We start from the raw sequence: 72,089 nt of genomic DNA, 5'->3' as shown, positions 1-72,089 counted from the left end.
ACAGTACCCCTGCGATCACGGGGTGTACGCACCGTACGGTGTGTATGTGATTGTGTGCTTTTCCGTACGAATCGCCCTTACCTGAAGTGGACCGTGCAAATTGCGTCCTCATACCCCGGTCCGGATCGTACTCGTCGGGTCGAACGGTATGTGAACGAGTCGTACGGTTCACGGTTTCAGCCTTGCAATACGTACAGATCGCAATGATTCGGACGGATTGACGAAATACCGATCGTACTACGTGACTGACGGGTACGATTCGTACGGAGAGAGCTCCGGATACAAATCGTACGGACGGTTTTATTCCAGGATCTGAATCGGCCCCAAAATCTAAAAAAGTTAAACACACATCCTTAAAAATTCATATCTATTTCCTTTTAAAAAAACTAATAATTTTATTTATTTTTTAATTTTAAAATTATATAAGGATGTACAAATATGTATGTATATAGATATATATATATATATATATATATATATGTATGAAACAGTCTATCCTAAATCAAAACATTAAACTATTTTAAAATCTTCAAACTTAAATTTCCCACTCCAGGAGTGCAACAGTGGGAAAGTGTTGGATAGCGGAGGGGTGAAAATTGCTATTCCCACTCCAGTGAGTGCAATAGGAGGTAAAGTGTTGAATAGCGGAGCGGTAGAAATTATTATTTCCACTCCAGTGAGTGTAACAGTAGGTAAAGTGTTGGATAGCGGAGGGGTACAAATTACTATTCCCACTCCAGTGAGTGTAACAGTCGAGAAAGGGGTCAATTCCGATCCGGAAAAAAACGCTCTGAATAGCCGTTCGGAGCGTTTTTCCCGTAAGATTCGTACCCTGCAACGTGCCCCGTACGTACGACGAAGTACGATTCGTACCAGCAGCTGGACTCTGCACGAATCGTACAGAAACCATACGACTCTAATCTCCGTACGATTCTCACTCGGAACCCGCTGTATGCGACATGATTCGCGGCTTGTTTATACGACCCAGCAAGTACGATACGTGTCGGGTATGCACCGTACAACCCTTTTTCTACTGGAGCTGAAAACAGCCGCAAAAGCAGAGTACGCACGGAAACAGGTACGAACGGCCCCCCCGGGTACGGCGCATAACCCCCATGTTCGCAAGGGTACGGCGCATACCCCTACGATCTTGGGGATACGCACCGTTCACCCAGCGTACATGGGGTATGCACGGTACCCCATGTACGCTGGGTGTACGGTGCGTACTCCATGTACGCTGGGTGTATGGTGCGTACTCCATGTACGCTGAGTGTGCGGCACGTACCTCCCATGATCGCAGGGGTACGGCGCATACCCCTGCGATCATGAGGGGGTCCACGCCGTATGGTGTGCATGTGATTATGCTCTTTTCCATATGAATTGCTCTTACCTGACATGGACCGTAGGAATCATGTCCTGATTTCCCGGTCCGGATCGTACTCGTCGGGTCATACGGAGATGGCTCCGGATGCGAATCGTACGGACAGTTATTTTACCGGATCGGAATCGGCCCCAAAGTATTAATTAGCGGAGGGGTAAAAATTACTATTCCCACTCCAGTGAGTGCAACGGTGGGGAAAGTGTTGGATAGCGGAGGGGTACAAATGACTATTCCCTCTCCAGTGAGTTCAACAGTAGGGGAAGTGTTAGATAGCGGAGGGGTGAAAATTACTATTCCCACTCCAGTGAGTGTAACAGTAGGAAAAATGTTGGATAACGGAGGGATAAAAATTACTATTCCCACACCAGTGAGTGCAACAGTAGGGAAGTGTTGGATAGCGGAGGAGTAAAAATAAATATCCCCACTTCAGTGAGCGCAACAGTAGGGAAAGTGTTGGATAGCGGAGGGGTAAAAAATACTATTCCCACTCCAGTGAGTGCAAGAGTACAGAAAGTGTTGGGTAGGGTAGGGGTAAAAATTACTATTCCCACTCCAGTGAGTGCAACAGTAGGGAAAGAGTTGGATAGCAGAGAGGTAAAAATTACTGCTCCCACTCCAGTGAGTGCAAACGTAGAGAAAGTGTTGGATTGCAGAGGAGTAACAATTAATATTCTCACTCCAGTAAGTTGAAAATGAAAAACATACAAAATGTTAACAATAAAAATATTTAACAAACAAATTGAATAAAAAATGTATTAATATCTTAAAAATGAAAATGCAAATATATTTAATATTATAAATGTTTTAAAAAATATGATAATGTTGAATACATATGACAAATACCTACACATATTACACTAAAAAAAGAAAAAATAATTTCCAGACAAATTGATTTTTTTAATTAGAAATTATTTAGGAACAAAAACATTAATTATTACATATTTTTTTTTATTTCCTACCCTATATCACCACACAATTCACATCTCAGATCTAAAATATAAAAAAAGGACTTCTATATTTAATAATTTAAATGACCAATTAAAGAAATAATAATAATTAAAAAACTAATTAAAACTCATAAAAATGATTTAACTTCCCACACTTTACTACTATAATTCCCACAATCCAGAGATAAAGGTAAACTGTAAAAACATTAATTACACTGTTAAAACTTGTTTTCAATTAAAAACAAATAGTATTTAACTAATTATAAAGTAAGTACATTTAACTTACTCCCCACACTGTACCACTATAACAATAAAACCAGCACACAAAAAATATCAACAAATACCCTCATTAAATATAAATTAATTAATATTAATGATCAACGAAATTTTATTTTCTTAAACATAAAGTATTTCCCACCCTTTAACACTATCAACCACACAAACTACTAAAAAAAAAAAAAAACTACTACTAAAATTAATTACACAAATGCATATTTAATTTTCAATTAAATAATGAATATTAAATAACAATGAATTATTCATTAATTAAACATAAATTATTTCCACCCCTTTACCCCATAAACCCCACAACACACACCTAAAATAATCATACAATTACCATAATTAATTATCAGATATAAATTGAGAACTAATTAATATATAATTAAACATAAATTACTTCCCATCTTTACCCTTATAAACCCCACAACCCGCTCCTAAAATTAATTACACAATTTCCATAATTAATTTTCGATTAATAAATTAATATTAATTAAGAACTAATTATTAAGTTATAAAAAATAAATTACTTCCCACCCTTTACCCCATTAACACCATAACCCACACTTGAAAGAAATCACACAATTACCAAAATTAATTATCAATTAATTATTTAATATAAATTAAGAACTAAATATTAATTATTGAAACATAAATTACTTTCCACCCGTTACCCATATAAACCCCACAACCCGCAGCTAAAATTAATTACACAATTTCTAATATTATTTTTAATCAATTAATTAATATAAATTAAGAACTAATTATTAATTATTTTGAAAAAAAATACTGCCCACCCTCTATCCCATAAATAACACAACCCACACCTAAAGGAAAGCTTACAATTCCCATAATTATTTATCAATTATTTAGGTAATATAATTTTAGAACTATTTATTAATAATCAAAAATAAATTACTTTCCACCCTTTACCCAGATAAATGTATTTACACAATTTACCATAATTAATTAATTAATATTAATTAACAACCAATTACAAATTAATTACAAATAAATTACTTCCCACAATTAACAATATAAAATCTAAATTAAATGAATTAAAAATAATCATAAATGCATTATAATTAAATGACTTCCCACCCTAATCCCCTATAAACCCACAACCCGCTACGGAACTAAATGTAATTAAAATAAAATTCATAACTACTTAAAATTTAACACATATATGAAAAAAACCTAATTAATAGCTATAGAAAAAAACATACATCGCAAACATTTAAAATATGAACTAAAATACATAACACAAATTAACAAATCAATATTTTAACCAACTATATTTTTGCAAACAATGTTAATTACTTCAATATTTTTTTAAACAATATTTCTTACTTTAAATTCGATATTCTTGACCACGATATTGTTGCTTTCGATATTTCTGAATCACGATAACTCCACCTCGATGTTTGTGTAAGTCGACATTTCCAACTCGATATTCTGTCTCCACACCTCTGAGTAGTATAGAGATTCTGGCAGACAGGCAGGGCTGATTTAATGGTAAGCAAAAGCAAGCCTTTTGATTGGGCTTAGATTATGTGCTGGTCAAACCGGCAAACTTGGATATTAAATTTTCATTTGGGGCACAAGTTAGGATGACCGCTACAAGATTAACTTGAGAAAATACTTCAGAGCGTATACCATCACACCTGTGACAGGTCGTCTATACACCTAACTATGCATATGTTTAGACACCCACTGAACTACATTATCCGGATGTGATCACAAAAAAGGGATTAAATATGCCCTTTACTGCTTGACTATTATTAAATGATTCACATAGACTATCAACCTATGAGACATAGATAGAACATGGGCAGCAGTTCCACAACCTGACGCAGTTATTCATGATCACCACTGTATTGGAGACCTGATCCCTCCCTTCCTCCACCACTGAGACAGAAATGGTACAACTTGATTGTTTGCAAAAAATGGAATGAGTGGATTGTTTCTTTAAACACTTCAGTGCAGTGGTCACCCTGACATGAGTTTTAAACCCCTTTAGCATGAGTGTGTGCACTGTGGAGTGAGGACATCTATTCAGAATCCAAGGGTAATTCATGCAAATTCACCATCTAATGGATGTCAGATTTTTGTTTTTCATACCCTGAACCTCTCAGGGCCAGATCCCACGTACATTGCCTTTGATGCAGGTTCTAAATGATGTATTCTCTATTCCTTTTGCATTTTATGTGGGCAGAGTGAGCACTCTTGTTCTGAAGAATATTACTTACACCTTGTTTGTGACTGCTGCAATGGTTGGACATGTTGACCTCTCCAAGTGGGTAAACGTAATCCCCCATTTAGTTGTAAACTGTCCTTGGGAACCTAATAAAATACATATCATACAACAATGAGATAGTTTTACATTGTCTATTGCCCTCTACATTCCATCCCCAAGCTAATTATTAACATTGGCTCCACCTCCACCTCTTCCAATTAAATAAAATAAGACACCTGGCACTCCCAATGATACTGTGGAATATGTGGCGTGGGCTTTGATATTGAAGATCGGTGACAGGAGGTGACCAAGGATGAAGCACCTATCATGTGGTTAAGGGAGTTTCATTATAAACTGGAGAGTACCCTAGACTGTCTTTGCTTACTTCTTCTTTTTCTCTACACTGATCTCGCTGAACTCCTGTCGTGCAAATATCCTCCTCCCACTTAATATGGCTAGAGAGTATTATTTTCGAATCATTATTGCCATCCCCAGATGTGAAACGTGGTACTAAGCACAAATTGACCACCTGCTAATTTGCAATCTTTGCACAATCGTAAATTAGCAGGTTTGCACAATTCGCCTCCAATGTATGTGGACCAATCATGATCTGCCGCTGGTGTTTTGGCCAAAGCACTAATTTAGATGCAGGTTCTTAGCAAGAACAAGACCCTTGGTGGGTGGTAAGGTAGCATGTTACCTTTAGACTTGGCGCGCCAGGGATAGTTCATAAACAGTGACCGTATGTTAGACCTGTCAGTATGTTAGACCTGACATCCTTAGGGTGGTCTACCCCCTTTGCCTACTCCCCTTCTATTTTTGCTGAATTCGTTTTTGTTGGTCTTAGGACTCTGCGGCTTTACTACTGCTAACCAGTGCAGTATTGCTTATGCTCCCCTAAAACATGTTAATATTGCCTTACACCTGATTGGCATATTTAATTTACTAATGACACTAGTACAGTGGGATACCATATACCTAGGGCTGTGAAATTAATTGCTACTAGTGGGCCTCCAGCACCTATTGTGCCACACACTTAAATAACCACTTAAATGTCTCAGGCCTTCCATTTCAGCCTGTAGGCAGTTTACACCTGCCATTTCAACTTGGTGAAATAAACCCTTTGCTAGACCTAGAACACAGTTTTTATTACATATGTGTAGCGGTCCCTCACACCAGGCATCCAAACATTCCACACGTGCCCATCACACCAACAATCCATACAGAACACTTAAAAAGCCTGAGCAGCTAGGAACCAGGTAAAAGGGGACATCATAATCATAACATGAAGATACTACAATTTGGCACCCCTAAGGTAGACCCTAGAATGCTCATAGGGCAGGGTTCATTTTATTTAAAAAAAATGGACATGTGGTTTCAAGTTTTTTATGTCCTGGCAGTGAAAAACTCCCAATTGTGTTTTTCACTACTGGGAGGCCTACCACATTCATAGGAACGCATTTGGTTAGATTATTACATTTAATAAGTAATAATGTTTGTTTGGGAGCATGTAGAAATGACATGTTTGGTGTCTAAGAAATGTAAAAATCCTCTTTAATTGCAAAATCGGATTTTAACTTAAAGTCACAATTCTGAAAATGCCAGTTGTAAAAGATTGCTATTACCTCTTCCTAACTTTTTGGTGCCTGCATCCTGCTTCTTGGGTTACATGACTAGGTGTAGTCAGCAGTTGCCCTTTGTGTGTTCCTTCCAGACAGCCACACAATATAAGGACCTGGTGTTGGCAGGATGGGACATCCAAGCAGGGTTGGATACGGAGGAGCTGTTCACAGCACCACATGCACTTCATAGACACGGCCTCAGGTCACAAGCAAACAACATCACACTAGCCCATTGTGACTGCAGGGAATCTGAGACCAGAGCAAGAAGGAAGGAAATTCTAGACACTTCTTGATGTCCACAGTTCTTCCACATAAAAGCTGGCACGAGGCAAAAAATGACCCTCAGGTCCACTCTTCAGTTCACATCTGAAGCTGTGCGAGGAGTGCTATGTACTTCAGAGGACCGCCCTGCATCACCAAGAGGACTGCTCTGCTGCCCAAAGCCTGCCCTGTGCCATCAGAGGAATGTCCTGTTGATGGAGACCTACTTTCCAGCTTAAACCCAAGACTTCCAGAGTGGCTTCAAGGGCTAGATAGCTGGCCTCCTGATCAATCAGAGCCTCAAGGACAGAAAAACATCTTGAGCTTGTACTAGGACCCCGCATGAGTCATGACCCTCCAAGGGGTGTTCCTTGAGAAAGGATGAATCTTGACCCTTTCGGTCAGAGGTCACTACCTCGAGGGTGGACACAAATCACCAACACAGCATTCCACTTGAGAGAGGAGGAATAAAGATGTAAGATACCAGAATTTCAAGTTGGAGTGGCACTTTATTTTTAGTTCACAAGCAGAAAAATAAATGCGTATCAGTTCAGGCTACAATGCAATTTCCTACAAGAGTTCCAGACTTTGCCCTGTCTGGAGTAAATGCTAGATGACAAATGCTCAAAATACCTCAAGGCAAAACTGGAATAAAATTGTATTAAAAAGAACACGATCACAGATGATAAAAGATCCTACGCTACTGAGTACATTGATATAGAACTCTAGTGCCTAAGGGCAAAATATCTAAGACAGATCTACTCTCACAGATTATACATTTCTATCAGGACCCTGAATTATGGGGTCAAGGCAAGGAAGGCACAAGTAGAATTAGCTCAAAATAGAACATTTTGCTCTTAAATTCAGTGTCTGGTGGTATCTAGGAATGAGACCAGTCACCTAATGTCTAAAAAGTCTACCATACAGGGAACTTGCTATAAAGAGAGATAGCTAAAGGGTCAGAGATCTAGAGAGAGAGAAGGGTTATCTGCCCTGGGAGATCCACAACCTGAGAGAGGCGTCGGTGTCCCAAGTCAGATATTCGGCTAGCCGGAGAACAGACCACGCTCAATGCCAGGCATCCGCAGGAAAGTTCTGACTTCAGATTTGATGGTTGGGTCTGATATACCTGAAATTGAGGAACCAAGGTTCTATGGTGACACTGGCCTACGCCCATTCAGTGCAGGCGGTCTAACCACATGTGTTCTAGGACACAGGAAGGACATCTTTAAAGAACATTTTGTTACGTACAATTTTAAAAGAGAACATTTTGTACATTTATAAAAAAAGAACATTTTGTTACGTACATTTCTAAATATCTGCAAGTGCGAAACTTATGATAGGTGCTGATTATTGCCAGAGGTTGCTGCTTTTACTTTGTGCAAGCTATGTTTCAAAATATTACTTTAGCAATATTTTCAGGAAGCTGTACCAACGTGCACCCGTCTGTGTGTGTGTGGGTGTTGGTCTTGAAGCTGGCTGTGAAACTAACTAATCTCTAAAGGCCTAATTTCACCTCGTTTATTTTAATGCACAGAAACTTATGTGTTTTCTTTTAAAATCCTTAGGCCTAGCAGAGTTTAATGTGAGAGGCTGTTATCATAAGATGGTAGCCCCTGGACATGTTTTAGGCCCAAGCATGATGGGCTCTTGGCCTTTATTTACTCATGGTGCATGATGAGAGTTAGTCATATTAGCATATTTTCAGATTTCTTTCACGGCAGGGCCTACATCAGACCTTTATCTTACAAAGGCCGATAGAAATATCCTTTCTGGTGATTTAGATAGTAGAACGGGACCCTCCATCATCCTCCAGTCCTGGACCCTTGTAAGTCGTGCTTAAGTGCCAAGATAGCCCAAATCCAAAACTTGGGAGTTGGAAAATTTCCATCCAAAATGTACTCTGAGAACTGTGAGGTATCCAGGATCCACCTTCTTGCTGATCTGCCCAAGGTGCATCGTTGGTCGCCCTGACTTCGCAGTAGCTCCAGCTAAGTTTTTCGCCACAGCAACCTTTTAAAAAATATATATCTTTATTGCATTTATAGCATTTTTAACATTCAGAGGAGGTCGTTCAAAACTGTGTTCATACAGATGCGTACATACATCGTGAAAGAGTATATGCAGTTGAGGTTCACAGTATAAATACATGAACAGGAAATGTATATATATGCTTCTGCATTCCTGGTATTAAAGTGAACAATTATACACCACGTCTTTCTTGTTCTGTGTCACTTCTTTCCTTTGTTTAGAGATAATAGCGCCTGTGTTCAATTGTCACATATAATGCACAGTGGTATATCTCATGGGGGATATACATATATGGTCACCTCTGTATACAACTAGGAAGCCTGTGAGATATGCTAATAAGATATGTATAATTTAATCCACTAAACTAATAACTTTCTGAAACTGCCATCAAGACGTGTCACAGCTGGGCCTGGGTATGTGCACCTTGTACATGCGTAGTTTAGTAGCTTGCCAGGGTGCCACGCTGGCTCGTGCACACACTTGAGAGCCGGGTTCGCTGGGTGAGCAGCTAATATCCTGGGTTCGGGCCATATGGCCGGGATACCCGTCACCCCCTCCCAACACAATCCCCAAGAATGGGAAGACGGAAACCACACCTATAGTGGCCAAAAACGATTTACAAAAGGGGGTGGTGATGAACAGAGTGTCTGAGTTAAACAGACCACTCTTACCCAGTCCAAAGATCAGGGCTTGATCCATCACCGTTATTTATCTCACTGCCCCATCCCAGCTCAGAACCTGGCTATATGCAAATCAGTCTGTCCCTGGCCCAGTGCATCATGGGAACAGGGCAGACTAAACTACCAAGCCAATTCTTCACCAGAAAGGAGACAAGCTACCGGGGACCGGTTTCTGGCATTTCAGCCTTCTTCGGCCCGGCTTGCTTGAATCCTGATGGAGCAGTGAGAAAGGGACTCATGTCTGAGTATACCCTGCCACACCTATAGTGGCCAAAAACGATTTACAAAAGGGGGTGGTGATGAACAGAGTGTCTGAGTTAAACAGACCACTCTTACCCAGTCCAAAGATCAGGGCTTGATCCATCACCGTTATTTATCTCACTGCCCCATCCCAGCTCAGAACCTGGCTATATGCAAATCAGTCTGTCCCTGGCCCAGTGCATCATGGGAACAGGGCAGACTAAACTACCAAGCCAATTCTTCACCAGAAAGGAGACAAGCTACCGGGGACCGGTTTCTGGCATTTCAGCCTTCTTCGGCCCGGCTTGCTTGAATCCTGATGGAGCAGTGAGAAAGGGAAAAAACGGTGTTGGATCTAGCCCTGATCTCTTGACTGGGTGAGAGCTTTCTGCTTAATTCAGAGACTCTGTCCCTCACCACCCCTTTTTGTAAATATTTTTGTCCACCCTAAGCGTGGAAGGGTATTCTCAGATGTGAGACCCTTGCTCATTGCACCATCAGGATTCAAGCAAACCGGGCCGAAGACGGCTGTAATGCCAGAAACCGGTCCCCGGGAGCTTGTTTCCTTCCCAGTGTAAGAATTGGCTTTTGTAGTTTGGTTTGCCCTGTTCCCATCATGCACTGGGACAGGAACAGACTAATTTGCATACAGCCAGGTTCTGAAACTGGGATGGTGCAGTGAGCTAAAAAACGGTGTTGGATCTAGCCCTGATCTCTTGACTGGGTGAGAGCTTTCTGCTTAATTCAGAGACTCTGTCCCTCACCACCCCTTTTTGTAAATATTTTTGTCCACCCTAAGCGTGGAAGGGTATTCTCAGATGTGAGACCCTTGCTCATTGCACCATCAGGATTCAAGCAAACCGGGCCGAAGACGGCTGTAATGCCAGAAACCGGTCCCCGGGAGCTTGTTTCCTTCCCAGTGTAAGAATTGGCTTTTGTAGTTTGGTTTGCCCTGTTCCCATCATGCACTGGGACAGGAACAGACTAATTTGCATACAGCCAGGTTCTGAAACTGGGATGGTGCAGTGAGCTAAAAAACGGTGTTGGATCTAGCCCTGATCTCTTGACTGGGTGAGAGCTTTCTGCTTAATTCAGAGACTCTGTCCCTCACCACCCCTTTTTGCAAAAAATAAATACGACATTTTTTAACCTAATGAGGACGGAATAAACAGTTATACTGGGCATTTCAAGTATAAACTTCTAATTATGCAATAACACTTCTTTCAACTCAGCTTCGATACTTCGCCTAAGTACATGTTAAAGGAGCAACCATTTATTGTCACATCAAACACTCTCAACTTTATTAGAAACAACCTGAAAAAGAGATAATATCCTCGTTAATCGACTTTATTGCAATACAAATCGCTGCCATCAGGGGTTGGTGGGTGGGTCAAAATTGGCTCCTTGTTCCGTCTCGGGCTCACGTGCAACGAGGAGGTGCAGCTTCCAAGCACAGGAACAAGAGGATGCTTCCTTGGATTGTTGCTCCTTTTATTCTTCCTCTGGAGGGCATGGACCTTCCTCCAACCGCCCGCGGGGCGTGTCCAACGGTGTAGGTGTCTAGGACAACCCCTCTTGGGCGGGAAAAAGGCGCGCCCCGGCTACGCCACTTCGGGCATACCAGCCGAGACACGCCTCCCACCCAAAATGGTTTCCCGGGGGGATCGGGGCACCCAACCATACGTTCGGGGGGACCGAGTGGTCTCCCCTTTCCATATGGCCGGGATACCCGTCACCCCCTCCCAACACAATCCCCAAGAATGGGAAGACGGAAACGGTTCTTGAACTTTTGGAAGGCGGGAGGGAGTTACCCTCCCGGCCCTATTTATTAAAATATGAAACAAAATTAAAACATTAAAATAACAGTTTCATATCATGTACAATTTCATTTACACATTACAATGTTTATTGGCTAACCTTAACATATCTCTAATACAAAGGTTCTCCTAGCCGATTCTAAAACATCCTGTAAATGCATTTCTCAAAATTCAAATTGTACATCCTAACGTTACGGGCCAACGGCAAGGTCGTAACCGGTGTCAGATCCCTAATACCAGAACTCCCCCCCTTACTTGTGAGGGGCGGGCGCACAGAGGACTGTACCTCTGTGCCAACTTCCAATTTCCCTTGTCTTAGCGGGGGCCCCATATTTACTCAACGCCATCTTGGTGGTCGTCCGAGGACTCGTGTGAGGTGTCTAGAAGGTAGCGTAGACCCCCCTCCCACCCCACACTGCTTACCACATCCGCCGTCGCGGATGTCCTGGCCCCGGGAAATTCCCAGGAGGGGCCCGTAGCCCCTCCTCCCCAGGGAGGGGCCTATGACCGCCTTCCCTTTCGGCGGCCCCATCCTTAGAGGGTACCGCCTCCCCGTGTGAGGGGCCAATGGCCGCCTCCCCCCCCGGGCGCTCCGATCCATAATGGGTGGCGCCCACCTCTAGGGATCTTCCAATTACTGCTCACCGATCATGACCTTACCGCCACAGGCCGGATAGTTGACCCGCTATCCGGACCCCCCACAAAACTCCTACTAAAGGTCATGGCTACACAAACTCTTCAACCAAGCTATGAAGTCTCCTATGAGTAAGACATTCCCCACCCGGGACAGATGGACCCCATCCTCCAGATACATATGGTCCCCCCGGATACATCCATGTGGAATACAATGCAATTTTTCTGTACGAAACAACCTACCCAGTTTGTTATTAACCTTCTTTACCGACTGATTCAAAGCTGTCACAGAGAGGGCCCCCCGCCACACCTTCCGAGGAATCATGTGTGACCATGCAATCGTGCACCCCAGAACTCTTCTCGCCAACCAACTTACTGTGAATAAAATTAACTCGAGAAGTATTCGTCGCCCAATGGTTACCAAATCATTGCCCTCAAGATGCACTATGATTACAGATGGCGGTGACCTCGTCCGCCCTAACAGTCCCTCCATAAAACTTTGAAACTAGTCAATACAGAGCCTGCCCCTTCCGTGGAAGGTCACCCTGTACCCGTATTCCCCAGCCACGTGAATCATATCACCTGCTTTGAATACGTCTGCGGCGCGCCTCACGTATGAGTGGCCAACGACCCACACCACTCTTCCCTCAGCCGGTGATCTTTGACCGCTGGTCCCCAGGTGTCGGGTCAACTGCACAGTCCGCCCCGCAAAGCCTGCTCGCGAAACTGTAAACCAAACAGAAGACAAGAAGCGTGAGTGCATGAGATTAGCTTCACAACATGTGCAACCGCACATACCTTTTATAACAATTCGAGGACCAACGCCCCAACTGTTTCACCTTTTCAACACTCAGACCCCTGGCTGTAGCCTCTGTAGCAGCCCCTATCCGGAAGGAATGGGTCCCAAAATTGCTCGGGTTCAAGCCCGCTGCCGCGATTGCCATTGTTAACACCCGCTGAAACTGAAACCTAGTCAGTGGGGTGGCGTCGGTGTGCCTCAGCAAGCTTCCCCCCCATGATGCCGCCCTCTGCGCTAAATACTCCTCCACGCATTTTACCGGGCACATGGGAGACCCTGGAACCCGCTGGACTACCACACTGTCCCCGATCGCTCCCTGATCAGTCTTGGACCTGGCTATTGAGACTACCATCGTCTCCCCCTTAATCTGAATGTGTTCTCGACACAGACCTCCCCTTGTATCCTGCTTATTCCTCGCTACCAGTTCGCTTACGCGCATAGCCCCATGGAATGCTAATGCAAAAGCGGCCCGGAACAGCACCGTCTCTGATTGAGATGAACATGTCGCAGGGAGTACGGACATTAACAGGGACAACCTTGCTAGGCCTATCGGGTGCCTCTCATCTACTCTACGACCCTCAAGGCGTTGCCACCCACGCAGTGCCTTCTTTACGAGGAAGGACGATGTGGGGCCCTGGATGCCATGAGCCCGCGCCATGAAGGAAATGGCGGCCCGGTGCCTATTGGCTGTAGCCACTGATCTGCCTGTCTGATGTAATGATACCAGAAATTTCAGGACATACTCCTCCTGCCCCCAATGCTCCCCACTAGCTGAACCCAAAAATGACAAATAGGAACGGAACGCTCCTTCATATGCCTTCCTTGTCCTGGGTGCTAGACTCTCTCCCACGAGGTTTTGTAATCCGGGGCACCGAGAGACCAGAGAGCTTCGGGAAATGGTGCCGCCACCAAGTCCGCTGAGGGCAGAAAACCCCGGAAGGCCTGCATATGGGAACGAGAGAGTGCATCAGCTTCCTGGTTCAGTACCCCCGGCACGTGTCTCGCCCTAAAGTGGACGTTTAGTCTCATACATAGCAGGACAATTTCTTTCAGCAATCTCAAAATCCATTTGCAGCGTGCTGCCTGATTATTGATACATTCAACAACGGTCATATTATCAGACCAGAACACCACAGAGCGATCACGAAACCCCTCTGGCCATGTTTTCAAGGCCACCAGAATGGGGAACAGCTCAAGAAACCCAATGTTACCTGTGAGCCCACCATCGTACCACCACGCCGGCCATGTTCGTGCCGACAATTGATTACCAAATATGGCGCCAAAACCCACACTCCCCGCCGAGTCGGTCCACAACCCCAGCTCCTCGGCGGAAGCTGGCGGTTTGTTCCACACGACGCGACCGTTGAAATCCGCCAGAAATGCCAGCCCTATGCGCATATCCTGGCGAACTTCTGCTGACAGTCTTGTGCGGTGGTGCCCCTCCTTGAGGCCAACAATGGCTTGTGCGATAGAGCGGGAAAAGGGGCGAGCCATCGGTATCACTCTAAGGGCAAAGTTAAGCTGACCCACAGCTTGTTGCAACTGATGGAGAGTTACTTTTCTCTCGCCGAGGCACATCTCAAGCGAGGCCTTAAATTTCATTACCTTCTCCTTGGGCAAACGGAAGCACCCCTCTACGGAATCGAGCTCAATTCCCAGAAACTCGAGTGAAGTAGATGGTCCCACTGTTTTGCCTGGTGCCAGAGGCACACCAAATCGTTTCATGAGATTACAGAATTCCCTCAAAGCCTGTGCACATTCCGTGTCACCGGCTGCCCCAGAAACAGAAAATCATCAAGGTAATGCATAACCTGCGTAAAGCCCGTGGCCCTGGTGAACGCCCATTGCAAAAAAGTACTGAACTTCTCAAAATACGCACAAGAGATGGAGCAACCCATTGGCATACATTTATCCATGTAGTAGCGTCCTTGAAACACAAAACCTAAGAGACGCCGATCCTGTGGGTGTTCCGGGAGCAACCGGAACGCTGACTCGATATCTGATTTAGCCATCAGCGCTCCGGGCCCCAGGCGATTCAACATGGCGACGGCCTCATCAAAGGATGCATATCACACCGAACAAACTCCCGGGTCAATCGCATCGTTCACCGAAAGACCCCTAGGAGTGGACAAATTATGGATTAACCTAAACTCACCTGGGTCCTTCTTGGGGACAACTCCCAACGGTGAACAAACAAAGTTAACAACAGGCGGGTTTACATATGGTGCCGCCACCCGACCTCGGGCCACCTCCTTTGCAATCTTTGCCTGTACCACCGCCGTATTTTGTTGAACCGATAGTTGGTTTTTACACTGTGCTTCCCCCCGAAAGTTCCCCGCCGGGATGTGGAAACCATATGAAAAACCGTTTCTCAACACCCCGGCGGAGACATGATCAGGGTATTCGTTCAGCCAAGGGATCATTGCCATGATGTCAACGGGAGTAGGTAACGGTGCCCCTCGGTCAGTATTAGACCTGTTTGGCTCCTCCTCTACCTCCTGTATCACCATTCTTGGTTCTGCATGAACTCTCGGGGTGTGAGGACTGTCCGCACCCTGCACACTCATGCCTGAACTTGCATGCCCCTTGTGGCCTAGTGCACTTGCCTCTGTTAAAGCTCCAACAGACCCCTTTTCTCCCCGAGTTCCCATTACTCTTTGTGTGTTGATCATTGCTGGTGCCCGCCCGAAAGGGCGCCGCAGAATAATGGCAGGAAGGCTCAGCCCCATTCCCGCCAAAAGATGACGACTTTGTCGTGTTCGGCATAACCTGTTTCTGCCAGGAAATGGAGTCGAAACAATCCCACATCAGGGATGAGTCGTGCTCCTTGGCCTTACGAAATTTGTTATCATAACCCATCCATTGATTGCCTTCATACGATTCATAAAATTCCATAATACGTGTCTGGTAACAAGCTAATTCGGCCAATACTTCAGGCCTACGTTCCCCCATGATTGCAGTGAACATTCCAAACGCCCTGGCCCAATTAGCGATCGTTTCATCCACTCTGAAACCCGCCATTTTTGCACGCCATACGCTCGGATGCAACAACTCCTTCTGCTGTTTAACGTGCTCTATCTCATAGTGATCGGTCAACAGAGAAAACATGTTCACATATTTATCAGACCAAATCCTTTCTTTCACATCCATCGGAATATGTTGGACCACCTTTTCCCTCCTTGAGGGTAACGATCCCTCCCCCGCCATTGGCAACGGCTGCTTACCCGAACTAGTAGATGGGTCCGTTGTCGATGCTGTTCCAACGCTCGACGCCGGTTGTTCCGAGGGAACCTGCGCGGAAACAAGAGGACAAGGTGCCTTCGCAGCATCTCTCGATTGCCGCAACTGCTTCATTATTAACCTGGCCTCCTCGGCCGCGTCTCCCGGTGCCTCCGCACCCTCGTTGTTCCTGCCTCACCATGCCGCCAACTGGGCGGCCAGCTCGGGAGGCATATCCCCCTCGTTAACAGGTGTAACCACGACAGGGATCGGCTGTCCCGCGTTCGGGATCGGAACTGGGGCTTCTACCGGACTGACCGGGCTCGCCGGAGGTGACTCGGGGACCGGGGCCTCCCCTCCTGCCGCCCTATTCCTGGCCCTTTTACCTCTCCCGGCAGGGACTACTCCCGGCAATGCTGGTCCGATGACTTTCTTCGGTCTACCCGTACCATTCATTGCCGCCATCTGCTTCTTCATGTTCGCCATGTCCTTAACCAGCATGCGAAGCATTTGTTCGGTCCCAACCTTCTTTCCGACTTTCTTGCCAGGCATCGTCACGGATATTCGACTCGAGGTCCTGGATCCAAAGCTTCGGAATCACTGAAAGGAGAAACACAAAAATTACAAGTTCTCAAAATTGGCTCCTTGTTCGGTCTCGGGCTCACGTGCAACGAGGAGGTGCAGCTTCCAAGCACAGGAACAAGAGGATGCTTCCTTGGATTGTTGCTCCTTTTATTCTTCCTCGGGAGGGCGTGGACCTTCCTCCAACCGCCCGCGGGGCGTGTCCAACGGTGTAGGTGTCTAGGACAACCCCTCTTGGGCGGGAAAAAGGCGCGCCCCAGCTACGCCACTTCGGGCATACCAGCCGAGACACGCCTCCCGCCCAAAATGGTTTCCCGGGGGGATCGGGGCACCCAACCATACGTTCGGGGGGACCGAGTGGTCGCCCCTTTCCATAAATGTGTTTCGGGTCACAGCTGAGGTTTTAGGTGACGTGTGTCTGCTTGTTTGGGGCTTTGTTGTTTGTGTTGCTTCCTGCGGGAATTTTAGAAGAAGTGAGCAACCCGAAATACCCTTGAGGGCTTGGGTAATAAAGTTGAAAAGGTAAATTTGCCTTCAAGGGACTTTATTCAATCTATATTTTGTTTAGTTGAAATTGTTCTAAAAAGGACCAGTCACTTGTCCTTAAAGTGAATAAATCAACAATTTGCTAGTTTGAAAAAGAGCATTGCATCAACATATAACATGTAAACATATAAACAAAGACACAAGGTGTATACGAAAAAATATATTTTTATCAAATAGTTCAGTAAAAGAAATCAGCTACGTATACAGATCAATAAACAAATAGAAATTAGGACTGTGGGTACACACATAAGTAAATTACTAGGTGACACAACAGAACCTAAAAAACACCTATCCCAAATCACATTGAGTAAAACAAAGAAAGGGATAAGGTGTATAGTCGACGTTTCGGTTTCTCAGGCGTTAATTTGCTGAAACCATCCTCAGGACTGTTATTAATTGTGGTCTGTATAGAGATATTGTTATCTGTTTATAAAGTATCGTGACTGCATCCCATGGATGACTGTGGATCGAAATGTCTTTAAAATCTATTAGTTGTGAGGCAATGGGCTTCACGTGATAATTCAAGCTGTAGGTGAGAACAGATATTCCTCATAGATATTCCTCATAGAGCTCAGATATTACGGAAGGACACGAAACATCCCGTGTGTGTAAAATTGGATCTTGTCAATCACCGGTATCAGAATAAAACAAATCAATACGAATTGAAGTCGGTAATACGTCGAGCAGTTATTAATCCTGCACCACCTAGTACTCGGACAGAGTAGAGTTGAAGAGCGTCTTGTCTGCCGTCGTTAAGGGGTATCTGGCCTCATGCAGTCCTCAACAGCTACAGCTTGAGGATTTGTGTTGCTGGAGAACTTCATCTTTGAAAGAGAGATTAAGCCTGATTGAAGAAATCTTCACCGCGACCTCATCCAGCAGCTCCCCAATGACAATGCCTCCTCTTCAGATACCGCCAGCTGCCTTGCTCCACTAAACTTGACCTTGTCAAACATTTTCTTTTAAAATTTCTTCTAAATCTGAAGGTAGGCGGAGACAGGGCTCAATCCACTTTCTTAATCTGATCCACGCACAATTCTGGTCAGCTGTAACTTTCAACTTTGCCCCGGTCAAGCTCGTCTAGATGTCCGCTGTTGGCTTTTAGATCTTTTAAGCACTATTTTTCACTTTAAACTTTAAAACTCGGTTCTACTGATTAGATTTTTTGTCACTTTTGTGTCACATAATTTATTACATTTTGCTCTATTTTTTTAATTAGTTTGGGAATTTTCTTGTGCTATGTTTTCGCGTTATTACTGTTTAAATGCTGCATAATTACTTCAAACATTTCCTCTAAGGTAATCCTGACTGCTTTTGTACCAAGCTGCCAGAAGGTTAACCACAGGCTGATTTACAGACATTTTGTGGTTCACCCTGACAAGGACTGTGGCTGTTGCTTAAGTAAGGTTTCATCTCCCTCAACCAAAAATCTAATTTCTCACACAGTACATTGCGGTTAAAGACTCCATGAATCCTCGTCTCTGTGATGTGTACGGTGCAAGAAATGAGAGGGATCTAAATTCTAAATATGGATCTAGATTCCACCCGACCCAGTAAAAATTCTGAAAGTGCCCTGTTTTTTTTTTCTGACACTGGGAAACCATTCAGCAGCGCCTGCACATTGCCTGATTTCTGTTCAGAACAGCAACAGCGAGGGGGAGAATGGGTATTTTCACTTGAAGCTGGGTCTAAAACAAAGGATTGATTTAAAGGGCCATGAGCCCTTCTTTTGTTCAAGTATCATCCTGGCTGAGAACCATCTGGAGCCTAACACCTAGACAGGCAGGAATACAGTTTACGCTTCACAAGTAATTTACAGAAACTATAATTCTGTACAGGTTTTTGACTTTGTTCATTTTCCCCACGTTAGAAATGTGCATGCCCTGTAAGAACACCAGTGATATTTGTATGTATGAGTAATTACACAAATAATGATTTAAGTGGCACATACAATTTTTTTAATTGTTTTATAGTGCTATTGGTTGTTTAGGGTGTCAGAGTACTTTACATTGCACATAAAGAGAGAATAAACCAGTCACATATGTTAATCAATGTACAGGGAACGTTACAAAATACAATGAGGGTTATAAGGTGCCGGAGACACATACATAATCTGCATTATGGTCCACATTTACTAAGGGTTTGCGTCGCCCTTGCATAGTGCAAGGCGATGCAGTGCAACGCCTAGGATTATTTAGGATTTACAAAGCCACGTGAGGGCTGATTCCCATGGCCTTGTGTGGCTTTGTAAAGAAATGTACTGCAATGCAGCAGCTTATGCTAGTTATGTTACATTTGTTAGTGTTTGGCATTCCATGGGTGGAGAATGGGCGTTTCCGTTCATCCACCCATGGATTTCTCACAATAATAATAGTAATAATAGTTGCATTTCTAAAGCGCCTGGTTACATTGAACCAGTGTCCCCCCGTGGTGAGATATCAGCTAACAGAGCGCCGCATACACAATAGCCTGATAGCAGAACAAAATTATACCACAGAAAACAAATAGGTCTTCAGACATTTCCGAAAGATGGGTTCCGAGCACTCCAGCCGGAGACTCTGGGGGAGAGTGTTCCACAGCTGGGCCGCCAAGTACCGAAAACAGCGACCGCCCATCCTGGATCTCATAATCTTGGGGATATGCACCTTTCCTTTCTCACTCGATCTAAGCAGCCTAGTTGATACATAAGGAGTGAGAAGGTCATGCAAATACAAGGGTCCTTTCTTCTGTAGGATCCGATGACTCACACACATGGCCTTAAACTTCACTCTCTCCCTGATGGAAGACCAGTGCAGGGAGGCCAGTTCTCTTTTGGCTGAAGTTCTCTTCGGCAACATAAGAACTAGTTTCGCAGCTGCATTCTGGATACACTGCAATCTCCGTATGCACTTGTTGATTGCACCCAAATACAGGAGCTTGCAGTAATACAGGTGAGAGGTCACCAAAGCATGCACCATGATCTTTCTAGATGCCATGGGAAGGGTGTCAAGGGTCTTCCATAGCCCCCGTAAGATACTGAAACAGGTGCCTGCCACGCGCCTAGTATGGTTCTGAAAAGACAGCTTATTACCCACCCACACCCCAAGATTCTTTGCTTGTTCGCACAGTGTAGGGGTTGGGCCAAGCGTCTGAGGCCACCAGGCCGATGACCAAACTGACAGAGCCTTCCTTATCACCAGCACTTCAGTCTTAGTACCGTTCAGCTTCAGACAATTGTTTGCCATCCACCCAGCCAGTTCTTGAAGGCAGGACATAAAGTTAGAGGCAGCGTCAGCCCGGGCTTGAGTCAAAGAGACCACCAGCGGGGTGTCATTGGCGTAGGACAGGGCATTAATCCCACATTTGTATGAGATTTGTGCCAGGGGGGGCGACATAAAGATTGAACAAGGTCGGGCTCAAAGTAGAGCCCTGAGGCACCCCCTGCGTCAGCTTGATGTTCCTAGAGTAGTGGGCCCCGTGCATAACTTGAAAGCTATGCTCGGATAGATACGATTCCATCCACTTCAAGGCCCCGCCGATGACACCGCCTCGCTGAAGATCCTGCAGCAGGGTATGGTGGGCAGCAGTGTCAAAAGCGGCACTAAGATCTAACAAAATCAAGGCAGCTGTTTGTCCGTTGTCCACATGCTTCCGAACGGTCTCAGTGGAGTACAACAATTCCAGATTTACTAAGGTTTGCTGTGCTGGAATTGCATGAAATTAGTATGCATGCCACAGAGAGGTGTAAAAAGGAAAAATATGTTTATTTCTCTTCATTCCTTCCTTTTTCTATGTGTGATGCATTTTGCATCACACGTAGATAGAGGAATATGCCACTTTGGATTGTTTTAGTGCAGCAAGATATCCCTTCCTGTACAAACACAATCCTGTCCGTAACTCAGGCACTCTTGCTTCATGGTTCAGGGTGCTTGTGGTGGCGCTAGACAGCCAAGTGTGTGCCAGCGCAAGGAGAGAGCGGAAGAGTGGCATATCATAGTAGATATGGTGCTTTTCAGCTCACTTCCATTCACTCAATGCTGCACAGCAACTTTAGTTTCTACCTTGCATTGAGTGAACGTTTGATAAACATGCATTAAGAGAGCATGTTCAGAAAAAAATGCAAAGTAAGGATTTAAAACGTAATGTAGTGATTGGGTTTGTTTTTTCTAACCAGAACTTTCTACTACCCAAAGGAACCATTCTTTGCAAACTTAGAGTAGCAATAGATTTAGAAAAAAGCCAAAATTGATCTTTTCTAGACTTATTACTTGCAGTTTGCATGTAGCTCCTTGATGTAGTTCATAGCTCAATCAATCAATCAATCAATCAGGATTTATAAAGCACAGCAAATAACCCATGAGGGGTCTCAAGGAGTTGCTAGCTGCTTTGTGGGGATCTGTTCATTCGAACGGTCCGGTCTTGAGCCGTTTCCTAAATTCCAGGAGCAATGAGGTGGTCAGGAGGTCAAGGGAAAGGTTGTTAACAACTTTGGTCTCCAGCTGTTAGAAGGAGAGTCTTCCTCTGTTGCCTTAGCAGATCCTGGGGTGTCTGTGAGGAAGAGGGAGCCAGATCAAGTGTCTGGTTGATTGGTGGAAGGGCATGCATATGCTAGTCCTTCATTGTGCAGGGCTTTGTATCCATGGGTCAACATCTTGGATTGGCATCCTTTCTGGGCCAGGAGACAGTGTAGCTTCCTGAGGTGTGGTGTGATTTGTGTTCATCTGGTGACTTTGAAGATGAGTCTTGCCGCTGAGTTTTTTTATAGTCTGTAATCTCTTCAGGAGGCATGCGGGGATTCCTACATAAAGTTTGTTTCCGTAGTCCAGCCTGTGTGACGGTCCTTCTGCTGTTTACTGGGAGCCACCTGAAGATCTTGGGGTGCATGCGTGAAGTGTCGAAGTAGGCAGATGGGACTGCTTTTACCTGTTTCTTCATAGATAGCTTGCTGTCCAAAATGATGACAAGGTAGTGGATGTGGTCTGTCGGGGCAGGGGATATGCTGAATTTGTAAATGTAAATGTAAATGTATTGGCATTTATATAGCGCACTACTTACCCGTAGGGTCCCAAGGCGCTTCGACCGCTGCGAAACCCTTCCTGGCTTCCCTGAGAGATGGTCCCTTAATGGGTATCTCCAGGGTGAGACCAGGCATCCCCGGCGGTCTGGTGGGGCCGTTAGTGAAGATGAGGCAAGCTAATGCCCAGAGTTGCCGAGTGTGATCGCTGATCAGAGTGGGCACCGAGGCGAGAGAATTATCGAGTCTGCTGACCCTGGTCCAGAAACCTGCCACGCCGGGAATCGAACCCTGGTCCCGGGCCGTCCTCTGCTCTCGGGTCTGCCGCCTCTAACCAGTGAGCCACACTACTTCACAATTTAGCAGGCCACCATGCTTCGTTCCATGGCGAGGCATTATTCCCAAAGATGAGGACTTCTGTCTTGTCCAAGATGAGCTTGAGATAGTTGTCCCTCATCCAGTTGGTGACATTCATAATACATCTGTGGAAAATGGCTTTGGTAGCGGAGCGGTCTTCTGAAAGTGAGAGGATGAGCTGGGTGTCGTCAGCATGGGAGATAATGTTGAGTCCGTGAGATCTGACAGTGTTGGTCAGGGGGGTCATGTACATGTTGAAGAGGGTGGGGCTGAGGAACAACCCTTGTTGTATGCCACAGATGACCTTCCTCGGTTCTGAGGTGAACAGTGGATTATGTATTTGCTGGGTTCTTCCGGTGAGGTAGGAGGTAATCCATTTGAGGGCATCTCTCTGGATTCTGATGTGGTGGAGACTGTTGAACAAGATGTGATGGGAGACAGTGTTGAAGGCCGCTGACAGTTCCAGGCCGCTGACAGTTCCAGGAGGATGATGCAGTTCATGAGGGCCCTGATGTCATAGGTGGCTGCACTCAGGGCTGTGTCAGTGCTGTGATTGGCTCTGAATTGAGATTGGGTCCAGGAGATTGTTGTGTTCCAGGTGTTTGGTGAGTTGTTGGTTGATTGCCTTCTCGATAAACTTAGCTGGAAATGGGCTTGTAGTTCTTTAGTTCTGTTAGGTCGGCTGATGATTTCTTAAGGAGGGGCCTTACTTCAACATGTTTCCAGTCCTCAGGTTAGGAGGCCAAGGTGATGGAGGTGTTCAGGACTTACTTGAGCTTGTCACCAATCGTCTTGCTTCAAGGTTAAAAATGTGGTGGGGAAAGGGGTCAGTGGGTGCTCCTAACTGCACAGAGTTCATAATGGAGATTGACACTTGAGTTGTGAGAGGATCCCAATGGGTGAGAGGTGTTCGGTGTTTGTATTCGTGAATGTGAGCAGGCTGATGCTGTCGGCAGCGGGGAGTTGAGGGTTGAAGTTTTTGTAGATGACTGAGATCTTGTCATAGAAGAAGTTTGCCAGGGTGTCACACAGTTCTTGGGAGGGGTGATGTCGTTATCGGTAGCTGCAGGGTTGGAGAAGTCATTCACGATGGCAAAGAGCTCCTTGCTATGGTTTAAGCTGGCTTTTATGTGATCTGCAATGGGGTTCTTCTTTGTTTAATTCAGGAGGCAGTGGCACTGTTTGAGGGCTGTCTTGAATTTGGTATGCTCTAGTGTCTCTTTGCTGGTGCGCCACTTCCTTCCTAGTTGCCGGCAGTTGCATTTGGTAGATTTCAGCACCACCGTGAACCAGCTGACTCCTCTGACAGGATTTGGCTGACTTGGCGGGTGAGATTGTATCGGCACATTCTGTGATCCACTGGGAGAATTTCTTCCCAGCCTGTTCTGGGTTGGATGTTGTGTCTGGGAGGTGGAAGTTAAGAGTGTTGTTCCACTGGTCTTCTGATATCTTTTTCCAGTTTCTACGTGTGGAGCTGGGGGGCATGGTGCATGTGTTGGTAGGTCCCGAGTTGGAGGAATGGGGGCTGTGGCGGTCAGTCAAGGTGACCTGTGAGACATGGTTGTACTTGACCCTGTCGCTGGACATAAAAATGGGGTATAGCTTATGTCCTGCAATGAGGGTAGGGTTGGTGACAAGTTTCTTGAGGCCGATGTTGCTCACGCTTTCCAGAAGGTCGGTTGTGTTAGTTTTGCTGGAATCATTGAGGTGGAAGTTCAGATCTCCTAGGAAGATGCAATGCTCAGCGTTGATGCTGATTGAGGGGGATGAGGTCAGGTAAGGTGTTGCAGATGTTGGGGCGTGGTCCTGGTGGTCTGTAGACGAGGGTGTCTCTGATGGTGTTTTTTCAGTCTATGTGAACCTGGAAGTTGAGATGCTCCATTATTGGCGTTGAGTCGTCTGAGGAGGTCGTGCAGCTGATGGTGTCCTTATAGATGATGGCAATTTCACCTCTGGTATTGTTGGTTTGGCCCTGTGTGTTACCTTGTAACCTTTGGAGTTGGAGATGGTGATGTCCAGCACATAGGTGGGGTTCAGCCAGATCTCTGTGATGAAGATGACATCCAGGGTGAGGGATGAGATCATGTATTTACTGAGCGATCGTGCTCTGGGTAGAATGCACTAGAGATGTGCAGGGGGGTTTCAGTTGGTGTGATGGATGCAGTTGTGTTTGCCGAATCTCCGACACTGTTGGCTGCTTCGGTGTTGCAGGTGAAGTGGCAGTGCTGGCAGGAGTAAATCGGTGGTGCATGGATATATGCGGCACCAGTTGCTGTTGTTGTGCCTGCGATCCAGGGCTCGGAGGTCTGCGGTGGTGTAGCTGCGTGCGGTGAACAAACCAGGGTTCCTGCCTCAGGGCGTGGTCCAAGCTCGGATGGGCGCAGATGGGCTTCTCTTGCTGGGACCTCCAATAAGAAGCTCCTGGTGCTGGGTGGCTGAAGCGGTGAGCAGGAAGGAAGGAGAGGACAGCACTACTCCACAAATGTCTCAGAAAGAAAAGTGTGGCAAAGCTGTACAATATGGCTAACAAAAAATACTTTTTATACAATGGCTAACTCACAGGAAAGGAAAAGGTTGAGCACAACAGGACAATACGGCTAAGATTTCACTAGCTAACTTATTGATGGGGAATAAGAGGTGCGATACAGGAAAGGAAAAAGGTTAAACAGAAGAAGAGTACAGTAAGGCTACGAATGAACTGGTTAACTCACTGAAGGGAATGAGCAGCGTGGTACAGGAAAGAAAAAGGTAAAACAACTGCACAGATATGGCTGGGAGTATATTGCTAACTCACTGATTTACAGGTAAGGCCAGCACGAGGCTGCACAAGCAAAGCGCTGGCAGTAGAGCGTGAGGCAGAGTCCCAGGAGACCCGCAGCGCAAGGGGAGGGATGGGAGATATATCACTATTGCAATTTATAAACTGGAAGTAACAAAATGATTTTGGTGTCAAAAGCAGTAGTCCACTTACCTATCTGCATAAATTACAAATCTGTGATCGGAGTGTTATGCAGTGTTCTGTGCAGCAGGCACATTGTCCCTCTGTATTACTTTATGAGTCAAAACTGTGAGTGGACACAAAACACTCCTGGAACTGCACTTACTACCAGTCATAATCCCCCAACCAATGCTGGCCACAGAAAGATCTCAGCAGCAGCAGTAGTGCTTTGAAGGGCAGGTACTGTCGAGTACTCAATGCCTGCACTTCTTTAATTTGGACCAGAGAGTACCGGCACTTCTTAGGCCTGCTCCAATGCTTTTAATGAGATAGTACCAGCACTTCTCAGCAGAAAACAGGTACTCTGGGACAAGGAGTGCCTGCACTTTTATATTTTCATTTCAAACACTGTGCAGCATGGGGAAACAACCTTTACAATGCAACTTTTACAACACAGTACCATTACAACGAAACTTTTACAACGCAACATCCATTACAACACATGCATTTACAACGCAACCATTAAAATGCATGACACTACAACAAACACCACTACAACGCATACCCTTACAACGCAGTCATTACAACGCATACCATTACAACGCATAGCATTAGAACACATAGTACCCTTACACTATCCAACACTTACCCTACTGTTGCACCCCCTGGAGTTAGAATAGTAATGTTTACCCCTACACTATCCAACACTTACCCTACTGCTGCACCCCTGGAGTTAGAATAGTAATGTTTACCCCTACACTATCCAATACTTACCTTACATGCAATGTAATGTTATGTGTTGTAATAGTATGCATTGTAAATGTAGTATGCGTTGTAGTGGAATGTGTTGTAAAGGTAGTTTCAAAGAATTCGTTGTAATGGCATGTGTTGTAATGGTATGCGTTGCAATGGATGTTGCGGTGTAAAAAATGCGTTGTAAAGGTAGGCGTTGTAAAAGTATGCGTTGTAACTTCATACATCCTGCAGCATGTGTCCTGAGCTGTAAGATATGTTAAATGCAGCTGCTTTGTGACCAATGAAGAGAGGTAGAACAGACATACTGTCACATGTATTCTTGTTAATTTCTTCGCAACCCATTTAGAGAAAATACATGTATAGGTTGACTTTCAGAAACCGCTTTTCATAACTCCCCCCTTTGAGATTTCACCCTCTCACCTTTGCCATTTCTTGGACCCCAGTTAATGGGTTCCTGGAGTAATTGTGTTCCCAATTCCAGCAGTTAAAGTGCACCATATTGATTATCGCCAGGGAGTGGCTGATTGTTGATTCATTTTGGCAGGCCGGGGACGCCTCCTGTTGGAGCCCAGATCTGTTTTACATCAGAAACACACACTTCCAAAAAGCCATCAGTGAACCATCAGAGAGAAAAAGATTTATTGCAAAATAATGCAGCTCAGAATAAAACATCTGTGCTAATCAGAGAAAAATGATTTATGGAAACAGCTTCTTAGCCGCGCCTCGGTTTGGCGTGGGCTTGCAGCGTCGGTTCAGCTCCCACAAAGGGTGCACTTTACCCTGTCAGGAGCGGCAGTGGTGGACAGGTGTGAGTGGATCAGACATGCGCACGTCCAGGCAGGATAAAGAGTGAAACCCCAAAGGCGGGCTTGAAAGAGATACCCTGTGCTGTCTGAGCACAGCCCTTCCAGCACACACACGAATGACATGCCAGCCATTCGCAAGAGCACAGCCCCCTGGGTAATCACTGAAGGGGAAACGGATTAACTTCCTGCGTACAAAAATGACTTAAAATACTGCAAGCGGTGCTGCAATAGGAGCAGCTTCACTCCGGGAACCTATACATTGGGGTCAAGGTGAGGCATAGGAAAGAGGGTGAAGTCACTTGGGAGGCATGAAAAGCATGACAGTCAATGTATACATTTATTTAAAAAAAAATCATCTGCAAATACATTGATAACAGGGACATATGTGACAGTAATCTGTTCTAGATTACTTAATTTGACAGAAAGGGGCATAATGATGGGCCCGTTGCACTTTTTGTGACGCTTCAGTGGTGGAAATCACAAAATCATATTTATGAGGCTGCAAAAAGCCCATTTGGAGTAAGGCAAGGCAGCGCAAATCGCTGGGTTGCCGTACTGTGCATTCGGAAGGCTTTCCATGGGCGTTGAGATTTTCTATATAAACCCACATGCACTAAAGCAACATGCATCATACTGCAAGATCTGCAGATGCTACAAATGAAATATCTTGTGATCGAAACCCTAACACAGTCTTCAGAACTGTTGCCTAAACTCTTTTTACCTTAAAGATGGATTAGTGCCGAGCTGTTTCAGAAATATGTTATGTTGGCTGGACTAGAAAAGTGTTGCTTATCACTTAAAAGTGTAGTGAGGCTCTGCAGAAGGTGTATAGGTGCATGAGTCATGTAGTTAGCAATGTTTTCAGCCTCCTGCAGACTTCAAGATGTTAAGAGTAGGCACTGAGCAGAGGGTAGTTGTTCCATGTGTTAAGCATGATGAGGGAGACAGCTAGCCGTCCTGCTCTGTTTTTGTGGATCTGGGAGTGTGTGTGCGAGAGACAGTGAGAATGAACGCAGGTGTCTGGTGGGTTGGTGGTAGTGAAGAGAGATGATGAGGTATACTGGCCCTATGTTGCGTAGTGTCCTGTTTGCAGGCACGAGGAGTTTGAATTGACAGCATTTTTGTATCTGAAGCCAGTGGAGTTCTCTGAGGTGTGGTGGGATGTCGGAGCGAAGTGGAAGGTCTACGATGACTCTTGTTGCGGTGTTCTGGATGGTTTGAAGCCGGTGGAGGAGGTGGTTAAAAGTTAAGCTATAGAGAGCATTACCTTTGAATAGGCTACTTGTTACAAGGGCTTGCGTGGCTGTGAGCCTGGTGTGCAGGCAATTGAAGATTGTTTTAGGATGTGTAGTAAATGAAAGCAGGAGCAGAGTGTACACTCAAACCATTTAAAAAACTCCATGTAGTCAAAATCCAAGTAGCCAGCCGGACTTCCAATCATGATCACCTTTGCCACATCTGACCTATCTTCAAAGACCTAAGCAAGCTCATTATAAAGCAGAGATTGCAAGTTAAAGCGCATACTTGTTTGAACCCATTTCAATTACAGGCTCCAAAGGAAAACAGGCTGATGTCTTGTCTTTTCACCCTAACAAGAGAATATCTATATATGCACTCTCAGTAGGGCGCTGTCCAACATCTGTTAAAATTTTAAAAACACGATGTTTTTTTTGTTCATGTAAATGAAGGAAATGTCTGAAAGACATTTTTTGTTATGTGCACTGATACACTATGACACAGTATTAGAAAGCAAACACAGAATGGTACTGTAGAGATGAGAGAATGCTAGCTATGTCACGGCGTGTAGAATGTTAAATGGGCGGTCAAATGTTATAGTAAGAAATTGGGTTACTGGGGTTGTTGAAACCCAACTCGCGCAAGAACCACCATCCTTGTCGGGGTGAAATCAAAAGCCAAACTAAATTAACCAGTGCTCGTTCCTCTGGTACTTTAGCACAGAGCAGTCAGGTTTAACTCAGAGGCAATGTGTAAAGTATTTGTGCAACACTTCAAGATGTAACAGAGTACACACATACCACAAAAGGATCCCAGACCAAATTAAGACAAATAGAGCAATTCCTTAATAAAACAAGACTAGAAGGACAAAAAGTTGATCAGGAGTACCGGAGACATGCAGTTTTTAACATTTCAGTGAAAATAGAGCCAAAGTTCAGGTTGACCATGATGGACAGCTACATAAACCCAGTTAGGCCTGCTGAACAAAACTACCTTAGCGGAGCACTGCGCAATACCGTGTTAAAGATGTCTTGCATATCAGAGGCTTTGTATTGGTTCAAAGGAGATCTGGAGCTGCGGTAAAAGGTTGTGCGTAATCATAGAGGATCCTGCTGATGAGGGTTTGGGATGCAAAGTCCAGCACTGAAGGTGCAATGCGCAGATGACGTATTGCGTCGGTTCTGAACGGCAGTGAGGTTGCGATGCGAGAACCGGTGTCATCATCTGGGCTGCTGTTGATGAAAGATTGTCAAAGCAAGGACCTGCGTCAGTTAAACTTCGCACAGTGGGAGTTCCAATGCGAGTGATTGGTTGGTAGAGCCCCTTCAGGACCACTTCCAAGGGTCCAGGACTAGGGTGGCACCACTTGACAGGGTAGGACACATAGTTGACAGAGTCCTGGTGCTGGGTTCAAGGTTGTTGGAGCCCTTTATCCCTGAGGCTCTGGTCAGGAGGCCAGCCAGCTAGCCATTGAGTCAATATTCTGGTCCTGGGTTCAACAGATGCAGGTCCAGTCCTTCTCACCTAAGCAAGAGAGCAGCAGGCATCAGGTCAGTAAAGCAGGGCAGCAGTCCTTCAGAGCAGCAGTCCAGCAGAATGGCAGTCCTTTTCAGAAGACTATCCACAGGTCCAGAAGTGTACTGAAGAGTTTTTTTTCTTTTGTTTTTTTTAAGAGTTGGTGTCTGAGGTCCAATATTTATGCCTTGTCCCTCCTTTGAAGTGGTAGACGTTTCTAGAGGATTTCCTATGAATTGCACAGGTGTCCTGCATTCCTTGCCCTGGCTTCAGACTAACTACAGGTGGCGTGCAGCCCTTTGTGTGGAGGCAGGACACAGTCTAGTATGGCTGCACCCAGATCCTCCCTCCTATCCTGCCAGTGATGGCCCTTCCAGGCACACCTAAGCTCTCTACTGTGTGTGACTGTTAAGGATGGATACACAATGCCCAACTTTCAACTGCAGCCAGTCATGTGACCCTGAGACAGGCTACAGGTACTAAATGACTAAGGAAGGAAATGTCACTGTTATAAAAGTATAATTTTCAAATTTCAAAATTAAAAATTCAACTTTACTATAAGATTACATTTACAAAGACACCATACATTATCTGGTCACCTGTTCTCATTTGGAGGTTACAGCTTATTCAATGTAAAAAGGTGAATTACATGTTATCCAAGGGGAGAACTAGGGCTTGCAGTAATGAAAAATAAATATAAAAGTCTTTCACTGCCAGGACATGTAAAACTTAAAAGCACATGTTCAGCTTTTTAAATACACTGCACCCTTCCTTCTGGGCTGTCCAGGGCCTACCCTAGTGGTGACATATATTTGATAAATGGAAGGTTTGAGCTTGGCAAAAGGTTTCTTTTGCCAGGTCATTGTGACAATTCAACACTGCTATACAGGCTGCAATGGCAGGCCTGAAACATGTTTAAAAGGCTAATTAAGTGGGTGGCACAATCAGTGCTGCATGTTCATTAGTGGCATTTAATTTACAAGCCCTCGGTACAGGTAATGCCATTGTATTAGGGTTTTACAAGTCAAATGAAATATATTAAATGGTCATAAACTAATTCTACAAAGTTTTAAAGGGGGACACAAGCACTTTAGCACTGGTTAGCAGAGCAAAAGTGCACAGAGTACTAAAAGCCAACAAAAACAGGTTCAGGAAATAGGAGGGTGAGGAAAAAGGTTGGTGATGATTTTGCAAAAAGGGCAAAATCCAAGAGTTATTTTGACAGTTTAGGCTGCAGCTTTAAACCACAGCATCCAGGCTACTCTGGTAGGCCCAAAACCATGTTTTTCTTATCACCCTAGTGAACAGCACAATGAATGCAGAATTCCACAGGTGATATTTACCCTTCCATACCATGGGTATAGTTTCTAGACCATGTGCTATGGTCCTACAAGATACTTTAACATACCAATCAGGGATAAGACAATGTGTACATATTTTAGGGGTCGGATCACATATATGGGCACTGGATGGCTGTGCCCCAGTGTGCAGGGTCTACAAACCAGAAAAAACAACATTCATCAAATGCTTTGCCCGGTGCATGCCCGCGCGCGTCCCGGTGGGCGGGGCCGGTAATATAGGCAGCTCTACACAAGGGGAGGAGCTGGCAGGTAGTTGGTGCTGGGACTCCTGGGGAATGGAGTCCCGCTGTCCCGCTGTCTCCCTCGCTCCCGGCTTGGTAGTTCGTATCGTCTTCAGTGGAAAGGATGTGAGAAAGCCCTCTACATTAGCGGAGCCAGTTCCAGCCTCAACTCTTTCTGTCAAGTTTACACCCTTTGGGACGTTGGACTTCCTCAAGAGTTATGGGCCTGACCTTAAGTTTTGCTTTTGACGGTACTGCCAGTCTGTCAAACCCACCGTCAAACACTAACCTGGGCCTTAGGAACCCTTCTCAGAGTATTGGCTCTGTTACCTACCTGGAACAGAGCAAATTCTAGCCTACCCACAGAGGTATCCTAGCAGGTGAACAATACCACAATAGCCATAAAGGTGAAGCAGCTGGTCCTGCCTCCTAGGCCACACTTCTATCAACAGAGGCCACTGACAGCTATCAGTGTCAAGAGCCAGGTCCTTATCCACACATTGACAGGTGGATGTCACAATCTGGCATTTTGTCTAGGCCTCACTTCCAGCTACTCTGCTGCTAAGGAGTCACCCACTTGTTGTTGGGGTCCTTTTGCCCTCTGAGTTTTCCCAGAAAGGGGGGCTACAGCTCAGGTTTTAGGCATCCTCCTTCCTCTCTCATTTCTGCCATCTCAGGGTCTGTACCCTGGGAATGAGCCTGGGCATGTGAACGTCTACGGTGGACACGCCATCTGCTGCCTTTTTATCTAGGTTTGTGTTATAGAAATACCTCATACATACAACAGCAAGTAATAAAATGTCTGAAGAGTACTTATGCTGGACAACGAACAAAAGCAGCTGCACAGCTCTGGAAACTGGGCTCAAGTTGAGGTGTGTTCGGCCAATTGGATTGTGTGATGGTCTCAGCTGCCCCCACCCTCTGCTTTTGGAACTTCACCGCTCCGCGTCAGGAAAGGAGCGCGCAAAAGGACTTTATGGAGGCAAAAACGTAGGCTGGTCGGCAACATGGCAGCAGCAGGAAATGAAAGGTCTATGGAGCAATGGTGCAGTAGGAGGTATAGAAAAAAATGGTCACAGTCAAAAAGCACTATAAAAAAATCTGTAAAACTATTGCAGCAATGTGTGGCTGAGTGCCAGTTGTCCCTTTGGTGGGGAGTTGCTATGTTTTCTCCAAAAAGGACTACAGGTGGAAATCAGAAGGGTCGAAGGTCATTGAACTGTGGTTTACCTGTTTCATATGCCTATTGGCTGTCTTCATTTCATTTACTCGTATTGCTGATAATTAGGCTGAAAGTGAGAAAAAGAATACAGGTCCGCTCAGGGCACGAATCCTAAAAAAAGAAGTGGGGGGATGCTGTCGCCGGAAGTGACGTCACAACAGGAAGTGATGTCACGAAATGTGGCTGGAACCATCATTCTCATTGCCTACCCCGCTCGCACCTTAGATGCGCTTGCATCTGAGAAGCCAGTGTGTGAGCAGGGTGCTGAGTGAGCTCTGATCTTGCCCCGGAGAGGCCAAAGAGTGAAATCCAGCTGTTTGGCAGGGGGGACGGCATCCACCCGGTAAAATAAGTGGGGGGACGCCATCCACCAGGGTGGTACCCCGACTTGAGCCCTGGTTCTGCTGAGTAATATTATTAGATACTAAGAGGGCTAAGAGACAGGTCAACTTTCTGTGAAAAGCTGAATAAACACAGATAGATCTCTTGGGGATTTTGTCTTCTGTCAATATCCACCAGTGGTTTCTTCATTAGGGTACCCCCACTCCCCCACCCCCTGTGCCACACTAAACATGAAAAATAAATCGGCAATGACATTATTTAATTGCTATTTTATTTTTCACTATGGAGTGCCGCAGCAGCAAGCCTGCCCAAGCTAGGAACAAAGGGGGCGTGTCCTCTGCCGCCGATTGGCAGCGGAGGACTGACTGGCTCTGGCTCCAAAGTGCGCATGTCAGTTTGGCTGGCTTTTTAGGCCAGCCAAAAAGACATGCACACTTTTAGACTTTTATTTCTTCAACCAGCTGTGTTGCATAGGGTTGTCGAAAAGCCACAGGCGCCCAATGTCTGAGCAAGCATCAGGCCTGCTGAGGCCAATGCAGGAGCTTCTCTCTTGCTAGCATGAGAACACCATCTGGGCTGGGTGGGGAGCCTGTGCTGGGGTCCTTGGACTGCCGGGAGGTCGGAGGAGAGCTGGAGAGGAGCAGGGAGGCAGCAATAGCGCAGGTACGTTTTTTTACATTTATTTACTTGTATTCCCCTTAGTGCCAATATCGGCACACTCCCCAGCCCTCCCACAGCAATGAATGTAATAAATAGACACAACACAATTTTGGTGGAGAAAATTGCTGCAGGTTTATTTGCATAACAATATGCCAACATGGTGGGCTAACTTACGGGCCATCCCAGGGCAGGCCGCCCCTCGCAGCCTGCCCACCTGATGAGCCATAAAACTTGGTGGCCCTAACCAACCGGTATTGTAATTTCTGGGGTAGGAGATAGCCCCTCCCTCCAGCAGGCCGCCAGTCCACCCTTTACGCCCCCTTAAGGGGGGCAGAGAGTTGCAGGCAACCCCCGGTTGCTCAGGTCCACAACCGCCCGTAGGACTAACAGGGCTCCTTCCCTCCTCCAGGAACCCACGCGAGGACCTCCATGGGGATAATTGGCTTTCGCACCCTTACTGTGCTCCTGTAGAGGGCACCCTTCTGTACCTTACAGCCTTTGGATCGCCCTGTAACTCCGCCACAGCACTGGGCGTGGCCACCGTCACCCTAGGGCCCCCCCTCCACAATAGACCTAGTTACCTACACCCTGCTGATTCCAAGCCCTCACCCAGATCATGATAGGAAAGGTCAATTCCCACTTTTAACAGGTGTATCCCATCTGGATCTAAACACCCTGTGGACTTGGCATGCAGTAACCCATACCGGCTGAAACCAAACCCCTACTATCTGTGACTATACGCATGACGCTGTTCACCCTCCTGCAGGAGTTCCCCAAGGCTGTGTCTAGCGCTCATTGCAAGGACCGTAGCACACTTGTTGGATGTCACATGGCTGTCCGCTAAGGCTATAGGGCGGGAGAATTCCCATATGTTTAGTGATACTCAACTCCATGGTACTTGATATATTGACCTCAGACAAATGAAATGTTTAGTGGACCTACCAGGATCTGAACCTGTGACCAGGAGGTCGAACACAAGTCCTAACAGTTTTGCAGCTCAACAGGCCTGTGAACTTGACACCCAGGGCCGCCTTCTGTCCTCTAACCCTTACTTGGACATGCCTGACATCGCTTTATTAATTTCCGTGGCCAACCTAGTCACAAATGGTAAAACGAGGGGCTGAAAATTAGAAGACAACTGAGATGATAGTTAGCTAGACCCAATAGGGAGTGATCCTATGAAATGAGGTCGGGACCACCACACCCAGCATGTGATACAGCCCAGGTTTACTTTGCCATGCCCCCTACCCAGACCTTGATATCACCATAAACCCCTGCAGTTACCAGGTGAAAGAGACCCAGCGGTACCTGTCAGTCCTAATTTACACATACTCCTTGCATCACTTCCTGCTGCAGGAGTCTAGTTGAGACCCCTACTCGCCCCGCCTGACCCGCAATGCTTGCACCGCTGAAGATGTCTGGTTACCCCTCATCGGGGTCGGTGGAACGTATAACATGTGCACTTGAATGTACAATATAAGCGGTGTTGTGCCAGAGTAGGGGAATCAGAACCTAATAGTAACTGTGCCTAGGGCATGTGTTAATATCCAAAACTGTAAATCTTGCTAAAGCACGACCTGTGCTAGAATTCACTATGACATCTGGCTCACGCATGGTGCAGCACCAATTGACCCATCACATCAACTTTACAAACCCAGGAGCAAGCCTGAGCTGGTTACCCCAGGTCCATGCTGCACACACCTTAACCTAAGAAGCTCTTCCCAATGGAGCATTCGTCCGACCAGAACTGAGCCATCTGTATCCAACTCTAAGTGTGTCAAATGAAGCGAACCAGGCCCCCTTAAGGCTAAAAGGATGGCTTGGGCCGAAGGCAATTGTCAACCAAGATCTTTACTTACTGAGTGAAACAACATTATTAAACCACCTAGTCAAATATAGCACAGGAGAACTCGCTGCTGAAAAATCTATGGAGGGCCCTAGCTGTGCTTACGGAAGTCCAGACTAGACTTTCTCACCTTGTATATTAAACAAGGTACACAATGGACAATAGCGTTGCCCATGACTACCTGGACAGGCCCTTTCCCCTGCTGTGTGGAAACCCCATAGTGTGTCCCCAGTACTGAACTTCAGATAACTTCTGGAAAAGTCCCCGATGCACCCCACAATGAGTACCATACAAGTTTTCTGCCCATCTACTCATGTGGTTACTCCTCCTGTCACCTATGAGCTGAGGCCAGTAGTTGCATAAGGTAATTAAGCAACAACTGGGGCAGACGTGTAAGAATGTCAAAAGCCGCCATACTGCTCTGATCTACTTAGCCACACAGCAGTACCTTTATGGTAATTGCAAAACCGCTACACTTAGCAATGCTTCTACTCTCCCCTACAAGAGGTCTAAACCGGGTTGTCTCCATGCCCCCCAATATACACTCTATGTGGCTCCCAATCCCCTATAACAGACAGTGCCCCTCCAAACTCAGCGGATATGTCCTCTCCCAACAATAGGAGGAAAATCCAATCCAACTAGCTCTGCTTGATTTGGCATTCTCAAACCTATTCACTTAAATCTGTCTGGGCCCACTTAAAACGCGTACTACCTGTAAAAAGGCAAACAAAAGCCCCTTGTTGTGCTTCTGCCAACTTTGTCCGCCTCTCCGTTCGACAAATTGGAAATCACAGAGTTTACTTTCATGAGAAAGTTATTTGCCATCTGGTTCCCAGCACACCCGAACGTCTATCCCTAATCCAGAGCAGGCAAGAGCATGGCACGCCCGGCTGTTCTGACCTTGCTCCTGCTGTGTTTGTACAGTTAATACACACAGAAGCACCACTGTGGGATGACCGGAACAGCTGACCCTCCATAGGCAACCGTTAACGTCAAAACAATGGAACAGCAGCTCCCTCGCACCTGGACTGCGCATACAGGCGTCCGCAACGCAAGCCAATGATTCGCATGACGTAACCAATCTAGAGCTGAAAATGCCTCCATGCGTCCTATCGTTGACTCATATCACCAGTCGATAATGACCTAGTGATGGAATTGCTGCTGACTCCAAGGACATGTCGAACAACTTTGATCTATCTACTGGAAACCATAGAGCCATACCCCTGATCGGTGTTAGCGAGGAAAGACAATATGCATTCATGTAAACAAGCATGTCTCACGTCACTGTTGGTTTAATGCAAGCTACTACAAGACCTAGCAGGAATAAATTCTAATTACCACCAAATGAATAATAAGCGTTCCATGGCACTGAAAAAGCCAGGCATAGACAACATTTCTAAGCATTTCCACAGGTGAATCGCCTATTGAGCTGAAGCCTGGCCCGCCCCCTTTCCTCCAAGGCCCGTGTCTCGAAAACCCTCAGATGTGGTGGAATCGCGACAGTGGAAATCTGGACACCTCTCCCATGCTCAGGGGGCCCAAACCTCCTAGCCGTTGGAGATTAGAATGGGCGCCCAGTGCGCCTGTATGATGTCTGACAACATTCGACGCCACCCCATGGCAGCCTCAAAAGCCAAAATTGATCAGCGGAACACATGGTAGTGGTATAAAAATAAGGACTGCATGTCACGTACAATTATTGACAAGAAAAGGGGGACCAACCCTGAGCCATTGCTCAAAACCATCACACAGCGGTGCACACGTTCTGGAAGGCAAGGGGCACTGTGTATATGAGGGACCCCGAAATACCGTCCTAACTTAAATACTAGTGTGCCACAGCATGTGCTGCACCACAAGAACATGCGCTATTAAACTGTAATCATAGCACCTACTGTCTGCGTGAAAAAAAGGGGGGAGAGAAGAGCCCTGGCAATCCATGCTGGACTGACAATCCCACTAATCCGTTAATCTCCGGAGAGAAATGACAAGTCAGAAAGCCCACTGTTTCCCGTGTGTCTGGGTTACCTCAATGACTCCAACATCTCGAGCTACTCTGCCACCACCCCGATCCCAGTACTTACTTACACAGGCATGGAGTCGGACTTTTGAGCTTTGGTGCGTTCGAGTGACAATACGTAATTCTGCGTGAGAGAAAAAGGAGAATATTAACAAAAGCCCCAGGCGCATCCTGCGACCCCCCGGGGTGTCTAGCACCCGGCACCCCCAGAGCACTTAACAAGGAACAGCCTTCAGGCTCCGAGACCGGAGCACGCCCTGGCCATTCCTGCTTCCGTTCCTGCCTGTCCTTCTCTGAGTGGTGCCTGCGTACTTGATCCGATTGTCCTGAAATTAGAAAAAAGGTTACACTCCATTCCTGGACGTGCTGACCCAGAACCCCACACACTGGCCCCAGTGTGCTCTTCCCCTGTACCTGCTCTGAGCCCTGGCAGGCCAGCCTGCTAAGCGTGGTTTGACCATCAGAGAACGAAACCCGTGCGTTTCTGTAAGAGAGAACAAATCCAAGAAAAACAGCCCATAACCAGCATTGACAGCTATGCTGTTAGACCTGGCATCTTTGGCGTGGTTTGCCCCTATCTTTTTGCCTCTACCTCCTGTATTTTTGATGCGCTGCTGGATTTCGTTTTTGCTGGTTTAGATGCTTTGGACACTCTGCCACTGCTGATCAGTGCCAGAGTGTAAGTGCTCCCTATGTAAACTGTTATCATGATTGGATATACATGATTGGCATATTTGTATCACCATGAAGTCCCTAGTAAAGTGCACTGGGTGTGCCAGGGCTGGTGATGACAAATGCTACTAGTGGGCCTGCAGCACTGATTGTGCCACCCACAGGAGTAGCTCTAAAATGGTGTCTCAGGCCTGCCACTGCAGTGCCTATGGGCAGTTTAGAAACTGCGATGTCCTCCTGGTCAGTGTCCCCACTGACCAGGCCTAACCCTTCCCTTTTTGTGCACCTCAGTCACCCCTATGGAAGGCCCAAGGTACCCCCCTGGGCAGGGTGCAGTGTATGTGAAAGGTAGAGCATGTACTGGTGCAGGTGACATGCTCTGGTGGTGAATTACAGCCATTTTCGTTTTTCACTATTGTAAGGCTATCTTGCTCCATAGATTAACATGGGGGATGCTGGCTAGTCAAGTCAAGTCAAGTCAAATAATTTATATAGCGCACTACATACCCAGAGGGTCTCAAGGCGCTTGAGGAGGGGTGGGGAATTACTTGTCGAATATCCAAGTTTTAAGTTGCTTTCTGAATGCTAGATGGTTCTGAGTGAGGCGAAGGTGAGTGGGAAGTGAGTTCCACGTTTTAGCTGCCAGGTAGGAGAAGGATCTTCCTCCCATATTAGTCTTGTTGATGCGAGGTACAGTGGCAAGGGCTAGGTTGGAAGAGCGTAGCTGGCGGGAGGGGGTGTAGAAGGAGAGTCGAGTGTTGAGGCATTCGGGTCCAAGTTCGTACAGTGCTTTGTGTGCGTGGGTTAGGAGGTGGAATGTTATCCTCTTATTGACGGGGAGCCAGTGGAGGTCTTTCAGGTGACCAGAGATGTGGTCGTTACGCGGGATGTCTAGTATGAGTCTGGCTGATGCGTTCTGGATGCGTTGGAGTTTTTTCTGAAGTTTTGCGGTGGTGCCGGCGTATAGGGTGTTCCCGTAGTCTAGGCGGCTCGTGACAAGTGCGTGGGTGACCGTTTTTCTGGTTACGGTGGGGATCCAGCGAAATGTTTTTTTGAGCATGCGAAGAATGTTGAAGCAAGATGATGAAACGGCGTTGACTTGTCTGTTCATCGAGAGAGAGGAGTCCAGGATGACGCCTAGGTTCCGTGCGTGGTCCGTCGGGATGGGTGCTTTTCCAAGGGCCTCTGGCCACCAAGAGTCGTCCCAGGCGGAGGGAGAGGTACCTAAGATAAGGACTTCTGTTTTGTCTGAGTTCAGTTTCAGAAGGCTGTGCTTCATCCACTCGGCAACTTCTTTCATTCCTTCATGTAGGTTGGTTTTGGCGGTGGTCGGGTCTTTGGTGAGTGAGAGGATCAGTTGAGTGTCATCAGCGTAGGATATGATGTTGAGGTTGTGTTGGCGTGCGATGGTCGCGAGGGGGCTCATGTATACGTTGAAGAGGGTGGGGCTGAGTGAGGATCCTTGTGGAATGCCGCAAGTGACTTCAGTGGCCTCTGACTTGAATGGTGGGAGGCGGACTCTTTGAGTTCTTCCGGCAAGGAACGAGGAGATCCATTCCAGTGCTTTTCCTTGGATTCCGATGTTTCTGAGGCGTTGTAGGAGGGTGCTATGACAGACTGTGTCGAAGGCTGCGGAGAGGTCAAGGAGGATGAGGGCGACTGTGTCTCCATTGTCCAGTAGAGTACGAATGTCGTCTGTTGCTGCGATGAGTGCGGTCTCAGTGCTGTGTTTGGCTCGGAAGCCGGACTGTGAGGAGTTGAGGGATTTGTTGGTTTCGAGGAAGGCGGCGAGCTGGTTGTTGACAGCTTTCTCGATGACTTTGGCCGAGAAAGGTAGGAGCGAGATGGGGCGGTAGTTTTTTAGTTCGGTGGGGTCGGCTGTGGGTTTTTTCAGAAGGGCGCTGAGTTCGGCGTGTTTCCAGCTTTCCGGGAAGGTGGCGGAGTTGAAGGAGCAGTTAATGACGTCCCGGAGGTGAGGTGCTATGATGGAGTCTGCTTTGTTGAAGATGTGGTGAGGGCATGGGTCTGTAGGGGAACCAGAGTGAATGGTGTTCATCAGGCGGATGGTGTCCTCGGTGGAGATAGGGTTCCAGCCGTTGAGGATGTTCGAGGGGGGTGAGGGTACGGCAGAAGGTTGTGAGGGTTGGTCTCTGGGTTGGTTGTCGAAGCTGTTGTGGATGTCTGCGATTTTGTCGTGGAAGAACGAGGCTAGGGAGTCGCAAAGGGTTTGAGAGGGAGTGATGTCGTTGGAGTTGGCAGAGGGGTTGGTAAATTCTTTGATGATGTTGAATAATTCCTTGCTGTTGTGGGCATTGTTGTCTAGTCGGTCTTTAAGTGCCGCTTTCTTGGGAGTCCGGATCAGTTGGTGGTGTGTGCGGGTGGCGTTTTTGAAGGCGTCCTTGGTGCTGGTGTTCGGGTATTTTTTCCAGGCCTTCTCGAGGGAGCGACAGAGTTTCTTGGATTTCTTAAGATCATTGTTGAACCAGGGAGCGTTTTTGCGGCCTAGTTTGTTTTGACGTTTTTTCAAAGGTGCTAGGTTGTCGGCGCTGTTGGTTAGCCATTGAGTGAAGTTAATGGCTGCTTGGTTGGGGTTCGAAGAGTGGGCAGGGGGGTTTTGAAGAAGCGATGATCTGGTCGATGGTGATTTTGTTCCAGTTTCTTCGTAGAGTGGGTTGAGGATGGTTGTGGGTTGTGGTCTTTTTGTAGACAAAGTGAACGCAGCTGTGGTCTGTCCAATGGAGAACTGTGGTGTGACTGAAGGAGATATGTTTGCTGGAGGTGAAGATGGGGTCGAGTGTGTGGCCTGCGTGATGAGTGGGAGTGTTAACAAGTTGTTTGAGTCCAAGGTTGGCGAGGTTGTCCAGTAAGGTGGTGGCGTTGCTGTCGTTGCTTTTTTCCAGATGAAAATTGAGGTCTCCCAGTAGAATGTAGTCCTCGGAGGTGAGGGCGTGTGGGGTGATAAAGTCAGTGATGTCTTCACTGAATTGTGCACGGAGTCCTGGGGGTCTGTAGAGGAGGGTGCCTCGGAGAGTGGTCTTGGGGTCGGTGTGGATCTGGAAGTGAAGATGTTCGGCGCTAGTGAGGTTGACGTCTGAGCTGGTTGAGATGCGGATGGAATTCTTATGGACGATGGCGATGCCTCCTCCTGTTTGCTTGGTGCGGTCCTTACGAATGATCTTGTATCCTTCCGGGATGGCAATGGTGATGTCTGGGGCTGAGGAGAAATGGTGTCTAGTAGATTCCAAAGGTCGATGGCGTGTCTGTGGACCGAGCGGGTGTTGAGCAGGATGCATTTTAGGTGGTTGGTGTCAGATCTCTGTTTGGTGTTCTTGAATGTGTTGTTGGTCTTGGTGCCGTTATATTTGCAGGAGTTGCATGAGAAGGGTCCATGGGTGTGTCCAGGAGCGGCTTGGGTGCAGGTGGGGAGACGGCCGGGATTAAGGGCTAAGAGGGTGGAGGCGCCGTATGTAATGCGGGTGGGGGGGTAGGACGGGGGCCAGGGGGTCTGGCGCTGGGCGCGGACGGGCATAGACGGGCTTACCTTTGGCGCACCTTCGGCGCGACTGGGGCGCGACCGCTGCGCGTGGACGCTGCGCGCAAAAGCATCTGTCATATACGGATAGTGGGGGGGGCAGGGGCGAGGGAGGAGCAGCCGGGAGGCGGGTGCGGGGCTGGTAGGCGAGGCTAAACAACAACAACAGCAATAAGCACAAAATGGCAGTGATACAAACAGCGCAGGACGAGATGGGGCACGGCGCTACAGTAAATAAATAAATAAACAGGGAAACCAAGTCTGCTAAGAGGCGCTGCAGATAGCGGAGCGTGCACAGTAAGGTGAAAACCATACCACCAGAAGCAGGCAGATGTGTAGGGAGTAGCGAGGGGAGCAACCTCTTCGCCGAGGCTCAGCATTTCTTCCCATAGGAACAAGATAGGACATAAGTATCTAGTATCCCTGAACTCAGAATTTAATAACACATCTTTTAGGAAAGGTTGTTTTTAAATCCTGTGTTTGAGAACAGCACTTTTAGAAAGTTGCTGTTCTCGTGTCTGACCCTTATGTGTGCCTTGGCCTGTTTGTGTATTGACTGTCTGGTTTGAGAGTGACAGGGGCTGGGGAATCCCCAGGAGGCTGGCTGAGTCAGCCCTAGGCTGAATGACTGCATTTGCAACTGGAGTGGTGGGAGGAGTTAGCACCTGGGCCTGAATAGGGCTGTGCCTGCCTTCCACAATGCTGGCTCCACCTCCTGCTGGGCGGCTGACGACCCTGCCCCTCACTCTGAAAGGAAAGGAGCAGCCAGGAAAACAAAGTACTCAGAAAACACCCAGAACTGGTTCAGACCGGGCTCAGGGCCCACTTGCACAAAGAGAACAAAGACTTTTAGGGGTATAAGAACAGGACCCATGACAACAGAACATTAGATCATCCTGGAATCAAGAAGGAACCTCTGCCAAGGAGAAAGCTGAAACTGAAGAAGGAAGACTGTCCTGCTGTTGCTCTGCTGGACTGACCTGCTGTTGCTTTGCTGCCAAGGAGAGGGGAAGGACTTTGAAGTGCTCCTACTCAGTTGGAGCCACCAGAGAGCGCCAAAGAGCCAGAGAGAAGCCAGGGAGCAGCAGCAGTAGTGTGCAGCAGGACGCCTGGATCACCGCCTGGATCACCGCCCAGATCTCCGAACTGCGAGCCAGAGCCGCCGCCGCCGCCACAGCCGCCACAGTCCATCACAGCCGGTGGGAAAGGGCAAGCGGTAAGCGGCAAGCAGTAGGCGTTAGGCGAGCTCCGGCCTCCAGGCATTCCCGCCGCCGCATTCCCGCCGCCGCCACCTCCGCCCTCTGCCATTTACAGCCGCGGCTTCACCCGCGGCTCCACCCGCCACAGTGGCGGCTGGCGTCAGTGGCGGCTGGCGTCACAGCACTACAGCATTGCAGCATTGCAGCGGGTGTTACAGCGGCGGAGATTGCGGAAATTGCGGTGAGCTCCATAAGGAACACAAGTGAAGCGGCAGACGGCACAAGACTGAGGCACGAGACACAGAAAAGTTGAACACAAACCGCTAAGCAAGCGGCTTCATCGCCCCTGGCCCACAGGCACTTATCATTTCCCTCCTCATTGCCTGATTTCCCCCCTCCCCCCCCCCAAAGGGTGCTGCCGGGCCAGCAGACTTAACCACAGGTCTGCGCATAGGAGAAGAGCACCTGGGGGGGGCAGGGTTGTCGTGCAGAACGGATTTTACCGGCGCCACCGTCAAAAATTCCCTACAACCCTCCACAGGGCCCGGAGGCCAGGGGGCCAGGAGGAGCCAGGCCAAGCCAGGCCAAGCCAAGCCAAGCCTAGCGCTGCCCGCATCAACGGGGGTCACGGGCGCGACGGGGGCACAGTACCCAGCAGCAGGACAGCGGCCATCGGCCAGTAGGTCAGGGCCAGAGCCTCCAACTTCAACTCCCTGCAAAAAGCACCAGCTGACCCACTGCAGAATTATAAACAGAGCACAGAGCCGCAGACCATCACCCAGCCGAAGTTGAACTACGCTCACCCCGTCGCTAGGGAGCCACCACAGCTTTGGCATACAGCTTGTTCCTCCTCCCGGGCAACAAGCACTGGATTTGCAGCAGTAGGAGAGGCTAGGGCGCCTTTCAACTCAGCAGGAGCCTTCAGGAGACCCCAGGAAGCCCCCACAGATCCCTTTTTACCACGTGGATTCCACCAACCAAGCAACCAAGCAGCAGCTGTTGGGTCCCGGCAGCTACCCAAAACCAACTGCAAAATGAGGACCAGAAACTCCACCCTAATCCAATCTCAGGAGAGGACCCGGCCACACAGCTTGGCCAAGAGACGGAAAGCGAAGCTATTTTATCCCCCAGTATTAGAACTAGGGGGGTCTTACGAAGGCCCAGGGCCCTGGGATGGGGAACACTCAGGATCAACGGGTGCAACTGGAGCAACTCCAACCTTCCCGGGACCCCACATCGACCTCATCGGGGAATCGCCGGCTCACTTCCCCATATCTCAACCCCCGACTGACTTCACGGGGAAGCCTTATAGCCCCCAGAAGTTAAATGCGCATAAGGCTAAGCTCAGCACTAAAGAACGCTCAAACTGCGCCGTGGGAAACAGAGATATAAGAAGCTTTTTGAGCCCCAAAGCAACCTCCCCGCCCATCAGCTCTAGGACCTTGAACAGATCACCTACCATGCATGCAAGGGAGGAAGGGCCGAGCCCAACACTCGCGAGCCCTCGGGCCGCCAGGATTCCCCTCTCACCAACAGTACTTACCCTCAAGAGCGGAATACCACCTAAAACTACGACACCAGATAGGGTGGTGCTCGGGCCCACCCGATCAAACACAACGGACATGATCCTTCCTACACCAGAGGATTGTCAGTGGAGCATCCCTCCCTTAATCAATGCTAATAAGTTTGACACCTCAGACAGCACCTATGATGACCAGAAAGGAACAATTCCCCCTATCATAGCGATGCACGCAGGACCGGCCCACGGAACATCCTCTACAAGGGGAGGAGCAACCAGACAACCCCTCGCCAGGACCCTAAATCAGTTACTGAAGTCGCCAGGACCGGGTTCCCCGGAACATGATAAAACGGTCCCGCCCCCGCTCCCTGACAGCGGCTCCGTAAACACAAATCATCTATCACTGATCAGCGAATCCCTCCTCTCAATGACAGGCGCAGCGATAATGCACGCGGACAAGCTTGATGTCCAGATCAATATCCTACAAATAGTGGCTAACCTGATCTCTGGGATAGACTCAAAACTGGACAACTTGAACGCTCTGATACGCAGAGCGCAGCACAGTGCGCAATACAAGCCAGAGTCATGTAGTTGCAGTCCGATCCTGCACAGCCTAGAAAAACTCCCAAACATCATGACCACATTAATAGAGGATCTTAAGGGCGAAGCAAACAAAAAAAACTGCCAGACGAGCTTGCCTTTAATTACAAAGGATTCTACACAGGCACACTCCATGGACAACGGCCCAGCAATCCTCTGCCCAAGCACTCCGCAAAAGACTGCTCCCATGGCCTCGATCACAACGTCCACCGCTCATGGAACAAGAATTCCCCCGAGCAAGGCTAAAAACCCAGTCCTTCAACAAACCCTTAAACCGATCAGCCCAGAGTCGCAAAACCTATCAAGGAAAAATAAGAAAAAACTAAGAAAACTCAACAAGGAGAAGAAAAATAACGCATATGCCACCAGCGTTATTCACAATTGGTTACGACCCAATAAACAGCCCCCCGGTAATACCACAACAGTTGAAACACCCAATCAGGGAGCCAGTACGCACATTGCAGAAGTAATCGAACCAACTACGGGAAACCCACACATAGTTACTTCAGCACCGGAACTAAGCTCGCCAGCCCTCCTTGTGGCTCCCCAACACGCTACAGTTCCGACAAGAGGAAAATATGCGCACGAATCACAGGCACACAACCTTGATGAAGCAAACAAACCCACGCCACATGAGCGGGAGTTCCACCATACAAGCTATGAGCACTCCGGGCAACATCAGTGCACACCGAATGGAGCACTAGAACTTGACAACACAAAAACCCCCAATGTCACCATTGGAGATCCTCAGAGGGCCCCCCCCCCGGGTCAACATGCCTTAAATTGGAGCACACAGTGAACAGGCTATGGAATAACAGCCCACCCTGCTCAATGCCCACTGAGGCGCCAAAACTTACAACCGGGTTAAAACATCAGATAAACTCTCACCAGCCCGGCCCGCCCCCGCTACTTCCAACTGGCACTCAGGGTAAAACTCGGCCCAACGAGGCTAGCGTAAGCTTTGCAAGCCAAGAAAGCGTGAATGATCGGAAAATACTGCTACACCCAGAATACACCTCGCAAGGAAAATGGGACATCCTCAACCGCAGCAACCTTTTAACACTCTGCGCAAACATCCCGGGACTCGAAGACATAAAAACCACAGATATCGAAACCATCTCTTTCCTGCCCCCGGATGCGGAGGAAAAAAACGAAACAACTGAACTAACTTTCATCAGCCCAGCCCTGGCGGAGGCACTGAGGAGCCAATATTCTCTACTGGAAAGCTGGGGCATAAAGATAAAGGCAAAACCGGCACAAAAATATCCCTCAATTTTAAAAACTTTGATGACTCACTCTAAGCTGGACAACCAGGAACAGGGAGTGGCAGGACTTACACGTGCAAATGCTTCCTCGAACTACAGGCCAAAAGTTGTGTCCGTCCTCCAGGGATGTAAAAGCAGCATAAATACTAGTGCAATTAATGGAACCCCAATCAAGATTACAACTAATCCCAGCCAAGGAAATCGACTGTGCATAACCAGGGGCCATGCAAACAATGATTGGTCCTGGCTGTCATCAGCACTAAATTCCAGCTCCTAACACACTTTGCACTGTAAATTTAGCCCGATCTTACCAACACACTCCCATTGAGCGAGTAAAAACTTTAGTCAAAAAGAGAATTATCGAGAGCTTAAAAATTCTAACGTGGAACGTATCAGGCCTCAAAAAACTGCTACTGAATCAAGCCGCGGTGAAATTCTTGGAGGAAGCAGACATCATATGCATACAGGAAACTTGGCTGACCCAACTGCTGTCGCTAAGAGGATATGCAGAATATGGCAAAGCGGCAAAAAAGAATAACATATTTGGAAGACCCTCGGGGGGGACCTGCGTCTATATTAAACACTCGTTGAACATAGAATTCATGGAACTTCATAACCAACCAGACACTCTTCAGGCGGGCATTTTGAAATTCCCCCACCCCAACAACGGCACTGCTCCAATATTATTAATCAACATCTATCATAACACGCAGGAGAACACAGCTAATTCGCTCACACTTGCAAAACAATTAGAATCCTTACTGCTACACCACTCATCATTAGACTGTATCATCCTCGGTGACTTTAATATCCATAACATTGGGGTCTCATCTGAGCATAAACAACAGCGCGGGGCCGCCAAAGCACTCAATGAACTTTTAAAATCCTACAATCTGGTGACGGCGCACACAGTGCTCTTAAAGAACACCCCGGGAGCTTTGGTCGGTCCTACGTACAACAAACAAACGACGATCGACTACATCATTCTAAGCGACAAACTGCAAACTCAAATGACAAACTTCATTGTACACCAACGCAACGACAGCGACCATGCAGCTCTAACAATCACCATGAATTTATCAGTGAATCCACGACATAGGCCCGTATGCATTGGAGAAACGGACGGCCAAGAATTAATAAAGCTGCCGAGAAGAATCAAATGGGGACAAGTAGCCACCGCATCTTTTAACAACTGGGCAAACTCATGGGCAGGTTGGCCACCGCGCAAACACAGCCATGATGCAATAGCAATATGGGATGGAATCACCGCCACCTTAGCGGCAATACTTCTGGGACGCGGGGACAAACAAACGACAATCTACTGGCATCCCCCGACGGCCTTTGGATTTAATGCAGAAATCAAAACAAGTGCAAAGGATTTAAATAAAAAAAGAAAAGCCCTCAGTAAAAACCGCTCAATCACAAACAAAATATAACTGCAGGAGGCGGCAAAGAGCCACTCCAAAAAAGTGTGGGCTGCAAAGCGTAACCATTGCGAGGCTCAGTGGCTGAAAATCTTCGATTTGTTGAGCCCCGGAAATCACAGGAGTTCTGGAGTTACATAAGCCATCTTGGTCGAGGCACAAATCACAAAGAAAACTCCCTTGAGGCAGCAGCCTGGGTCTCCCATGTAAAAGCGCTCTACAGCGAAGAACGATCAACCAATCAGCCACTCGTCATGCCCCCACTAAGAGTGAACCCGGCTCTGATCATCGAAACATCGCCCCCTCCCGGAAAATCTCTAGTGTCCAAAATACTAAAAAAAATCAGACCAAACGGCGCACCGGGCCCCAATGGCCTCCCAGGCCACTTGTTCAAATCAAACATTGAATTCTGGTCCGAAAATCTGACCCATCTATACACTGACTGCTGGCTAACGGGGGATGTGCCGGACTCATGGCGAGGCTCGCTCTTGCACCCAATCCATAAGAAAGGGACTAAATCGGATCCAACCAACTATCGTATGATTGCTCTCCTGGACATCGAGGGCAAAGCCTACGCCAGTGCCATCCTGAAGGACCTCACAGACTGGGCAAGCGAAGAAAATCTCCTGCCATTCTGTCAAACCGGCTTTAGACCAGGGTCCTCGACCGTAGATAATATCATTGCACTCTCCTACCTAGCCAATCAAGCGCGGGCACGTAAAAGCCTACCATTATTCGCCTGCTTCATCGATTACTCAGCTGCGTTTGATGGAGTAGATCGCATCATCCTATGGAGAAAGCTGGTCCACTGGAACATCGACCCTTCTCTGTTAAGAGCGATACAATCCTTATATCAAAACACCTGGGTAAGAATCAAACTTTCAAGTGACTCTGCAACAGACAAGATTGAAACAAACCGGGGCTTAAAACAAGGGTGCGTGTTGGCACCCCTGCTGTTTAATCTATATACAGCAGACATGGAGACAGCCCTGTCGGGGGCCGCCTTAGCAACACCAAAGATAGGTGCAACCAAAATTCACTTTATGCAATACGCGGATGACCTCGTAATCCTGGATCACACAAAAATAGGGCTTCAAAAGGCACTCACCGCCCTGGCAACATACAATAACAAAAACAGGTTGGTAGCAAACCCGACCAAGTCAAAAATAGTTATCTTCGGACACTACCCCAAAAAAACAAGAGCAAAATGGAGCCTTGGCCACCTGACCTTGGACAGCACTCAGAAGTATACATACCTGGGGGTCTCCTTTCACGAATCGGGGTTGTGTGGCACCCACCTAAAGCAAATTCAGGGCAAAGGGAAGACCATCACCTTCGCCCTATGCAAATTACAAGCCTCCTTACACAGCCCCTCATCAACTGCCATCCAAAGAGTCCTCAAGGCCAAGTTAATGCCGGCCCTCAATTACGCACAACAGGCATATCCAGGAAAACTGTACAAGGAGCTGGAAAAAATTCACTGCGGGGCATACAAGAGATTGTATCATTTACCAAAATGTACAAGAAACACTCTAATTCGCCTGGAATTTTCACTCAACCAACAAAAACTAGAAGAGATGGCAGCCTTAAGCAAATATTACTACTTAACAACAGCGGCACGTGACAACACACTGAAGGCCGTCTTGAAACATACCTTCATGGCACCCGGGAACCCCTGGTCAGCTACCATTGAAATGGCAAAAACCCAACTTAACCTGGCGATCGAGTCGTGGAATCCAGACCTTGTCAACTACACGACCATCAAACACGCGATAAAAAAGCAAGTGCGTGCCTGCTCCCGGGCCTTGGACCTTGAGTCTCTCGCAAAAAGAGCCTTCCATGAGTCTCTATGCTTGCCACACACTGCGCACAACCCCCGAAACCATCTCATGCAGGCCGTGGGTCTCCCAGCTCTCCAAAAGATCCTAGCCTACAGACTGCACCCCCTCCCGCTCAAAGAACTATACCATCCGGGAAATGCGGGCACGGGAGCTCAGGAATGCAGACTCTGTAACTACAAACGTGAGTCATTGGCCCACTTACTATTCTGCTGCCCTGCCTTACGTGCACCCCGCACCCTCTACCTCAGGCCGATCCTTAGGGACGCGGGGACACGCACAGCCAAGGAGGCAATCCAACATTTATACTCCTTGAGCATAGTAAAACAGATGGCCGCGTTCGGAAAGTTTATACAACAGACCCGGTCCGTGCTGATGGCAGCCAAGGGCGCACAGGAATAGAAACATTGTTGCGGGACACTGGGTGGCACTCACAGGTCCCTGACTGCGTGTGCCATTTTGAACTCTGAGAACTTTTTATAAATGCTTGCCCGCAGAAACATTTTTGGTTTTAACTTTTGTAATTTTATATTCTGGTCTTAATGTAATGGTTTTAAGTAACCACACAATAAAGTTATTCATTCATTCATTCATTCCACTTTGATAGTGTGCTGTGTCCCATGTCTTGAAGGAATCTCCAAGGGCCTGAGAAGAGCTGGCTCCATGTTCTGAAGTCCCAGGAACAAAAGGACTTCACCCCCAGCTTCCCTAAACTCTACTGAGAGAGTTCTGTCCTTCCTAGAGCGCTTGATCCAGTTGTGGGTCCTCTGGAAGTTGTACCTGTGCTGGGAAGCTTGAAATTAAGCTTGAGAGACTTTTGCAATTGAAAAGTCTTGCATCGCTCGCTTGCGGAGCGCATCCCTGTAGGAAGGTAGATCCTGACTATGGTTGCCCCCAACTTTTTGCCCTGTGTTTTAGCTGGTTTTTGACATAGTTGGCCTGGGACCCTGCCAATCAGGACCCCAGGCCTACTGCTCTCTCTGTAAAATGGATTCTATGTGCCTTAGGTACATTCACCAATTGGTACTGGGCCACCTTATCAGTCCCTGTACACAGGGCCTAGGTGTACCCAGGGCCTACCAGGGGCTGCAGCATGTATTATGCCACCCCTGGCTGGCCATCTAAATCTGACACAACTGGCTGCACGACAGCTGGGGCAAGGTGGTGTAATCACCCTTTGCTTTAGATATAGTATACCTATATCTAACCCTAAAATGGACACATAGATTCCTATCAGTCACTCCTATGGCAGGCCTTGACAATCCTGAAGGCAGAGTGCTTGGAATCATGTGAGATGGTGCTCTGGCATGAGCTGAGCCTGTCTGCAGCTTGCGGAACCAAGTCCCAATAGCTGTTCCATGATAACGCGTACCATATACTCTTAAGTGAATTATAATCCTCGCGGTTATATGCCAACTCTGGTATCGCTTTATCAAACCATGTCGAGTAAGGTGTCATACGAATTGGAATACTAACCCCTCGCCAATTCTGGCGACGGGGTTAGCATTCCACCCTTCTAGAGGGACACGACATGGATGTAACTGTGAACCCTGGTTAAAGTTAACTCGAGCCTCAGCTCCACAAAATGGATGCTGCCACCACAGACACGAGTCTGACCTCCTGCTGCTGGGAGTCCTTCCAGTGAGGAGAGCTTGGACAAAGGGTTTCCTGTCCGGGGCGGTGCTAGCACCATCCCAGACAGGGTTTTGTGTATCCTGGGTAGGCAGGGCTTTAGAGGAAGGTGACTGCAAGTGGCACCCCGGTGCTCACTATGCATAGGCCGGCTCAAACCAGTTCTAGGGGCACACCAGCCCCTGAGCTGGGGGAAGTCCGGCATGGGAGAGGGGTGTAACCACCCCCCTTCCTGGTCCCACCCATGGGCAGGACCTAGTCGCGTGCCTGCCCCTTTTGCAGGATAAAGGTAGGAGCAGGCCCCCTTCCAAACTAGATCATCTTTGAATCCTGAACCAACTTTCGACGAAAGGAACTCAAGACTCTTCTCAAGATTTCTCCCTTGTGGCTAAGGAGTAGTCACCCTGCATCCGCAGGCACCATCTAAGAAACACTGCGGTTTGCTGCACGTCCTTCCTCCGGAATCCGACCGACCAGCACGACGAGACCCGGCTTCCCTGGCACCTCTAACCTCTACCTACATCTACAGCTAAGCTGAGAACCGTAGGTGCGACGAGACCTCGAGGGACCGGCCATCATCATAACTGCACGACTTCTATCCAGCACGACCGCCGAGGGATCCTCTGGTGAGTGCTTTGGGGTCCGAGAAGCCCCGACCCTGAGCAGCTCCAGCACCGAAGTCCAGCCCCCCAGCATCCACGAGATCTGCGTGGGGCCCTTCTGCTCTTTGCTGCTCACCGCGTTGTCCAGGCCACTGGCCCGTTTGACGATGAACTTCGACTCTTCCGCCACTGGTCTGGTTGCTCCAGGCTGGCCCTTGCTCCCTTCCAAAAGAGGAGCACCCCGGACCCTCCTGGTCCACTCCAGACGCCATTTTAGGTCCACCGCGTGGGCTTGAATTTGCCAAGACTTGTTGCCCCAATCCTGGGTCCAGCGACGTCGATAGCATCAACCATTGTGGGACAGCTCGCACCTCCATCCTGGTCGCCGACAACGCCTCCTGGTCCGTGAGACTGCAGAGCCCAGCGTCGCCCACTCACCTGGTCGAGGTGACTTCGCCCGGTGCCATCCTGGTGCCCACACAATCACTGGCTAGTGATTAAGAACTTGGTCCCCTCTGCTTTCAGGTGTCATCCATCTTCGATCCAGGCTTGGATCCATCGAACAATCTTCACTGGTCGCCTGCCAGCAACTTCTTTCTTCAGGCTCCTGGTTCGTCAACGAGGATTCCCGACGTCTTTTCAGACCTATGCAGCCGCAGCCCCTGGGCTAGGTAACTTCGGCATTTCGGTGCCCCAGCATAGCCTCACTATCCAAGGGTCCAGATCCACTTTCGTTTTCAACCTACCTAGTCGGGTTCGCCCGAAAACACTAACTTTTGCTTTTACTAGCCTCCATAGACTTTGTCCCGCATCCCGCGTGAGAGTGCACACTCTGCACCCGAGTCCCCTAGGCCTCCCACTAGTAATCTGAAGGTTCAGTAACGTAGTCCTAGCGATTCCAAAGCCTATTAGTCAAGTACTTACCTGCTAGTAATTTTGCATTCCACTTTCATAGTATATGGTTTTTCGTGCCCCTCGGGCATTTGTGTAAATTGTGCGACTTAAAGTATTTTCGTAAGAGTTTTGTTGTGTGCTTAGTACCCTGTCCTCATAAAGAGTACAGGGCTGTTGTGATCTAAATAAATAACTGTTTATTTTCATAACACTTGTGTGGTGTCCTTTCACTTGGTGTTCAAGGGGTATATGTGATGGTATAACAGCTGGCTTAACACGCCCTCTAGAGTTTATCCCGAAGACTGCTCGTGTCCATGCTACTAGGATAGCTGGTCTATAAGGTTGACTTACAACCAATCATCAATAAGGGTTGTTTGGACTGATACAAAGTGCTCACTAGAATAGTGAACATTATATATCAGGCCAACTTCTCACATTGGTGTGCAGTGGTTGGGATTTGAGCTTGCTGCTGGTTTACCACACGTATCCTAAGAATATCTTGTGAAAGATCACATAAGTACCCAGGTACATATAACTTAGCTTAGAATACTCTGAGTTCTACTGAACCAGCTGTTGTAGTTCAACAGGGCCTAGCACACCCTGACTACAACTCTTAGCAAGGGATCAGTAGGCAAACAAATAGTGTAGGTAGGTGCATCACTTACACCACACTAGAAGCATGTCTATCCACAGAGAATCTTCCCAGACTCCTCTTGTGGTTGAGGACCCTCCACAGGTCCCTTCAAGATATGCAGCTCTTAGCTTCCAGGAGATGAGACTAGTGTGTACCTCCAGGAAGCTAAAGCAGGGGTCTAACCCCACCATTCCCTTTCTGATTGGTCTCTTAGAGACTTATGATGCCAGAAGAGCTGAAAATCTTGGCCCTTCTAATCCAGATGGGAACATGCCTCCCCTAGAGGGAACCACTGGTGACCTTGCCCTTGTCGCCTCCCTTAGCCATGGTCCTGGGCACAAGAAGAAGGAAAGAAGAATAGGTGTGAAAAAAAATAAGAGAGAGAGCAAAAGAAATAAAGTAGGTAATAAAGTAACAAAAAGTAAAAAAAACACAAAATATAGATGTAGGAAATTGAAGAGAGAGATAATAAGCAAAAAGAAAACCAAAAAAGTTCAGAAAAACATAGGATTGCAAAGATGTAAGGTGGATAGAAAGGTAGCATGCCCAAAACCATAGCAGTGAATGAAAAACAAGATGGCCACGCCCATAGAGGACCGCATGGGTAAGTTTGCGCGATATTTCCCCCGCGAGCACGCATAAACGCCCACGAATACGTAATCGCGCGCCGCATACGACGCAAACTTGCAACGAGCGCCCGGAAACGGAAACACGTCACGCAAACAAGATGGCCGCGCCCGTAAATGACCTCATGGGCAACCTCGGGGTCGGTGCGCTGCAAGCGGCCCGCGAATATGCAAAAAACCGCCCGACCACGCAAAAAAAAATAAAAACCGCCCGAACATGCAAAAAAAAAGAGAAATCAGCAAATTCGCACAAATTTGCAGATTGCAAGTTCGATTTCGCGGCCCGCAAATCTCGCGAAATGGAAGAAAAACAAATTTTAGGAAAACTGAAAGCACTTAGCAGGTGCAAAAGTTCAAACTAATTTGTAAACCATTCTCTGTAGTGCTTCCTGAGGGGCCCATCCAGAGTTCAGTTGCCTACTTTCAACTATTCTCTGACCCTGCTCTGACCCTCAAAGCAGGGTCAGAGAATAGTTACAAGTATGGCACAATGCTCCTGTAAAAAAAATAACTGCAACAGGAAGGTCTTACAGCTAAGGAAGCAGGTGCCAGACTTGAAGCACAAATTCAGTGACACATTAACCAGCCCCAAATTAGTTCATCTCAGTTGAGGCTGGGAAGGTGTGCTTTGCTTTCCCCCATAATCTACAGTGGTGAACAAGAGGGTGGTAGTGGTGAACCAGAGGGTGCTGTGATAAACCAGAGGGGGACAGTGAGGATCCAGAGGGTGGCAGTGATGAACCAGAGGGTGGCAGCCTTGAACCAGAGGGGGACAGTGATGATCCAGAGGGTGGCAGTGGCAAACCAGAGGGTGGCAGTGATGAACCAGAGGGTGGCAGCCTCGAACCAGAGGGTGGCAGGGATGAACCAGAGGATGGCAGTGGCAATCCAGAGGGTGGCAGTGATGAACCAGAGGGTGGCAGTGATGAACCAGAGGGTGGCAGCCTTGAACCAGAGGGGGACAGTGATGATCCAGAGGGTGGCAGTGGCAAACCAGAGGGTGGCAGTGATGAACCAAAGGGTTGCAGGGATGAACCAGAGGATGGCAGCGATCAACCAGAGGATGGCATTGATGAACCAGAGGGTGGCAGTGATCAACCAGAGGGTGGCAGTGATGAACCAGAGGGTGCTGTGATAAACCAGAGGGGGACAGTGATGATCCAGAGGGTGGCAGTGGCAAATGAGAGGGTGGCAGTGATGAACCAGAGGGTGGCAGGGATGAACCAGAGAATGGCAGTGATCAACCAGTGGGTGGCAGTGATGAACCAGAGGGTGCTGTGATAAACCAGAGCGGGGTAGTGATGATCCAGAGGGTGGCAGTGGCAAACCAGAGGGTGGCAGTGATGAACCAGAGGGTGGCAGGGATGAACCAGAGGATGGCAGCGATCAACCAGAGGGTGGCAGTGATGAACCAGAGGGTGCTGTGATAAACCAGAGGGGGACAGTGATGATCCAGAGGGTGGCAGTGGCAAACCAGAGGGTGGCAGTGATGAACCAGAGGGTAGCAGGGATGAACCAGAGGATGGCAGTGATCAACCAGAGGGTGGCAGTGATGAACCAGATGGTGCTGTGGTAAACCAGAGGGGGACAGTGATGATCCAGAGGGTGGCAGTGGCAAACCAGAGGGTGGCAGTGATGAACCAGAGGGTGGCAGGGATGAACCAGAGGATGGCAGTGATGAACCAGAGGGTGGCAGCCTTGAACCAGAGGGGGACAGTGATGATCCAGAGGGTGGCAGTGGCAAACCAGAGGGTGGCAGTGATGAACCAAAGGGTGGCAGGGATGAACCAGAGGGTGGCAGTGATCAACCAGAGGGTGGCAGTGATGAACCAGAGGGTGCTGTGATAAACCAGAGGGGGACAGTGATGATCCAGAGGGTGGCAGTGGCAAACAAGAGGGTGGCAGTGATGAACCAGAGGGTGGCAGTGATGAACCAGAGGGTGCTGTGATACACCAGAGGGGGACAGTGATGATCCAGAGGGTGGCATTGGAGAACCAGAGGGTGGCAGTGATGAACCGGAGGGTGGCCGCGATGAACCACAGGGTCGCTAACAGGCTGGACACGTAGAAACAACATGGACACGACCGTTGCGACCACACAAGTAAGTTCGCATTCCCGAACTTGTACAAAACCCTCGCAAACTGGCAAAAACAGCAAATTCGCAAATTCACACGAATTCGCGAATTTTGCGAATTGCAAGTTCGCAAATCTGCAAATTCGCGAACCGCAAATTTGCAAAATTCGCCCATGTTTACTAGTTACCTACACCCTGCTGATTCCAAGGCCTCCCCCAGATCATGCAAGAAAGGGTCAATTCCCCCTTTGGACAGGTGTATCCCATCTGGATCTAAACACCCTGTGGACTCGGCGTGCAGTAACCAATACCGGCTAAAATCAAACCCCTATTCTCTGTAACTATACGCATGGCGCTGTTCACCCTCCTGCGCAAGGTCCCCATGGCTGTGTCTAGTGCTCATTGGAGGACCGTAGCACACTTGTTGGATGACAACTTCCACCCTGCATGGCTGTCCGCTAAGGCTATAGGGCGGGAGAATTCCCATATGTTTAGTGATACTCAACTCCATGGTACTTGATATATTGACCTCAGACAAATGAAATGTTTAGTGGACCTACCAGGATCTGAACCTGTGACCAGGAGGTCAAACACAAGTCCTAACAGTTTTGCCGCTCAACAGGCCTGTGAACTTGAAACCCAGGGCCGCCTTCTGGCCTCTAACCCTTACTTGGACATGCCTGACATCGCTTTATTAATTTCCATGGCCAACCTAGTCACAGATGGTAAAACGAGGGGCTGAAAATTAAAAGACAACTGAGATGATCGTTAGCTAGACCCAATACGGAGTGATCATATGAAATGAGGTCGGGACCACTACACCCCGCATGTGATACAGCCCAGGTTTACTTTGCCATGCCCCCTACCCAGACCTTGATATCACCATAAACCCCTGCAGTGACCAGGCGGCAGGCACCCAGCGTTACCTGTCAGTCCTAATTTACACATACTCCTTGGCGCCTTGCGGCACTCCCTGCTGCAGGAGTCTAGTTGAGACCCCTACTCGCCTCACCTGACCTGCAATGCTTGCACCGCTGAAGATGTCTGGTTACCCCTTATCGGGGTCGGTGGAACGTATAACATGTGCACTTGAATGTACAATATATGTGGTGTTGTGCCTGAGTAGGGGAATCAGAACATAATAGTAACTGTGCCTAGGGCATGTGTTAATATCCAAAACTGTAAATCTTGCTAAAGCACGACCTGTGCTAGAATTCACTGTGACATCTGGCTTACGCATGGTGCAGCACCAATTGACCCATCACATCAACTTTACAAACCCAGGAGCAAGCCTGATCTGGTTACCCCAGGTCCATGCTGCACACGCCTTAACCTAAGGAGCTCTTCCCAACGGAGCATTCGTCCCAACAGAACTGAGCCATCTGTATCCAACTCTAAGTGTGTCAAATGAAGCGAACCAAGCCCCCTTAAGGCTAAAAGGATGGCCTGGGCCGAAGGCAATTGTCAACGATGATGTTGACTTACTGAGTGAAACAACATTATTAAACCACCTAGTCAAATATAGCACAGGAGAACTCGCTGCTGAAAAATCTGTGGAGGGCCCTAGCTGTGCTTACGGAAGTCCAGACTAGACTTTCTCACCTTTTATATTAAACAAGGTACACAATGGACAATAGCGTTGCCCATGACTACCTGGACAGGCCCTGTCCCCTGCTGTGTGGAAACCCCATAGTGTGTCCCCAGTACTGATCTTCAGATAACTTCTGGAAAAGTCCCCGATGCACCCCACAATGAGTACCATACAAGTTTTCTACCCATCTACTCATGTGGTTACTCCTCTAGTCACCTATGAGCTGAGGCCATTAGTTGCATAAGGTAACTAAGCAACAACTGGGGCTAACGTGTAAGAATGTCAAAAGCCGCCATACTGCTCTGATCCTGCTGAGCCACGGCAGCAGTACCTTCATGGTAATTGCAAAACCGCTACACTTAACAATGCTTCTACTCTCCCCTACAAGAGGTCTAAACCGGGTTGTCTCCTTGCCCCCAATATATACTCCATGTGGGTGACATGGCCCCAAATCCCCTATAACAGACAGTGCCCCTCCAAACTCAGCGGATATGTCCTCTCCCAACAATAAGACGAAATCCAATCCAACTAGCTTGGCTTGATTTGGCATTCTCGAACCGATTCACTTAAATCTGTCTGGGCCCTATTAAAACGCGTACTACGTGGAAAAAGGCAAACAAAAGCCCCTTGTTGTGCTTCTGCCAACTTTGTCCGCCTCTCCGTTCGACAAATTGGAAATTACAGAGTTTACTCTCATGAGAAGGTTATTTGCCATCCGGTTTCCAGCACACCCGGAAGTCTATCCCTAATCCAGAGCAGGCAAGAGCATGGCACGCCCGGCTGTCCTGACCTTGCTCCTGCTGTGTTGACAGTTAATACATACAGAAGCACCACTGTGGGATGACCGGAACAGCTAACCCTCCATAGGCAACGTTAACGTCAAAACAATGGAAAAGCAGCTCCCTCGCACCTGGACTGCGCGTGCAGGCGTCCGCGATGCAAGCCAATGATTCACATGATGTAACCAATCTAGAGCTGAAAATGCCCCCATTCGTCCTATCCTTGACTCATATCACCAGTCGATAATGACCTAGTGATGGACTTGCGACTGACTCCAAGGACATGTCGAACAACTTTGATCTATCTGCTGGAAACCATAGAGCCTTACCCCTGATCGGTGTTAACGAATAAAGACAATATGCATTCATGTACACAAGCATGTCTCACGTCACTGTTGGTTTAATTCAAGCTACCACAAGACGTAGCAGGAATAAAATCTAATTACCACCAATATGAATAATAAGCGTTCCATGGCACCGAAAAAGCCAGGCATAGACAACATTTCTAAGCATTTCCACAGGCGAATCCCCTATTGAGCTGAAGCCTGGCCCGCCCCCTTTCCTCCAAGGCCCGTGTCTCGAAAACCCTCAGATGTGGTGGAATCGCGACAGTGGAAATCTGGACACCTCTCCCATGCTCTGGGGCCCAAACCTCCTAGCCGTTGGAGATTAGAATGGGCGCCCAGTGCGCCTGTATCCTGTCTGACGACACGCGCCGCCACCCCATGGCAGCCTCAAAAGCCAAAATCGATCAACGGAACACATGGTAGGGGTATGAAAATTGGGACTGCATGTCACGTACAATTATTGACAAGAAAAGGGGGACCAACCCTGAGCCATTACCTCCGATGAGAATACCCAGACTCTTGGCTCTGTTGCCGGGTTCGGATGTTCTCTCCCCCATGGGCTACCCAGTGGGAGCTTCCATGCGCCAATCAATCACACCTGATGCTACGTGGTGCCTTGTGGCCAGGGCCCACTACCTCGCGCGTGAGTGAGGTGGCCTGTGCTGGGGGAAAAGTTACCCCCGCATCTGAGGTCATGCTTACAGCGGACTTCTACAAGGCCTACCTAGCTGCCAGCAAAGGGCAACTACGTGGAATACTCTGCAGCGTAGGGCCTCAGCCCCGCCGTAAAATTGGATTACTGGATGAGGGAGGACCCGAATGTGGTGCAGCGCTCCGGGAGACAGACCCAGACGGGCGATGGGCACCTCAAATGTGTGGGCAGAGATCCCCGTAGCCCCTATAAGCCAAGCACTGCCTGTTAGGGACCCCGCCTCGACCCCCTAAACCGGAGGGGGAGAGCCACTAACTCCACCACCCTCGACTCCAAAAGCTGATCAAAATCCCCTCCCCCCCCCCACAGGGCCGCAACCATAACCGGGGTGTCTAACCCTTGGTTCTACGCCAGACTAAGGGAGTCCGGGCGGGGGCAGAGCAGGATATGCACTCACTGCACTGGAGATGCAATAGCTCAGTGGACACGTCAAAACAGCGTCCGGGCAGCCAAGCAGGAGGGGCACTGCCGACCAGAAACAGGAAAAGAGGGCACTCGGACGGCGGGAGAGGTAAAAGTACCCCCCCCCCCCAGACCCCCCCCACCCTCCACCCAGAAGTGACGTCACAGGAGAACCCACTCGGGTCCCCCAAACACTGCAACGCTGGTGAATGTGCCATCTTGTGGCACTAAGGGTGGCCGCCCTCTAGAGAGCCCCCCCTTTGTGGGCCCGTGGCAGCCTAGCAAACCCCCCTCAAACCTTGTGCCCGCCAACCGTCCCTCCACTTTAAATTGGTGGCGGCCGCCCCTTAAATAATCAAATACCCTGACTACACTGTTCCATATCTTGCCACCATTCGTCCACTGCCCCACTTGGAAGTAATTCTGACTGCAGTGACTATGACATGTCCCCGTTCACATAGTTCACATTCAAGATTCCAAAGGCTGGTGCCCTTCGCGAGCTCCGAGCGACATGTACCTCTAGACAGTCGGGGTTTAATTCTGGTCTTGCGGTTACTCAGCATGCTTCAAGTGAAGTACAGATCTTCAAACAATTTATAAATAATTACACACATATTTTTATCTGCAATATTTGCCGCTGTCTCTAATATGAAGCAATACTTGACTTTCTTAAATTCCTGTGTGTAATTGAACATCGTCAATGACGCCTGTCATACGTCAGATTCACGTTGTCATGGTAATGGGAGGCAGACTTTCATCCAAGCCCTTCAATGTCCTTCATTCTCTCTAGATATATCTCACTTTAAAAACATGTTCCTCGGCTGAATGTCTTTACCCTGCATCCACAGAGACGGATATAATGGATACTCACAACCTGGCAGGCGCGCAGCCGGAGGGGAGAACGAAAGGGCATAAAAGGCATTTTACCAAAGTACTGAGAGGTAGCGCGCGCATTCATATTAATAAAGCGCGACGTAGCTCCAAGGACAACCGTGCAGCTGATGAGGGCGCGTGGCGGCCCGCCGCAGCACCGCCAAACTCGTAATGTGGCCCTACGTCACAAGAGCCTGGGAGGCTTTACATTGGTTCCCAATTCCTGCAAGAGTCATTCTTAAAGATGTAACATTAGTGCACAAAGCAATTCATGTATTCACCTGACCTATCTGTGACCCTTCAAGAGACACATATTGATTTCACATTAAAATGTTTCCAAGCATTTGGCAACAATGTGGCTACAGGAAGGAGCGGCCCTTACGTCAGAAAAAGGCGCAAATGTTTTGCCCAGCTCTTAGCAGCCATTACATATTTTGCTGGCCATTTGAAGATACCAGCCGGCTATGACATCTCCTACTGCTCTTAATGACGCGCCACTCTGCGAGGACATCATAATGTGCTGATATAAAGAGCAATTTGATGCACCAACAATCACCTTTCAGACCGTCCTATGGCAGCAAGAAGCTCATAGTTCAACTCACAGTTGACTCACTTAACCACATATGGCCTGATAATGAGTTTGAAGGTGCTGTAACTGGCTGCCATGCCAGCGCTCCGCGGCAGCACCGCCAAACCCAGAGTCAGAGTTGAATCTTGTGCAGGTCGGTCGTGTGGCAGCCGTCCCACTGCGGTGCCTTTCTAAAGCCAAGGGAGCGCCAAAGCATGTTCCCGTACGGCATGGACTGTGCAGTCCGTGCCATGCAGGAACAGGGTGTACACCTAGAGGGGGCACACCATGTGCAACCCCTGCATGCATCCAATGCCCAGAGGCAACAGAGAGCCCTGTAGGGCCCCCTTAGTTTCCTCACCACCATCCTTTTCGTGGCGGACTTACAGTCTTGAAAACTCACAATTTGCTTGGCGGTGCCGCAGGAGCACGGCCAGCATGTTGCGGCTTCACACCGCTACAACACCACAGAGGGATCATGAATCCCAAGCCGTTGCAGCGGTCCTATGGTGGTGCAACCGCCAAACTTGTAATAGGACGACCGGACCGCCTGTGCGGCTGTGTTCGCAATGCTATCGCGGACCTCCGTAGTTGTCATTAGACCCAGAGTATGATCCTGAACAAACAGGTCTAGAACTCACTGTTTTAATTCTCTCCACCCAGGGATCTTAGCAAGAAAGAAATTCTTCAGAAGATTTAACACTTTCTTCAGGATTGTGAGGGTTTTCCTTCGCCACCCAATTCTAAACAAGGTACCTTTCAGTTGACTTATCTTTCTAAATTAGGGACGCATGAAAAAAGAATTAGCTCGGGTATAAATCACTTTAAAAATGTGTTTTTCTAGCAGCTGTATACAGTACAGGTGATTTTATCGTTCTTGAAAAAGAGAAATCTCTTTTCCACAAGACACCAGCTTTTATTGCTGGTGTAGTTTAAAAAGTAAAGACAACCTCTAGCATTGTTTACCTCTGTCGGTTCAGACTCCAGGGATGTCCGAACGCTGCCAACAAGGTCTCCTCCCTCTACGATCTGTTGGATACAGCAGCCTCACAACTTGGAACCGCCTGGAGGACCCCTCCAAGGGCTCTATTGATTATGTGGACTTATTGATCCAGCTGGTCAAAGCAGCAGCAACTAGTAGATGCCGGATTGACTTCTCGCTTCGCCCTCAGGGAGAAGCACCTCGCCGGGGAGCAGACTTTCTGCTTCTCCTGATAACATTTTCATCAAAACACACATCTTCTCCGCCGCAGGGAAGCAAGCATTGGCAATGCCATTCATGTTAGCTTTTGTGTATTGAAAATATCTTTACAAGCTTGAGTAATTCGCAGAAGTGGTAACAAATTGATAGCTGTATTGCATCTTATCTTCCACCCACAAGGAATCTTGCTCAGCTTTTACTCCTGCTGTTTCTCAATTTTATGTCAGAGAAGGTTTCTTGAAACCCTTTCACTATACAAAACCCAACATTATTGACACAATCAATGGAGTACTGGAGGACAGGGAGGGGCAGATTGGGAAGCTTAGAGTACAAAGGGGAAATGTACAAGTAAAATCCTTAGTGTGAGAAGAACGCAGGGGGAAAGGAGATTCAGACTTCTTTTGGACCGCCCGAATTGTGTACAGCCAGAAGCAGCACCGCATCCCCTCCATCAGTAGTGCAAGATCCCCTTGCACACAAAGCAAATACAGCACAGAGAGAATCAGTGCATGCCTGCAACACACAACAACAGAAACAGCACACATCATATCAGCTGTGCTAGATTCCCTTTCACAATGTGGGAGGTTGGGCTACTGGTTAAGGGGGTGAAACCCTACTCAAGCAGCAATCACAGTCGCCGTCAGGGTGAAACACAAGCACATGATAATTCAGCCTGTGCTTTACCCTCTGGTAGCTTGTCACAAAGCAGTCAGTTTTAACTTAAAGGCAATGTGTGATGGGTTTACGCAGCACTTCAATCAGTAAAAAGTGAAAACACCACGCAAGAACAATCCCACACTAATTTAGAAATATAGAGTAAAATGTAATAACTTATTTGAGACCAAAATAACAAAAAGCCAATCAGCAAAACCAGAGATATACAATTTCAAAGTTTAAAGTAAAAATTATGCCTAGAAGTACAACGTGCCAACTGCAGACAAAGCCCCAATCTCAGGCTGTTGTGAGAGAGTGAGGACCAGATACAGGGTCCAAGTAAGATCCATTGAACAAAGTAGTTTAAATCCTGATTTGCAAAGCATTGTGAGACCCTGCATTGTAGGAGCATTCTTTAGTTGCAGCTCTGGGAAGCAGCTGGGATTTGATGCAGAGTCCATTGTTATTGTTGACGATGCCGTCGACAACAGGCTTGCGATGCAAAGTCCTGAGACAAAGATGCACCATGCACAAGCGGTTCCAAAGAGCTGTGGGGTTAATAAAGAGTCCTGCATCGAACAGCTGTGGGGTTGCGCTGCGGACTCAGGCATCGTAGATGTGTCCCAGTGCAGTGGTTCTGATGTGGCAGGCTAGGTGCTGGGTTCAAGATGATTGGATCCTTTTCTGTTCCTGTGGCTCTGAACAGGAGGCCAGTCAACTAGACCTTGGAGGCTCTCTGGTGATCCTGAGTTCAAGATGCAGGTCCTGTCCTTTCACTCAGGCAGCAGGCAGCTGGGAAGCAGGGCAACAAAAAAGCAGTCCTTCTTGCAGAGCAGCACATCAGTCCTTCTGAGACTTCCACAGGTCCAGAGGTGTGGTGAAGAGTTGGGTCTGAGGGTCCAATATTTCTACCAGGAGCCCACTTTGAAGTAGGCAAAGGTGCTTAAGGTTTCCACCTCAAGAGGTGTCTAGAATGTCTTCCCTCCCTGCCCTGGCTCCAACTTGTCTGGTGTCACAAAAGACTACTGTCGGACCCTCAGTAAGTGTGCTCTGGCAGAGCCTCTGTGATTTGCAAGTGAGGTAGTTGGCGGGGCATGGCCTGACCAGCGACCGTAATGGCCGCTTGGAGCTGAAGCTCCGGGGAAGCCCGTGCATGATGCCTCAACCTGCGGTGTTAAACCGCACCAATGCCCACGGAATGCTGCGTTCCATAAACCGGAACACTCAGAGTGGCTAAAGAACAAGCTGCCGCTCCTCCGGACCGCGGCTGTCCCGTAAGGCAAATGACACCCGGGGCGTGATGATTCCACTCTTCTGGCGCTGCAGCGAGAGAGCCACGGTCATGAGGGCTGTATCCCTGGAGGCCGCTGTGGCTCACAAGTAATAGGATCCTCCCTTGCCCCTGCAGCCCATTAGTGGATGGGGATCGTCTATCGCGGCTCAGGATGTGGGAGTCAAGAACACGTGGCAAGCGCAATGGTGGCGCTCCATGATAATACAATGTGAGCAGCACAAAAATACAGTCTCCTTCACCGAAAAAGCGCAAACACAGAAGTCTGCTGTGCCAAACTGCCGGAGACAAAGGAGGGCCACACTTACAAGCAACTGGCTACCCGGTGCATGCTAAGAATATGCTCCCCCCCGGACCTGGCATGTAAGAACGGTATTGGTTACGGTGCATTGGGAGGTCACTTTGGCGGAGCCGTGTATGGACACTAATACCTCCTGCCCCCACCAGCTCAAGAATTGTGATGTATGAGACACAGTGAGTTCCTTGTCTGGGACCTGGTCTGGAGGGGCTCTATGAGTGGGGAAAATAACGGCCCGGGAGAGCGCACCTTGCATGCAGAAGTCGGGTGAACGACAAAGTGGTGCTGCGTAATAAATTACACTAAGACACTCACGCATTAACCCCCATTGCTCTGAACAGTGAAGCAACAGCGGGATCACTCAAGAGATGAGCTGCTACGCCTGTTGTGGGGTAGCGACCAGCACAGTGTGGGGGAACGCACAATATTCGCGCACCGACACTTGATCAAGGAGGGAAGACTGCTCCTACAGGAAATGTTGCGCAAGGACCCAAAGCAGTGGCAACTGCAATTTGAAGCCCCAAAATCACAGACGGTCCATCAGGTTAGCGGAATGGCAGTGGAAACAGACACTGGTACGACAGGTGGGGCTATCCCCCAAATACCAATGCACTACTTCTTGAGCTGCAATCAGGGCTCAAGGCACTAGATACACGATTCGATGTGCTGGATAGGCGACTTGATGGACTGAGAGAACATATCGACTGCCATGAAACCCGCCTGGAAATGGCGAAAGGGCGTATATCGGACATGGAGGATGGGGCGGCCCAAACTACTAAGCAAGTGGAGCACCTTGAAAGAATCATGAAGACCGTTGCAGCCAAGAACGAAGATTTAGAAGCCAGGAGCCACTGCAACAATGTGCGCATAATTGGAATCCCGGAATCCACCAACCTGTTTTTTGAGTGCCTGCTGACGGACCTGTTTGAGCTCGAACAATTCACAAACATGTTTGTGGTGGAGCGAGCGCACAGAACACTGGGGCCCAGACCAAACCCTGGATACCCGCCGAGACCCATAATGGCAAGACTCCTGAACTTCAAAGACAGGGACACAACACTGCTTCTGGCCAGAGAAGCTGCCACCTTGACCTGGCAGGGATCAAACGTGTCCCGATATCTGGACTTTACTGCTCTGGTGCAGGATGCCATGCACGAGTTTATGGGAATGAAGGATGCATTGCGGAAATTGGGCTTAAGTTATATGGAATTCTGTACCCTGCGAGACTCAAAGTAGGTGTGAATGGGAAGACTAAATCGTTCGATAACCTTATGGATGTCCAGAACTTTTGCAGATGGCATGCGGGGGCAGGTGATCTTCACGGTGGCACCTGCCAGGTGGAGCATCACAATGAGCCCAATCAGGCATGAGCGTGGACTTGTTTACAGATAGGGAAGGAGTGTTGTTGGTGAAACTGAGCTACAGGTGGGGAGGAGCGGAAGTGGACATTAATTTGTTCCGAAGATATGCATCGCCAATCAGAAGCACAGCGAGCATGTATGAGTAAGCATATGGGAACATATAGTAAGACTAGATTTCAGAACAGTGCTAGTGCGGGGGACACCCATGTGGCATTGCCACCACCCCAGTGGGTCCACAATGATGCTGGTAGGAAGTTCGCCACGTTGGTGGTGTGAGAATCAACAGTTAATCCTAGGGAGAACAGTGATTGCACCTAGTAGGCAGCCGCTGGGTGGGGTGTTGGGTATAGAAATGTTAAGAGTGTTAAAAGACACCGTTTTGCTATCTCAGTTGACGGGTATTTGCACCCTCAATAGTTCTCAGAGAAGGCGTAGCATGCTAGAACATTCACAGTAGCACACAAGGTAGATATATGCCGTAGTATGAAAGTCACCCTATTGACATGGAACAAACGAGGTCTCAATACTCAATAGGGGAGAGGAGTTGGCCTAACGGCTAGGGTGGTTGTCCTAAACCTGGGGAACTCGGTTCAAGTCTCGGCAATGACACTGAACATCCTGTGAACCTGTGCAAATCACTTAATCTCCCTGTGCCTAAAAAATGAATGTGTCCTCATGTAACGCAACTGGTGTGTAAAGTGCTCTGATACCCGATACCTTCGGGTCAAGTTTGCTCTATATAAAACTTTGTATGAAAAAAAATGCTCAAAAGAAGTGTAGACCAGTGCTTCAATATGTGCAACAACACAACTCTGATATTGTTTACCTACAAGAAAAACACCTATCGCCAACTTCCCTGTTTAAATTTGCATCTATCTGGCGAGGACCCCAAAGGTTCTTCTTAAGCTATAGCTCATATGATCGAGGTGAAGCAATATTGAATAATAAACAACTGCCACACTCACGGACCCGGAAGAAATTTTTCTTTTAGTAATGGGGCTTTTGCGGGATACAAGGTTTTATTGGCCAACACATACTCCCCCAACATAGATGACCCAGCCTTTTATGAACGACTATAATCACAGTTAGATACTCTGGAGGCTGACCACGTTTTCCTGGGAGGGGATTTAGGGACTTAAATATCCTGTTAGAACCTAGGCTGGACAGTGCAGCCATGTCCCCAGTCAACAAACCCCGATCTCATGAAATGCTAACAGAAATATGTCACAATTGGGAATTACAAGACAATTGGAGGCATCTTAACCCTAAAGCACTGAATATACCCACTATGCACAACAATACAATACCTGGACACGACTAGATTACTGGTTGCTATCGAGGTCGATGATTCCATGGGTCCAAACAGCGGCACACTTACCCCGTACCATATCTGATCCCTCCCCTGTGCTTCTACCAGTACAATTACCAGGCGATGAAGGATTTGAAAGACAGTGGCGATTCCCTTCCACTACGAGATGCAGTCTTTAGAGTGGAGCTGCGTACAGTGATAGTAGAATACTTTGCTCATAACATAGAATCGGTCTCCAAACATTACGGGAGGCTCTCAAAGCATTTATCAGTGGGGGTGCATTTCCACACACACAGCGGTCCTACAGGATCTGAGATGTACCCTCGCTAGATTGGAGGTAGAGCTTGCTAACCTGGATAGAGAGAACATGGCAGGGAGGTCCTGAGACAGCTCTACCTATAGGAACTGTAGGACGGAACTACCAGCTGAGTACACTGTAGCGGCAGTGCGTGAAACTCATTATTTGGGGAAATATGCAAAGGCCCGAAGATATGGCTGCTATTGGACAGACATTATTGCAATATTGCATGGAACTTTACACTGCAAGAGCTACTAATAGCCTAGATGAAATCACGGAATATTTAGGGGAGATAGCCATGGTCTGTCTTCCCAAAGCCCACAGGCAATTTTTAAGCGAACCTTTCTCCGCCGAAGAGATAGAACAAGCCATTGAAGATATGGACGGCTCGAAGCCCCCTGGCCTCAATGTTTTTTTTGGGTGCCTTCTACATAGCCTATAAACGTTTATTGCCCCCACCCCCCCCCCACGTCTTAGAGGTACCTGCAGAGGCCTTAGAAGAAGGAATGCTCCCCCGTCGTTGAGAGAGGCGGTCCTTATTCTGTTATCGAAACCCTGCAAAGATCCAGAAAAGTGCAGTTCATACCGGCCCCTTTCACTGCTTAATTTTGATTATAAAATATTAACAAAGATACTGGTGACTAGGCTGTGCCTCCTTATGGAGCAGATTATAGCTCCAGCACAAACTGGATTTATACGAAATAGATCTACAGCATTAAACGCAAGGACCTTCAGTAGTCAACAGAATAAACATGGCCACTCAAAAAAGGCCTTTGACTCCGTGGAGTGGCCCTTCCTACATGTCGTACTAGCAAAGATGGGCATCTCGAAGGGCTTCGCGGCCCTGATTATGATATTGTATGGTGCACCATCAGCCCATATCCGATTTACTGCCACGATAAGGAGCCATTCTCCATAACTCAAGGCGACAGGCAAGGATGCCCACTATCCCTGTTACTTTTTATAATTGCAATGGACCAGCTCATTCGCTATTTTCAAAAAGCCACAAGCACAGAGGACTTACGTTTAAACCTGGTCCGGTGTTAGTGACTCTATATGCTGACAATGTACTGCTGTATGTTAGGACACCATCAGTTAATCTCCAGCTGCAATAACTGGAAATCGAGCGGTTTGGAGCCCTATCCGGCCTCCAGATCAGTTGGGGCGAATCTGAAGTGTGCTCTTTGACAGAAATGGAGGACTGATCGTGTGGAGAATTCCCTCTTACATAGGGAGAAAGAACAAATTCTGCGTCTAAAAACTGTGGCCCAGTGATGGATCAATGACAAACACAGGTGGAATGGTCCATGGCTGGGCATAGAACCATTATTAAAATGGTGGTACTACCCCGACTCCTCTACCTCTTCTCAAAGATACCCATCCCGCTCACAAGCACTTTTTTTTAAATAGGTCTGTACACTGCTAATAAAATTGGTATATGGTAAACTGCCAAGAATGAGCTGGGACATGCTTACCCTGCCTTATGACAAGGGGGTATTCGGGGTCCCAGATATGCAACTATAATACCTTGTGGCGCAGTGTGGCTATGCCTGGCACTGGTACCACCCGGATGCGCAAGTGCCCTATGCTAAACCGGAGAGGGACCTGGCTGATCCCACCCCACTGAACACACTTTTACCAGTAGGGCTACCACGAGACCCGCAGGACATCCAAACGCTATCCACCACCTGCTGGGCATGGCAAAAACTTCTCAGGAGGACAGGTGGGGATACATGGTACCCTCCTGTGCTGCCAATTCTCGCCAACCCATGGATACCTCCGACACTGGAGGCCTTGACTAGGCGCACTCTGGGTCAACTGGGGATAAATACCATAGGAGACTTGTTATCTAATGGGCACGTGTTCTCCCGTTGGAAAGACCCCGCTTTTCATCAGCCACATTCACGGATCATTTTGTCCTGGCCCGTTTACAGAGCACACTCAGGGACTTCATACCAGCTTAGCTCATCGAGCCTCAAGAGTTCTCACCGCTCATATTTTGATTTGATTTGATTTGATTTGTGGTTTTGTAAAGCGCTCATATGCCCTTGGGCGTTTTGGCGCTGCCAAGTAATCACTGACTGTAATGGGGAGCACATAACATCCCAACTGTACAGTGCATGCCTGGCACTAATGCCACAGCATGACACTAAAGTCAGAGACTCTTGTCAGCTGATATAGGGTAACCTATCACAGACAAGATATGGAAACGATGCTGCATGCAAACCAAACTTGTTTTGTGTCACCACAGGCACAAATTACTTCATTTTGAGATACTAAGACAGGCTTGCATATCGCCACAGCAGATGGCCTGGATAAACAGCACCGAGTTTGCACGATGTCCCAAATGTAATGCACATGCGGCCCCCTTTAAACATAGGACATGGCAATGTATCATAATAGCCTCCTACTGGCAAAATATTTAGTACAGTACAGCAGATGACTGGGCTACAATTGGCTCCCTCCCCACCGCTAGCACACTCCACCACAGCACTAAGCCGTAACACCAGCCCTAAGCCCAACTCCAACCAGTGTTTGTCCCCTGATTCAGCCCTAAATCCAGCCTGTTCCCACCGCCCTAAACCCTGAGTCCACATGCTCCCCTCCCTGTCCCAGCCATAACTCTACCTGCATTGCAATCAACATAGAACAGGCCCCAAACAAAGTCGGACACTGACCTTGAACAACCCTTACTAGAGAAGCAGAGAGAGAACTGATGCAACTAGGAGCGTGACAAACTTTGGTGCAGCAGGTGCAGTGACACCGGGTCCGGAGCCCTTTAGTGGACCATTGAACCCTCATAATGCTGTAATTTACTACCCCAACAGCAGTCAAAGGGGCCCAGGACATCCTTAATATTCTAATGGACACAACCAAATGAAAAATATTCCACTGGGCCGTAGAAACAGACTGCTCCCATTCACATATATAGCGAGAAGCTATCACACACCAAAAGGGCCCTTGGTGTCATGCTTCATCATCAGGGTCTTCCCGCCCCCCTAGACTTCAGGGTCATGGTTTAGTCGAGAATGCGAGATGTGTAAGATGCTCTCATGCAGCTGTGGACTTAATGCATCTCGCCTGGAAATGTCCAGTTTTCAGGAGTGCTGGAAAGAAATCTTCATTGGACTTGGGAAACTTTCGCAATACAATACTGAACCTTCACCAATGACCGCCCGACTAGGATTATGCCAGCTTTTAATAGGAAATATTATTCCAAAAGTGATGCACAATTACATAGTGTTTTGCATAAAGAAAATATGTGGCCTGTCTTAGGAACAATGATTATTGAACCTTAAATATAACCATGTCTTGGAATATGTTATTTATTGGGTGTGAGAAATAGCACTTATTATGAGTTCCCCCAAAAATGGGGCATAACAAGCTCACTGCACCAAAGTCCGCATGCCCCTGTTATTACCAGGCATTGTCCACTTTAAATCCGACAGGTTAATCCCGCTGAAATGTAATAGGAGGAGCTATTATGAGGTTAACCCCATTGAATGGAGGATTCTCATGTGAGGCTGATGTTTGCAGCTGTAAATCCATACAGAATTCGTAATTCGATGGGGTTTAACTCATACATTTAAGAGGTGAATGAATGTGGGGGGAGGTGCTTGTGGGGGGATTAAGGGAGGAGAGAGGGGGTGTTTTCTAGCAGAGGGAAGCCTGTTATGCTTTCTTGTGTTAGAAAAAGAAAATTAAAACTGAACCTTGGCTTCTGCTGCAGACAAAAGTCTCTTGGGAAAATTGGGCCAGGCTCTTCGACACCTGATGAAGCCAGGTGCGGAAAAGAACTAAACAGATGTGATCCGTCCCGCCGAGTGAAATGAACACAAGCAAGTGTGTGTTAACTGTGTTCCGCCTGACTTGTGATCAGGACGTTTGTGGAAGAAGCCACGAGCTCCGATGCGTCTGCCAGAGAGGCAGCAAGCCTTGTTGTTTCAGGAAAAGAACAAGGAAGTGTAGCTCTGCGGAGGAAGGAGTTTGGCTTACCATAAGTAATCCAGACATTCACTAACACATTCATTCCCTCAGTGGCTCTTTTCTGGTGAGGGTGCTGATCCTCCTTCACCCATATTGCTCCATGCACATCACCGGCACATGTGTCTGTGCCACTGAAAAGACCTTTTAAGATCCAACTTGTAACTTATGGTGATGAATGCCACAAGAAATGGAAAAACTGTTTTTTTCATCAGGCCCCAACCAGATTAGCTAGCCCCCCCATCCTAGGTGCCAAGATACCCCTCACCCCCGAAAGATACAAGCACCACACCCATGCACAAAAGGCACTCCACAACACTGGACCAACATACCTCAACAGACGACTCACCTTCTACACCCCAAACC

The sequence above is a fragment of the Lissotriton vulgaris genome, chromosome 11 (genome assembly GCF_964263255.1).
Source record: "Lissotriton vulgaris chromosome 11, aLisVul1.2, whole genome shotgun sequence".
Lineage (NCBI taxonomy): Eukaryota > Metazoa > Chordata > Amphibia > Caudata > Salamandridae > Lissotriton > Lissotriton vulgaris.
This window is presented reverse-complemented; position numbering follows the sequence as displayed.